This window comes from Magnolia sinica, chromosome 3, assembly GCF_029962835.1.
Source record: "Magnolia sinica isolate HGM2019 chromosome 3, MsV1, whole genome shotgun sequence".
Taxonomy (NCBI): Eukaryota; Viridiplantae; Streptophyta; class Magnoliopsida; order Magnoliales; family Magnoliaceae; genus Magnolia; species Magnolia sinica.
Genome location: NC_080575.1, coordinates 12,855,685 through 12,927,773, shown reverse-complemented (window position 1 = coordinate 12,927,773; position 72,089 = coordinate 12,855,685). Strand labels below are relative to the sequence as shown.

The 72,089-nt window shown below is 39.8% G+C and overlaps 1 protein-coding gene, 1 long non-coding RNA gene and 1 pseudogene across 5 annotated transcripts; all 3 read right to left on the bottom strand.

Moving 5' to 3' along the window:
• Window positions 1-11,971: 11,971 nt before the first annotated feature.
• LOC131238808 (uncharacterized) lies at window positions 11,972-16,073 on the bottom strand. Its single transcript, XM_058236404.1, has 2 exons — window positions 15,927-16,073; window positions 11,972-12,736 (listed from the first exon to the last, which is right to left on the bottom strand). Exons 1-2 carry the CDS (start codon window positions 16,071-16,073, stop codon window positions 12,341-12,343), a joined length of 543 nt encoding a protein of 180 aa, XP_058092387.1. The 3' UTR covers window positions 11,972-12,340.
• A 7,472-nt stretch (window positions 16,074-23,545) lies between these two features.
• LOC131238807 (aminopeptidase M1-like) lies at window positions 23,546-61,959 on the bottom strand (annotated as a pseudogene).
• Window positions 57,375-60,583, bottom strand: LOC131239547 (uncharacterized). 4 transcript variants are annotated; one of them, XR_009168265.1, is made up of 4 exons: window positions 58,723-60,583; window positions 58,565-58,645; window positions 58,032-58,114; window positions 57,375-57,451 (listed from the first exon to the last, which is right to left on the bottom strand). It is a non-coding gene; the product is annotated as an uncharacterized LOC131239547 (long non-coding RNA). The 4 variants fall into 4 exon arrangements; XR_009168264.1 differs by lacking the exon at window positions 57,375-57,451 and adding an exon at window positions 57,460-57,773; XR_009168266.1 differs by lacking the exon at window positions 57,375-57,451 and having other exon boundaries at window positions 57,844-58,114; window positions 58,723-58,817; window positions 59,299-60,583.
• Window positions 61,960-72,089: the final 10,130 nt, after the last annotated feature.

Genomic DNA, 72,089 nt, shown 5'->3' with positions numbered 1-72,089 from the left:
ATATGAAATATATGCCAATAGTTCAGGGTGGATATATAATTTTTAGAATATATTCTAAAAAGTTTAAAATATAATTTTTACAATTATTTTCATCTGTTACTTTAGTTTGATTTGCTGGATCTATAGTAAATGATTCAGATAAAATATATGAAACTTTCAGGGTAGTCAGAGTGAACATCAGTTTTTGTTTCCACCGTTCAAAGCATTGTCCAGCGAACGGTTCAATTTTAGCTAACTCAGCAGAAACATTTAGTGTATGTAATTTAACAATTCGATTCGATTTCAAGATTGTTGGAATATTTGGTTGAATTAAATAGACTATTAAAATCGAGAACCAAAAAAGAAAAATAAAATTTTGAGAAAGAAGAACTTATTGAATTGAGTCGAAGCGTGACTGAGTCACTCGGCTTGAAAATGAATTTGCTCCCCTTGGACAGCGTCCCAAGTGCAACTGGTTTCCAAAGCAATCGACCTCCAGGATATAATGACTATGACCTGATCCCAGCGGTGCACTCACTGTACACGGGCTCAAACCACTTACAGTTTAATCCGAAAGTGCTAAGTTGACTCAGCGATGAACTCAATAAAACTCTTAAAACCATATCAGAGAGAGTTTTATAAGAGAGAGAAATAATATTTTCGTATATTTGAAATTTAAACAAAAGTCCTTATATAGACTCCGAAGTGGTGCATAAGCACCCTTTACAAAGGGTTAGGTCCGTTGGATTTAAACCCAACATGTGCGACCAACCAGAAGAGATGCATCTCTCTAGATTAAAAAGAAAAGGCGCAAGTCCGAGTACACTCTTGGAAATAAAGTCCGCACCCGCACCCAGCCCGTCCCGTCCCGTCGCGCACATGCCCACGCGTGTGGTCAATGGCATAGATTAGAACTATTGGCATAGCTCCCTCCCCCAAGGACCAAATTCACATGCCCCCTGAAAGGGGCTCAAGCCCTAGGCAAAAAGACTATCTTATATACAAGATAGTTTACTTTGTCAAATCCAATGTAGGACAAAACCCACAACACAAAAGTACCAAAACATTTTAAAGGTAAAGGGAAATCACATTTAATATTATTTTAAAACAAAATATAACATATATACGTGTAGTCAATGGCATAGATTAGAACTATTGGCCCCCCCCGGGACCAAATTCACATGCCTCCTGAAAGGGACTCAAGCCCTAGGCAAAAAGATTATCTTATATACAAGATAGTTTACTTTGTCAAATCCGATGTGGGACAAAATCCACAACACAAAAGTACCAAAACTTTTCAAATGTGGATGGAAATCACCGAAAATTTAAAAATTCAAATTTTAATATTATTTTAAAACAAAATATAACAATATATGTATTCTATCGAAGCTGTCCATCTATTTTTTCATATCATCATGGAGAATAAGCTTTAAAATGAGGGAGATCCAAATCTAAAGTGGACCACACTATAAGAAAACAGTGGAGATTGAATGCCCGCAGTTAAAAACTTCCTAAAGCTAATTTTAATGTTTATTTGTCTATTGATTAGGTCACACACACCTATGTAAAGAGAAAATGCAAATATCATCCTAATTCAAAACTTTTACTGTCACTAAGAAGTTTTTTATGGTAAATGTTCAATCACCACTCTTTCCTATAAGATTTGGATCTGCCTCATTTTCCGGCTCACTCCGTAAAATAGTCAGGAAATTTTGATAGAAGGCATGGCTAAAATACATATATCATGTCATGATGGGCCCATGGAACACTTGAATAACCACTAAAAAAAAGTAGAGATAATCTTATCACTCCTGCATACTATAGGAGTTTCAACACCTGGTAAAGGGTTCGAGTACCCATAGGTGGCGAAAGCGAAATCCCACTACGGTCTTATCACTCCTTTAATTCTACTGTTAAGATTTATTAAGGAAATACATCTCTTTATTTAAAAAGAGAATGATCAAGTGATAAAAGCCTTTGAATTAAATAATGCTTATCTCTATCTCCTTTATTTTATTTTTTTCTTGAGCTTACTAGTCTCTGTCTGATTCAATCTTTTTTCCATATTTCATTCGAATTCAAAAAGAAAGAAGCCCACAAGTGGGACCCATGGGCTCATCTCCAACATAGACCACATCCAACGTCAAGCTCACAATTTGGACGGTTTGGATTGCATGACACACGTGGTATGGTTGCATGCATATGTATAATATACATAGGATGCCCTTTTATGTTGAGGTCTTTTTTGCCCATTTCATTCCCCCACCTGCTCTTTTTTGTTCTTACTGTGAAATAAAAGAAATCCCATATCAGCTATGGGGCCCATGGTCTATATCTTTGTATGCTGACGTGGACGTAATCTTAGTTGAGATCTGTCTTGGTAACGTTCTCATTATAGATTTTTTATGGACACGTGTTAACATAGCAAGCCATCCAAATCATAGGCCCCACTGTAGATGGTCGGATGATACTAACCATTTGATTCCTTGTTTCAATTTAAACGGCTATTGTTGCGTTTAACCGTCCATAGTCGATGTATGATCTATCCCATGCAACACATGATTTGGACGGTCTGGATTGGTGTGCATGAATGCCACACCTGCAAATTCTTTAGCACATCTGATCCGTGCATCAGGTGGGACACGCCAAGTAGATAATCCGACCGAAAACTCAGGCTATTTCACTATCATATGTTTTCAGGCTATTTCACTATCATGTAGGCCACACAAGCACAAAGTAAATGGACGGCTAGGAAAGCTCGCAACTTTTTTCCATGTCCGCCAATCTTTTCGTGCACGTGTAGCCCAACTGATAGTCATGTACACTTGACTTTTTGTACAGATGATCTAAGCCGTAGGTTTCACTTGATATACAGAATCACAGATCTCTGCCCTACACGTATTCCTAGTTGGCACGTGGGCCAACATACGATAACCTTCCAACCAATTCCATGTGAACTTCACATGCAAACGTGCCCACATAGATAGGTGTGGATGATGTCAGAGTTGTGAAATATGTGGGCCCACCATGAAGAATATTGACCTAATAATCATACTACTTCACTCATCAGGTAGGGCCCATCTTTCTCACGGCTCAGATGTTATACACATGTGACATTGACATCTGATCGGGTATGAACGGTACGGTTGTATCGGCCAGAAACAGCCTGATATAGGTGCGATGGACGTGGTTTGGCTGCGGACGCCAACATCCGCTAGCTAGCTAGTTTAAAAGCTCCTTGGCCCTCAGAATGATGTATGTGCTTTATCCACGCCGTCCATATATTTTTACAGCTTGTTTTAGCTATAAGCCCAAAAAATAAAGTAGATCCAAAGCTCAAGTAGGTCACACCGTATCAAACAGTGGGGATTGAACTCTAACGGTTGAAGATTTCTTGGGGGCCACAAAAGTTTTTGATCAAGTTGATATTTGTGTTTTACCTTCATTCATGTTTGTTTCACCTTATTAACAACTTAGATGACAAACAAACATCATTTCGGGCCCTAGAAAGGTTTCAACGGTGGACGTCATGTACCCACTGTTTTCTGTGGTGTGGTCTACTTGAGATTTATATGTTCTTTATCTTTAGTATTACGACATAGAATGATCTAAAAAAATGGATGGACGGCGTGGATAAAACACATACATCATGCTGGGGCCCATAGAGCTTTGACACCAGCTAGTTGTCTGGTGTTGAGTTCCGCAGCCAAACCGCGTGAGTACTCTTGAGAACAGTTGTCTATTCCACAAGGCTAGCCCACTAAAAAAAAAAACAAAAAAAAAAAATTATCAGAGAAGCCAAACGATGACCTTTAATATGGGCCGTTCTTTCAGCCGTTAATCTCTTTCTTATATGTGAAGTCAGCTAATGAAAGAACCAGCCTGATTTTGAGAATAAAGATCTATACATTGGGATGCACACGATCATCGGCTTGGATCTTACTTGGGTGTGCCACGTGGACAAATACTAGAAGCAGAGTTCCGAGAAAGTGTACTCGCACATTCACTTTACCTTTACTCGTTACCCACCAGTACCAGGAACAGGAAGCGTCCTGCCCCCGCCTGTACAGACTAGTGTCTAGCATAGGCTCTGTGGGGCCCATAATTATCTATTGACTTTATCCACGCCTTCCATCCATTTTTCCAGATCATTTTATACTATGATCCTGAATATAAGGTAGATACGAAGCTCAAGTCGACCACACCACAGAAAGAAGTAGTGGTAGTGACACTCACCGTTGAAACCTTCCCAATGGCCACGATGATGTTTATTTTCCATCCAACATGTTCACAAGGTCATATAAACTCGTAAGAATGGAAAAGACAAATATCAAATTGATCCAAAATTTCTACGGCTCGAAAGAAATTATTAACGGTGAGAGTTCAATCCCCACTTTATGGTCTACTCGAGCCTTGGATCAACCTCATTTTTTATTTCACATTCTAAAATTATATGAAAAAAATATATTTGCGGCGTGGATAAAACCCATACATAACGTTGGATCCCACGAAGCCTTGCCTGGACAGATTATCGTCCAAGCGGTGGCAGGACGAAATCCGCTTCCGTAGTACCCACGTGGGAAGCGGATTGCCCGGTCACAGAGATATACCTGTGTCGGGTCCCTCTGGGTTTACAGAGATGTCAGTGACAAATCCACACCGTCCATATGTTTTTAAAGGCCAGAATAGGACAGAATCTAAAAAATCAGACACTAAAAAACTCATCTGGCTCACACCAACGAAATAGTGGAAACAGAAACGTCCACCGTTGAAACCTTCTTAGAGTTTACCATGATGTTTATATGCCATCCAAGCCGTTCATAGGGTTATTACCACTCAGACAAACTGCAGGCATAAATATCATCCTGATACGAAACTTCTGTCAACCCCAGGAGTTCAATCCCCTCCGCTTCGTGTGATATGGCCCACATGAGTTTCGGATCTGCCTAATTTTTAGATTGCTTTCCTATTGTGGTCTTGCAAAACAGATGGACGGATTGGATTTGTCACGGACTCCTCTGTGGGTCCCCCACACATCACAGAGCACAGGAATATCTCTCTGACCAGGATCACAGGCAATCCGCGTCCACCCACATGACCATGGAAGATTTGAGCAGAAGATCTGTTGCTCGAAACGTTAATCTCTAGATTGACTGAAGTAATATGTATGGTTCATCTTTCCCTGCAATGGATGCTCTAATATCAAAATAGAATTCCCATCATGATGGTGGGCCACTTCACTAATGCATGCCACGTATGGATTTCATCATGGATTCCATAGCAAACATAGCCAATGTGCTGTTGACGCGGATGCCTCATTACTAGGCTTGGAAATTCTAATCTTTAGGAATGATCACATACCATACTTTTGAACTGTGTGGGGCTTACTGTGATGCATGCGGACCATCCAATCCATCCATTGTACGTTCCAATCTATTTTAGAGTTGGATACCCAAATACAGACCGATCTGTAACTCAGGTGGACCACACCATAGAGAAAAAAATGGAGGAACATTAGGAGGGGACGCCCACCATAGAATCTTCCATATGGAATTTGGGGTCCGCAGTGTTGTGAATATACCATCAAACCCATTCATCATTTTCTCCCTGCTACGATTAAGGGACATACCGAAACTTTGGACATTCAAAGATCTAGGTCAACCACAAGATGTAAGTATATAGGTTGTGGGCTTGATTGTGGATTTCTCCCTGTGTCGTCCCACTTGATTTTTTTTATAGGGATTATTCTTGTTAGTATAGTTCCAATGAGAAGTCTCACCAGATGCACGGTTTGGATTCTCCATACACATCATGGGTGGGCCCCACATACCTGGAACTCATGGTAATTTCCATGCGTTACGATGCATGTGATCATTCCCAGTTTGCTAAGCCCAGCTTTGGGTAGAATCCTGCCGACCCACACGCAAGAACACGTGCCAATGTGGCAAGTGTGTACGGAATTTGAACTTTCTATCAAGCGGGTCGCTCTATTTAGATCTCCTGGCGTGAAATTTAGGCCGTTTCGCACAAGTGGGCTCACCTTTCGGCAATCCAGACCGTTCATTTCGGTGAACCCATTCTACAGGAACGGTGCCGTGAAGATCTCCATGGACCCATCTTAGCCGTTCATTCAGTGGATTACAAATTGACAGCTTGATCTGAGCTCCCCATTTAACCGAAAAAGATCAATCGAGTGGCAAAAATCTTTTGATGGGGCTATTCTTGGATGAGTCCCATTCATGATGGGGCCCATATTATGAACGGTCTCGATCGCGGTGAGGTTAGGCACACCAGAATCCCTACTAGTGAGGCAACGTCCATGTCTGCAGAGGAAGCGGATTGCATCCGAACCCCGGTCGTAACATAAACCGTCCGAGCAGAGCTCCTGTGAGGCTAACCATGATTTATCTATTTATCCACGCCGTCCATTAATTTTATCATATCATTGTAATGTATGATTCCAAAAATGAAGCAGATCAAATGATCAAGTGTGCCACACCAAAAATAGTGAGCTTGGGCTGCATTAAATGCAAGATGTGTTAAATGCAAGAGATACTCTTGTGTGGTCCACTTGAGCGTTGGATCTGCCTCATTATTTGGCTCCTACATCTGAGAAAATGGATGGACGGCGTGGATAAACAGATACATCACGGTGGGCCCCACAGGAGCTCCGGTCGAACCGCTTATTGTCCCACCGGGTTCGGATGCAATCTGCTTACGTGGGTTGGATAATATATAAAACAAGAGTCTGTATAAAATGGGAGTTTGGTTTTTTTATCAATTCCACTCAGCAAAAGCCTCTATGTAAGCTTGTAAAATTGGAGTGAAAGTGACACTTTCTTTTAAACCATTTTAAAACGGCAAAACGTGGAAAGTTACTACTTCAGTTGGACAGTTCACAAATTTTGCTATGATTTTATTTTTATTTTTTTAATCTTACTTTTGTTGGGAGTCATTTTTATGGAATCTTAAAAAGGTTACCAATATAAAATATTTATAAATGATGGTAATGGACCACTGAGATGGTACCAATTAGAGTTGGGCATCAAGTCGAGTCGGACCAAGTTAGAGCAGACTTGACTCGATTCAGTTTGAAATAGGCTTGACCCGAACTCGATCCAACTCGATACCGAGTCTAGCATGCCTGACTTGATACGAGTTCAGTCTGGTCTGGACTGAACCGGACCAAGTCCAATCTGGTCAGAAGTATCAAGTCAGGTCAAGTTGGCACCAAGTTGGATTGAGAGATGATGGAGAGAGAGAGAGAGAGAGGAGGGTAATGGTAGTCGGTGGTTGCCGGGCTTGGAAGAGAAAGAGGAGGAGGATGAGGTAAGGAGGGAGTGGAGAGGAGAGAAAAAAGGAAGAGGAGGAGGAGGTTGAGGGTGGTTGCCGAGCTTGGAAGAGGAGGAGGATGAGGGAGGGAGAGAGAGAGAAGTTGGGATCGGGTCGGGGTAGGGTTAGAGAATCGGGTCGAGTCGGGTTTCGGATCGAGTCGAGTCTAACTGGATCAAGTTTCAGTTCGAGTCGGGTCGAGTTACTGGGTAACTCGAACTCGACTCAGTTTGAGTTTGGATTGGGCGAAGCTTACTCAGTTCGGACCAACTCACCCATTCGGTTTGAGTCGAGTCGGATCGGAATAAATCCGACGAGTCGAGTTAGCCAAATTGAGTCATCCCGTGCCAACCTCTAGTACCAATCCACTATCTCACTACCATCTGGCCTTTGAGAATGGATGGTCCACATTGATTATATAAGAAAATGTTTAATCATTGATATGAATCGTTCATCATCTACAGCAAGCCTTTGATTGTCTATCCTTATCAAAAAGCACTTTGATTGTATGATTTTGACCGTATAATCAGTGGACGGACGTTTTATAATGATGATACTAGAAAAGGGGTTCATTACTATGGACCAGCGGCCCTTTGAAGGCTTATCCCAAGGAAATTGCATGTTGGATAGATTATCTTAAATTTTCATTATGTTATTGGGAGAATGGATGGTCATGTTGGTTATACTAAATGTCTAGTCATTGATTTAGACCATCTATCATGTGTGTCCAACCTTAGATGGCCCATCCATCTCAAAAATCACTGTAATTGGATAACAATGTAGTGAATGGATTGAAGTTTGGACAGTTGATATTCGTCATACTAAAAAAATGCCAGTTCATTGATAAACACTGTAAGTAATGTACCTTTGGTGGCCCTGTCAAAAATCAATTTGATATGGTGATCCTAGCCATATGATCTATTGTTTCGAGAATGGATGGTATATGTTAAATATACTACAAGGTCCAATCATTAATCTACGCCATCCATTATCGACCCACCTTTAATGGGTCAACAAATACTTGGCTAGCAGCATCATGATTAAAATGACCGAGTCATCAAGCTGAGTAGATACAAGTCAATTCGAGTCGGAATCCAAGCTTAGTTGAGTCAAGCTCAGGCAAACTCAAACTCGGATTGAAATTTTTTTTACTCTAAAAACTAAAAACCAGCCCGACACGATTCGAATTTAGTTTCAAGCCAAGGCGAATTGAGCTTTTTCAAGTCAAGTTGAGCAAGGTGACTGATCCAACTCTAATGTTAAAATGAAGAAAATAAATTTAAAAAATAAAATCAGGAAGAATCTTCTAACAGACGCTCTCACACACACACTCATACACATATATGCTGGTGCTTAATAGCTTGTGACTAGCATTCCAGCCCAAGCTCGGCCAGAAGCCGGCCAGTCCAAAAACCTGATGGGCTAGCTCAGCCCATTGACAACCCTAAAATCCAATCCATTAATACATGGGGTTGGGTTAGGGCAGGTCAAAGGGAGTTTTCCTAAGGGTTGAAATGGGCTGAGCTACCCGTCCTTCAAGGGCTTGGGCTTGGGCTTGAGCCACTATGGGTTGGCTGGTCTTAAAGCTTGAAATCTAGGCCTGTTGTTCGAGCCACATTAGGCAAGGCCTAATGACGTAAAGCCCACCCCGCCCACCCTATTTACCGAGTTAACATATATTATAGAGCTCATATACTAGCATATATAGTAATGTAAAGAATTTTAATATTCTTGTAGAGTGTAATAATACACAAGCACTTATAAACCGTTTAAATTGCATATGTTAAATATTGAATAGAATATTAATGCATTTATTTAAATCCATGCATATAGTGAATAATTGGATAAAGCATATGGTTGGTTGATAAATACTTTTACCTGCAGAGGTGTGCCATAAAAAATAACTTTCATTCTCTAAAAGCACATGGTTCGTAAATATAGCCTCACCAATTGTATATGTAGTGTATATGTAACTTATCTACAACTTATATGGCCAGTCTTGACCCCACCCTTTCCTTTAGAATGAGGGCATGGGTTGAACTAGTGACAGCCTTAGGGCACTAGGGCCCAGCTTAGCCTGGCCCATTGCACACCTACTCTACCCACCCAGTAATAGGTTCTAGATAAGTTGATTAGTCTTAAGTTGGGTTGGTCTAATCTCTAATTCTCTATTTAATTGCATATTGACAAATCTGATTCTCAGGAACTTCTAGCTCTAGATTTTTTTTCAGGAGACAATATTTTAGGGTTTTCCAGGGATATTATTGGGAGAACCTCACTTAAAATTAATTAATTAATTAATTATATATATATATATATCAGTAATTTCAAATTTTTAATCTATAATTATATCATAAATTGGTTAAAATTCTAAATAATTTTTAAGTTAGTATCACGATGACTTTTTCCGCAAAAAATTCAAAACTGATGATATTGTGAAAATCTTGAGATACTATCTAAATATTGTGAGATTTTCAAAATCTCTGCTACATTTGTCACAATGTTTAGCGGACTTTCTCACCCAAACGCTTGGTTTTCTTTAGGCAAATTTCTCCACATTTGTCTAGTGACTTGATAATGGGTCTAGTTAGAGCTGGGCATGGGATGACTCGATTCAACATACTTGACTCGTCCAACGCATTTAGAGCCAACTCGACCCGAACAGAAATGGTGAGTCAATCTGAACCGAGTAGACTTCATCCAATCCAAACTCAAACCGAGTCAAGTTCGGGTCACCCAATAACTCGACTCGATCCGAAACCCAACTCATACATATAAAAACAAAAACCTAGTTTTGACATTTCAGATCTAAGATGCCGTGTAGCTGATGGAGAGACTGCAATTACGGCAGGTGCACTTAGGTTCTAAGCTGTGATTTCAGCCCACGGATACCCACCACACCCGACCCAACTTGGTACCTGTGACCAATTCAGACTCATTCCAAGTTAGTCCACGCCAGACTCGGAGTCGGATCGGGTGAGGCATGTTGGACTCGGTACCGAGTCGGGTTGAGTTCGGATCAAGTCTAGTTCAAAACCGGGTCAAGTTGGGTCAGCCCTTACTTGGTCTGACTTGACTCGATGCCCACCTCTAGGTCTAGTTATGGTTTATTTTAAGTGGTCCAAATCCAATCCATTTAAAAGCTGGGTTTGGGTTGGCTGTGGCGGGTCAACATCACTTGGACCTGACCTAGTAGCTTGGGTTCTTGGATAATTTTTTTTCCCAGCCTATTTGTTATGGGGTCAGATCCAATTGGATGTGTTTAATTTCAATTTTGAGAATCATGGGATCTAGACCCGACCTAGTGGTTCCAATTTCAGATCCAGCTAGGCCTAATAGTTAGTTGGGCAACCCCAGCCCATTTGCATCCCCAAGGGCACATGCATGGGCGTGTGAGCTGAGCCTTCCCTTCACATCTATTCATCAGAAACTCAATACAAAATGGGCCCATTTTTTGTGCTATATAGCACATCACAAGGATCAAGGACTACATCCTCTCATTGGTTGGGACCAACTCCCTGCTAGAGCCTAGAAATTAAAATGGGCCCTGCCCAGCTGGAAATCTAGCCGAAGGTCAGCATATTGGCGCAAGCCTATGTAACCTGAGCTCTAATGGCTTCCTGTTTCAAGCTTCATCAGCCACCTCTTCCAGTCACAAAGGAGGTCCTCCTACCCTCATAGATTGGGGTGGGAGGGCCTCCCTCTAAAGATGAATCTTCATTGAAGTTGAAGACAGTCAAGTGAATTATAATGATGGATGCAGAAAGGAGAGGGTGGGTTGCTCTTTGATAAAAATCTTTCTTCAGTCCAATCTTCTCCAGCTAGTAGAGTGCATAAACCGTTTATACACAACAGAAGAGCCGCCCCCACCAGGCAGGCAGCCACGGGTCATAACACACTCTTCACAGAACAGATCCACTTTCATACTTTTCTACTTGTAAGCCAAGGAAGTGCTTCAACTCACCGAGCTCCATCTCGAACCGAATTGAGAAATGTTCACGAATTCTCTGCATCTCCTCTAAAACAAACACTCTAGCTGCTGTCGCAACATCAAGCAAAAAGGAAAAGGAAGGGCAACGTGGAATCTTTACTGGACGTAGCGAGCCAAGGAGCTACCAGAGCTTTCTACAGGTATCGCTACCAGGAAGAAGGCAAGGAAGGAGATTAATGACGGGAATCCCATCAAGCCAGAACCAGCCCATCAATTCAATCCACAGCTTAATCAGTGTCAGATAAAGCGGCAGCTGAAACTCAAGAGTGGAGAGAATGCATTTCACCTGAATCTAGACTGGAACATGCAATACTAATGGTTCAACTGGTCGGCTCCACCACGTATGGAAATGGACCAAAACTCTCCATCAAATAGTCATGGTCATCTGTTTCGTGGACTTCTTTTCGATTGCATGTGCATCACTGGCTTTAACCCTCCTCAATGTTATTGTTAGGCCAACTATCAGATGGTTAAAATCGTCTCATGGACGATCTTCGTCAAGCTGCACCCAACACACCCAGGCCCACCAGATCAATAGTCTGTATCACTGACAGCAGAGATTCACTGGAAAAACTGCAGCAATTTGGGCTAAGCATTGCATGTGCATCCCTGAGAAGCAAACCTACACAAAATGGCATTGGGAAATACAACAAAAAATACATATTCGAGGAAGCTTTCAAGGACCCATATGTTAATGGCTGCCTTGTTTAATCAGCCTGTGAAAACAGTAATCATCCTTTCGTTTCTTTTCCTTTCGCGGACACCCCGTTCTATTTCAAAATTCAATATCATCTCAATTAGGCAAAAAACCAAAACAGAGCAAATACAAGACGAGGAAAACATGAGAGACGAACACCTTCCTACAACTGCGGCGAATTACAAAATTTTCAATGGCGTTCGACGAAACAGAACCTCCCTATTTTAACTACTGAAAAAACTAATCTCAACATGGCAAGTTTCCAGCCCAGGGGAAGTCTGATCGAGCCAAGCAATGGTATAGTATTCTCAGCTTCCAAAACCCATTTCCATCAAAGGCCCTCAACCTCTGTATGCCAGGGCCTGGCTCTGAAGGTTTTGGTTGTCCTCCAACAGACGGTCATACTCGAGAAGTAGGTCCTCGGCTTGTTTTTGAAGTGCAGAGACATGAGCTTCCGCAGACGCAGCCTGTTTCTCCTTTTCTTCCAATTCCAATTTCATTTTTTGAAGCTTCTCCGTTAGATTAGAGACCTCCTCCTGGAGCAGCCTTATTTCCTGGGAAGCTCTCTCTTCCTTTTCTTTGAAATGTTTGTGCTCTTTCTGAAGTTTCTCGACTTCCTGTTTGGAAGCTCCAACTGTCGTCCTCAAACCAAATAGCTTTTGAAGATAGTGGTGCAAGCGATCAATGACGAATCCAAGAAAAAGGGTGTAACCTACAAAATCCAAATCAGTCTTAGGCTATCGTTTTTCTCATCATGAAAGAAATGGTACATTTCCACTTGAAAGAAGGCAGATATGTGAACCCCAGTTTCGTCAAGGCCCGAATGGAAGGGCCATATCCTGAGCTTTGGGCCAGCTTCCAGTTTCCTGTCCTGACTAGTACCTGCGGCATGGAAAAATCTGGACCAATGGTCTGTCATCCCACCATGGAAGGATGACGCCTCAAAAATCTCCCCAACAGGACATCATAACCATTTGATTCATGGCTAAGAAATAATCAGTTAAAAGAAATACAGCAACAGTACATCAACTGAAGAAAGTACCAAGATGTTGGTGGCTAGGATCTTGCAGTTAGGGAGATTTTGGGGGCATGGTCAATCCACGGTCTAATCCAATACAGTATAATGGGCCCCACTTGTCAGGACAGAACCTGACTACACATGCAAAGCATCAAGTTGAGGCTCATACCATTCCTGTAACATGCTAGCTGAAATAAACATATGAGCTCCTATAAAAAATTCCTACTAATGATCAAGAATTTTGTTGGTAAATGCTATCTAAATGCCTCGGCCAAGCATTGAACTTAAGCAGCATGGTAAAGGGGTTTGCAGTGAGCGATACCATAGTCCTTCCCTAAATATTCATGTTTGGAATTTCAATAAATGGGAGCTGCCGTGCATTTGGATGCACAACTGAATTGAACTGAACTGCAAACATTCAGCACAATAAAGAGGAAACAACCATTTAAAGGTGTAGCCTTCAGCAGTTGCATTTTCTTTCAAAATCAAACCTGAAAGTTACGTAATTGTGATTTGCAGCCTCCTGTCAGACAGTGTCCCAAATATTAACGATATTATCAAAAATATCACTGATATATTATCAATATTGCCAGGTCAGCAATACCGAAACTGGTCAAATGTAAAAGAAATTCAAATATCACCAATATTTTTGATAATATCGATAATACTCGGTGATATTATCAACATCAGCGATGCTTTGAGAAGAATCCCTTATGAAAGATCCTTGGTATCTGTAATACCACCGATAATATCCCTGATAGCAGCATTAGTATCCCCAATACCAGGAAAACATCCGTAAATATGCGGAAATTGAAAAAAATAAAAATCCAAAAACCCATAAAATCGTCATTTTTTTTAAGATGCTTAAGGAGAAAATCTCTTGGAGGTGAGAAGTGTACAATTGCAGGGAGGGGGAGATGGAAACGTTGCTGAACAAGATCCACCATTAGATCTGAAGGAGCAAACAGATTATCTTTCTGATTCCGAGTTGGAGCTGAGAGCCAAGTTATCTTCCGCCTACGCTTCAAGGGTAAAAAAGTTGGAAATCAAATGGCGGCAATGCTCGAGGGCTGTGTGGTTGGCTGAAGGCGATAAAAATACAAAATTCTTTCACGTCATTGCAAGTGCTCGAGCGACGGCCAATTGCATTTCCTCTCTGACGATTAACGGTGTTAAGGTAGTAGATTCTGTAATGCTGTAGCTTATTTTTATTCATTTCTATCTGATCAAGGTTGGGTAAGGGCCGTAAGGCCACCCCTTGATGATTTGGATTTTGATTCCCTGTCTCCTGAGGCAGATCGATTGGACATCGCCTATCAAAATGGAGGAATTAAAAGAGGCAGTGTGGGATCTGGGGAGAGATAAAGCATGGGGGCCAAATGGCTTCCCAGTTGCTTTTTATCAGTCTTTTTGGGATACAATCAATATGGACTTTTTGTCTTTTGTTGTGGAATTTGCTGCCTCGGATAAGTTAAATCAAGAGTTAGGGTACACCTTTCTAGCCCTCATCCCTAAACTGCATGGTGCTAATGATTTGAAGAATTTTAGACTGATGAGTCTTGTAGATAAGTCCATATGAGATTCTGTCAAAAAATTTAATCAAAGGTTGAGAGGAGTGCTGTCCAAGGTGATCTCTTCTTCTCGAAGTGCATTTGTTTCAGGTTGGCAGATCTTGGATAGCACTCTGATTGCCCATGAATGTGTTGACTCTTGTTTGAAAGATGACGGTACAAAGGGATGGTCTGTAAACTTGATATGGAAAAGACCTATGACCATATTAGCTGGACATTCTTGAATTACTTTCTTGGAAAGACAGGTTTTGGGAAGGTGTGGAGAAACTGGATTAATTGCTTTGTCAGCAAAATTTTCCATCCTTCTATATGGATCTTTGTTTGGGTTTTCCAAATCCTCACGGGGTCTTAGGCAAGGGGATCCTCTCTACTCTTTTCTTTTCGATATTATATCTGAAGCCTTGAGTAGATTGCTGTGCAGAGGCCAATCAGCTGGTCTTTTTTCGGGTTTCTCATTCAGGAATTTTCCGCAGCCGATTACTCGTCTTCAATTTGTTGATGATACAATTTTGTTTTGTAAAGCTGTAGCTCCAATGGTGGCAAATCTGAGGCTAACAGTAGGTTGGTTTGAGGTAACTTCTGGTCTTAAAGTCAACCACTCTAAGAGGGCCCATACTTTTGCAATTAGGACAATGAATATTCATGCTTTTTGCTTGTGGTGTGATCGTAGACGTTGATCTGAGGACTTCTGTCCGTTTTATTTATGTTCATGCAATGTGATATGATCCTAGCTCTTGTTGATCAATTGTTAACTGTAATTTCTTTTCAGAATTTTATTTATGTCTGCCATATTTATATTCAGGCGGAATATAAATGGTCCATCTTGGGTTTGGATGTGCTTCATTTTTTACCTCATGTCCCAAAATGTTCTCGTTCGGCAGACGATGGATGGTGTGAATGTTATTAAGTGTGCCCTACACGAAAGTCTTGAAGGAGCCCGGTCACTACATGACCTGACTGAATCCACACCCGTAAGCAGCGACTTCGCTTCCGGACTGCGCCTTGTGGTTCCCAGTTCCCACCCTGATGTATATGCTTCATCCATGCCATCCATCCATTTGACCATCATGGACCAAGCCTGGAAACAAAAGAAAAAAAAGCAAATACAAATATCCGGTGCACCACAATACACAAAAACAGTCACAATTGAACGCACACTCTAATGCTTGGTTGCCATCCAATCAATCAATTGCGGCTAACAGATATGGATTAAGTGAAAACAAACACAGACTTCAGGTCCATCTAAATCTTATGTGGCCACCAATAAGAATGTGACGGTGGGATGATTACACTTAGGCGTCTAAAACCATGAGAAGATTACACTTAGGCGTCTAATACCATAAGAAGATAGTATCGAGTTTTACAACCATGATTAACTGTCACAAAATCTGTTGAATTCCCATCACGCTCGTTCGACATTTCCAATTCCAATGCATGCAGCGGATCGGTCATCCCTTCATCAACCCACATCCTCCTACACGCCATTTCATCCTACTGATCTCCATTCTCAGCTCCCTCAACGCCATGTCCATTTCTCGTAGCGTATCATGTCTCATATTCAAGGAGTCTCATTTGGGTATTGGAATATTGTACTTTATATAGATGGATATCCATTCTTCTGCCTCGTGCAGATGGAGATCCCACTCAACCTTCCTTTTTGGCATAAAGGAGTCATCGGTATTGCGGAGGCCCTAGCATGTACCATCTGGAAATCTTGGTGGCATGTGTGAATTGTCGGGCGAATGGTGTATGTTGGCTGGGCTGCCGACATTCAGGACAGTTCAATGGCATTTTTAGATAACTTCGGGTACTAAGGATGAGTTGTAAGTTTGTGGTAAACACATATTTTAAAAGCACAAGATATGTACGAAGACCACTGGTAGTGCGCTTAATATGGAGTACAGACTGACGAAAATGAGAGATCATATCAGACAATCTATGCAGTGAATGGTCATTTGCTGCGGAGTTTGATATGACTATTCATTTTGGACAACCCCTTTTATGTGCAGGTTATATTGGACAGATCAGCTCAGCTTTGAGTAGTCATTCGTTGCACAGATTCAGTCAGGTTGTGTAGTGACAGGGCTCCATGAGGACCTTCATGTCAGGCACACCTTAATATGTATATTTAACATCCACACCATCCTTCCTCTGCTGAACCAGAACATTTTGGGGCATGAGGTTAAAAACGAAGCACATCCAAACCCCAAGTGGACCATTTATATTTTGTCCGGGTATATATGTAGTGGACATAAATAAATTTCTGAGTGGTTGGTGGAAAACTAATGTCGATGGAAGCTCTATAGGCAATCCTGATGACTTGGGGATTTGTGGAATTATAACAGATGAATCTAGCTCAACCAAAATGACTTTGTCATGCCTAGCTAGTGGGGATTCTAGCAAAGTGGAACTTTTGGCAATTTAAGTGGGGGTGGAAATCTACTGTGACCAGTTTATGGGACTGGTGATTGTAGAACGGGACACACAAAACCATTGCATGGACAGCTAGTGTTTGCCTAATTGCTTGGAAATTAGCCTTTTCCACTAAGGTCAGTGTTCAGAATATCGATATTATTGGTATCGCAGTCCAGCAATACGAAACCCTCAGGAAGATACTAAAAAATTGAAAAAATTTATAGAATATTTTGTATCAATCGATATATTGATAAATATAGCATAATATCACCAAATATCGTTCGATATCGTGCGATATCAACGATACTATACTACAACTTGGGGACATTGGGACAGCATCATTATACGAAAAAAAAAACCTTCAACAGGTAGATTTCGGTAACTCTAGAGGAGATCACCCTGATCGGAAGCTGTATTTGAAGGGCCATTCGAATTGAAGCAACAAAATCTCTTATTTGGGAGAGATTCGAAATCCATCGAAATTCAGAGAAATCGCGAAATCCGGAGAAATCCTTGGCGAAATCCGAAGAAATCCTCGGGAAAATGATAGATTTGGGAGAGATTTCAGGGTTCTGGAACGTCGGAACCCTCTCTCCTTTTAAAAAAAAAGGGCCCCGAGCCCTTATTACGGGAAGTGGATGGGTTGGTGTACCGCACACCACCGACATAGATGGTGTGTTGACGTCACCAAGTTCTTTGGGTCCCATCATGAGGTATATATTATATCCAAACCGTTCGTCCATTTGGCGAGCCAAAACATAAGACAAATCCAAAGATCAAGTGGACCACACTGAAATAGGCAGTGGGAGATTGAACGTCTACCATTGAAACCCTTTTAAGGGTCACAGAAGTTTTGGATCAATATGATATTTGTTTTTCCTCTTCATCCAGGTCCGCATGACCTCATGAACAGATTGGATGGAAAATAAACATTATGGTGGGCCCTACGAATGGTTTTATGATGAGAATCATTATCCCACTGCTATTTGTGGTGTGGTCCACTTGAGCTTTGGATATAACTCATTTTTGGGCTCATGATCTAAAATGATCTCTCCAAATGGATGAACGATGTGGATATAATAAATACATTATTTTGGAGCCTATGTAACTTTGATATCCTTTGAACTGTTTGTACAACTCGAGCTCGACTAGTGTCACTCATCTTCGCACGACACGTACCCACACCAGCCAAGTCTCTGGTGTGTGGTACATACCGTCCATTCATTTTCATAGGTCATTTTAGGGCATGAGCCTAAAAAGGAGACATGTAAAGCTCAAGTGTACCACACCATAGAAACCGTGGTGGCAATGATGTCCATCATTGAAGCTTCTTAGGGCGCACCTTGATGTTTATTTGTCATCCAATCCATTCATAAGGTTTGACAAACCTGGATGGGAAAGCATAAATATTAGCTTGATCCAAAAATTTTGTAGCTCCAAAAAAGTTTAATGGTGGTCATTCATTGACTACTATTTTGTGTGGTGTGGTCCACCTCAGATTTGGATCTGCCTTATTTTTTGGCCCATGCCCTAAAATGATATGTTAAAATGAATTGACAGTGTTGATACACCATCTTATGTCGAGGTAACCCCATGGTCACGATCCCATTCAAGTTGTTGGTTGCTTGGATTTGACCAAACAAATTGCGTACGTGAGTAAACTTTTAGGGCCCACCTCGAGATATGTATTGCATATCAATGTCGTCCATCTGTTTGGACTGCTTATTTTATAACAGATACAAGTTTCAAGTGAATCACACTATAAGAAACAGTGTTCATTGATCCCCCACCATTAAAAACTTTCTAAGGTCCACTGTTACCATCCAACCTGTTGATAAGTTCACCCGGATTTGGATGAAAGGAAAAAACAAATATCAGCTTGATCCAAAAAAAAAAAAAAATTGTGGCCCATAAAATTTTTAGTGGTCAATAACCACTATTTTGTGTGGAGTAGTCCACATCTACCTAAAATTTGTATGTCTCATTTTTTAGGCCAATCCCTAAAATCAGGTTGCAAAACAAATGGACAATACGAATATGCCGTGCATGCATCGAGGTGGGCCCTATTGTTTTCGACGGTAGCATTAATTGATCAGAGCCTTTTGCGGCTCCAAGAAGTTTTCAACAGTAACATCAATTCCAACTGTTTTCACTTGTGTAGTCCACATAAGTTTGAATTAAGGGAAAAAACAATTATCAGCTTGATCCAAAACTTTTGTGCCCCACTAATGGTCAATCACCCTTGTTTCTTATGGTATGGTCCCCCTAATTATTGGATCTGCTTCATTTTTTGGATAATGTCCTAAACTGATATGGAAAAACAGATGGACGGGGTAGATGTTGAATACACACATCATTGATAGGTATGTTTTCTAATTTCTACTATATCTTTTGCTTTTGAATGCATTGGTTATGTTTTTATACATATCTTTATATATTTATAAATGTTATGCATCGTATTTGAATATAGTTTACCTTAGTTCAATCAGATAACGCATAACTTAGGACCCTATACAAAGGAAATTTATTATGTGCACTTCTTTTTTGAGATTTTATGATTTAAAAGTGTGTATTAAGGTCTTTTTAAATAATCCCTGAAGTTTCATAAAAATAAAAATTAAAAAAAATAAATAAATAAAAATCAACCATTTTGCCGATGTTTCCCCATGTTTCCCAAAAAGTGCGATAAATTACGCGATATGAACGATATATCCCGTGCGATAACCGATACGTATCTGTATCCCAAGGTTGCGATACATTGCGCGATACCGATATTTCGAACACTGAGTAAGGTTAAAAGACAAACCTCTTCCTTGGTGGTTGCTTTTGATTACATTACTAGGAGAGCCAGCACTATTGCCAATGCACCAATAAAAGAAGGGATGTCCAAACCCAAGATGTGTATCAACGATGCCTATCCATTTTCCTAATGGATGGTGGTATCCTTTTCCTTCTATGAATAAGTATACATTGTTGCCAACAAAATATTAAAATAAGAAGGGGAAAAAGAGAGAGCGAGAGAGAGAGAGAGAGAGAGAGAGAGAGAGAGAGAGAGAGAGAGAGAGAATAATTTCCGCCAATCCAACAACTCTGGAAGACCCCCAATTTCCATGCCTTTCAAGTTCCTACTTAGCTTGAGACCCAACTTTTTTTCAATGATAACTTGATCTTATTAACAACGAAAGCCAATAAAGACAAACTCCAACTACAAGGGTGGGCAACTGAAGGTATCAAAGAGGACTAGAAGATCATCACTACCTAAACACTCGAATGACCCCTTCTCATAATGAAAATGTACATAACCCTATTCTGGTTTGGTCCAGTATGTTATCGAACTAACTGCAATCTTCTTCTGTCAGTGAGGATCCCACCAAAGCGCCTTCAACTTCTAAATGTCATGAACTACAACACAAAGTTTGCTCCCTAACTGCCTTAAAAATAGTATTTGCAACACCCTTCAAAAGCACTTAATTCAATATCAGACTCCAAATCTGTCCTATGCCATAAGAAAGGCCTCATTAGCATGGATAGCATTTTGCACATTGCTTTTTTGTTGTGCTCCATCCATAATGTCCAAAACCCCACTAGTACTAGAATGGCAAGTGCCATAATGTTTTCCTTTCAAATCCTAGTGATGAAGGACCCATGTATGAAGCTAGATAATGAGTGAAGATCATTCAGCAAATTAAATTAAGTAATCAAAACTCCAAAACATGCTAACATCATCACACATCTCAAGATTCCAAGAAGAAACTATGAATAGTTCAAGCCTAAATTAACAAACAACGTCCTGCAGGGTCATTAAATACTTAAAACTAAGATCTAATGGATGTAGGGACATCCAAATAGCATAGAAATAAGTCTATTTTTAAAAGGGAAAACCTAATACTACCCAGGGCTTGCTTGATTAAGGTGTAGGTCGATCTAGGGTTTAGGGAAGTTGAAATTAGGGCTTAATCAATTCAATTGGCTAAAGGGATTTAGGGATTTACATTTTAACTAAAAGGGATTAGGGTTTTGGATGATCGAATGTTAGGGATTTGAGGTGAATTATGGTAATCGGGATTTTAGGGTTTGGAAGATTTGGGGAAATTAGGAAGTTAAGGAATCTAGGGTTAGGGTTTAGGGTGAGGGATGATAGGGCTTTGATGGGGAATCAAAGAGATGCAAAGGGGAAACGGGGTGGCCGTACGGACCAGCCCATGGGCTTCACACGTGTGGTCGTACGGTCACACGTGTGGGCTTGGATGGCTACGGTTCGTGTTCTCTAAGGTGGGGTAGAGATAAGGAAGGTTAGAGAGAAGAATGGATTAGGTTTCTAAAAGGGTGTAAAGGTTTTGGAATGGGAAAGATGAAGATCTCAAAAGAGTACATTGGATGGAGAAGAAATTCAATGGCCAATACTTGGAAGCCTCGCACTCCCATGATTGAATAAGGGCATCACACCGATCTTCATTCCAAATCACATGAAATTGGACTTCACATCACATGAAGAAGGAAACAAAAAGTTTTTGTTTTTTTTTTTTTTAAGAAATTCCACCATGGAGAGGTCACCCCCTCCCCCTTTTATTTACTCTCAGAATTCAGAAACTTTTCAAAATTACAACCCCTTCCCCTTTTTTTACTCTCAGAAACTTTTCAAAATTACAAAAATGTCCTTTTTTCATGTACTTTTATCAAATTAACCATACTCTAAGAAAAAAAAACACGATACCTCTCACAAATAATTTAAAAACATAAATCAAACTGAAAAATAAATCATAAGATAGTCCTAAGATTTCAATTCTGGTTGGATAGGAGGGATGGGGAGAGGCCCATATTCATAGCTTTTCCTTCTCTATTTAGATTAGTCGTGGAGGGATCTTTCTTAACCCAATGCATCTCGACTCTCAAGGGTAGGAGACAATGAGGTGTGGTCTCCCAGATTTCAAAGAAACCCATCAGACGAAAAAAAAATTGATTATTTTAGTCTCATGGGCATGCTTCAGGGTCAAAATTTACCATCAACACATAGGATAAGTGGATGTGGGGTTTGGACAATTCATACCGGTTCACAGTTAAATTGTTTTCCCGTGAGATTTTTGCTTGTTCTGATCCAGATCCTATTCATCTCGTATGGAAGTACAAGAGGCATTGCATGTTCTGGCCTTTGCATGGCTTGTTTAGAAAAATAAGGTTCTAAAGATTATGATTTTTCCAAATGGTTTTGTTAAGCGTTGTAAAGACGCACACTTGTTCTTACATTGTGCCTTTGTGCAAAAGATTTGGAACAAACCCTCCAAGTTATTTGGTGTGGATTGGGTTATGTCATTATCCTTGGGAGTTTTTCATGGCGTGGAACAGTAGCAGAGGGGGTAAAATTGGATGACTTGTCTTTGGCGGCTCACTCTTTTGGCAACCGGTGAGCAATATGGTTTGAAATGAACAACAAAATATTTCACGACAACTTGTGCAGGCCAAAAGAAGGATTTGTGAATGCCAAACGGATGTTCCATTGAGTGGAATAGATTGTATAAAGAGTTTGTAACCAGACCATTGGACATCTTGAGAGGCTATTGGGGATATTAATTTCTTTAGTATTATTTAGCTAAGCCTTTTCAAACCCTTTGTATCCTTCATATTTTTTTCCTATTAAATTTTAGTTGCCCCTCAAAAGAAAAGATTTTAGAACTAAGACATGACAAGAGGGCCATAAGATCATTAATTATGATAAATTTCTAAGTAGGGAGTTTTTTTTTTTTAAAGGTGAAGAAAATTTTATTAGAAAAGCCCACCCTCGCAACGGCTAGGCAGGAAAAGAAAACAGCTCAAGCGCCATACAACCTATGATATAGACATCGACAGCTTCCATATGAAAAAGCAGCCAGTTGTTGCCCGATCCTCGGCTGAAGCAGAATATCGTGCTATAGCTTATGCGACGTGTGAACTCGTGTGGCTTCGCAACCTTCTTGAAGAACTTGGCTATCCTCCTTCGGATCTTGTTCCTCTTCACCGTGACAACCAAGCGGCTATCCATATTGCTCGTAACCCAATTTTCCATGAGCGAACCAAGCATATTGAGGTCGACTGTCACTTTCTTCGGCAGAAAGTCGCTTCTAAGGAAATCGTCACTCCTTTTGTTCGATCTAGAGATCAACTTGCTGATGTTCTTACAAAGTCCTTGAGTCGAGATGCTCTTCATCGTGTTCATGACAAGTTGGGCATAATCAACATCCATGCTCCAACTTGAGGGGGAGTATAGAGAATGCTAGTGTATTGTGTATGTGGTTAATGGTGGTTAGTGGCCCCTTTTAGTGTAAGTGCATGTGCACACTTCCCTCTTCTCCTGCAGTGTACTATATGCTTTATTATAATAAAATATTATGTGTTCGGGCAAGTAAGCCTAACACAACATCTCTCCCATACTCTCCTCCTTCTTCTCTCTCAATATTTTCCTCTCTTCTTCACATTATCATTATCAAATCATTCTCTACTTACAAAAGATACATTGTACGGATGATATCATTATCTTAAAGGAATTAAAAAAAATAAAAATAAAAAAATCATTGTATAGATGATATCATCATCAATGCACGCAAATATATCGCGTTGTTCAATTTATCGTGAATGTCATGAATGCAAGGTGGGAAGCTCCAATAGCTATGAGATGGTTTCTGCAGTTAATAAACATAAATTCACTTTGAAATATAGTCGTCCATGATATACGCAGATGCACTTCGAAATAGGCAATAGTCCATATAGGGAACAAAGACAACAGAATAACATGTTTCCATAAATGCCTTTTGACAGTAATGGCATCCACATTAAAGTAAGTTCAAAACTAGGGAAATGAGTACCTTCAGCCATCTCCATGCAATTTCACGCCCCTCCCTACTTATTCCTGCAAGCCCATAAATGACATCCTGACTTCGGACCTGAAATTATTTACAAGTACCTTCACTAAGGAAATTCATGGGAGATTACTAGGATAACACTTATGGCTCAACAAGAAGAACAAACTGACATACCTCAGAGGACAACAAAAAGTTCAGAGCTTCGAGGACAATATCTGGATCGGGACAAGATGCCAGTGAACCTACAAAGAATGATATGAGAGATTATCCCCCAGAAGTAAAATGGACCCAAGCAATTTCCTTCAAATTCATATAGGTCTTGACATACTTAGAATGCGCATTTTCTCTTGGCTTAGATCAGTCTCTCTATAAACTTTTCGAAGACATTCATATCCAGATCTGTTTGATGTTGTGACGGTCTGCATTACAGCAACATATGCCGCCTACAAATACATTGGACAATGACATCAACAGGCACATGCAAATGGTGATATAAAGATTGAATCTATGTGTTTCAATTCGACCAACCTTTCTTGTGTCAGCAGGGAGTAGTGATGTATTTCTGTCATCTACAAATGTGTAAAACCGTCTCACTGCTTCAGTTTGTGTTATGTCATGCCCAAATAGGGCAAGTGCAGTCAATAGCTCCCCTCTCAACATTGCATCCAAGTGGCTCTCACCAGAATTGGGTTGCCAACCTAACTTCCTGCATACAAAGTCCATCAGGAACCATTTCAAGGATGGAAAATATAAAGAATAAACAAAGGGATTTAATGCTACAACAGTCACAGCAACTACTAATAGGAACCAAGTTAAAACAACACAACCTTGTTCCAAAATACATTAGGAGGTATTATCAGTAAAAGAAAAAATATATATACTTTAGAATGTACTGACTAGATAAAAAGGAAACAGACAAGCACACAAATATGCAATCATACATTTATAAGATACCTCATTTTGGCTTCTTCCAGGTTTTGTATCATTTGGATGAAGAAACCATTCTAAAGACAATAATAACACCTTTTTATTATTTGTCTATGACAGAACTACAGCGGACCTATCGTTAGAGTGTAACAGAAATAGCTAAGGGAATCTCTGACAAGGTTTTGTTGCTGCAGTTCACTTTCCTTTTTTCTCCATCAGTTAGAGAAGCTGGTAGAAGCATTGCCCTTTCCTTTTCCTTTTTTCTCCCATTTTTGCTTGTTCTCTTTTTCAGTGCTCAGAAGAACCTGAGGAAGAAGCTTTTTGAGGTGGACGAAGTTTTTCTAGGTTTTGATCTTAACTTGTCACTCATCAAGTATCTTGATTCAAGTTCAACCATGGTGGTAACTGGTACCAGCGGAAAAACATGCCTATAGGATCCCCATATTTAAGCACCATGCAAAAGGGTGACCAATATTTCTCAACAGGTAAGTTAATATTCCTCTGGGATTAGAAAAAGAGCAGAAAATGTGTTCATTTTGTTCATATCCCTGAAGTTGGCATCAATTGTTTTTTGACTGAGATAGTTGTTGTCAATGTGCTTTCTACAACAACAAGTAAGATCGTTGTTAATATCTTTCTGAGGGTGTTCCTCATTTCCTGGAAGTTCACATGATTCAGGCTTTAGTTGCGCAAAGCATGCAGAGAAGCAGCAACAGATTCAGGAGTGGGAGCGAGAAGGTGTCTGTTTCAAAGTGTTAGCAAGTAAATCCAACTAGGAAGCAGAAGCAGGAGCACGAACAAGAGTCCAAGGCAGGAGCAGCGTTAGTTAGAAGGATTCTGCATTTGGAGTTCGGTTTGGTGCTTACCATTTTGGAATGGGGATTTCAGGTCACGTAACAGGAATTGGGAGATTTTTCCGGGCTTTGATGTGAATTTTGTTAGAAAAAGAAGTCTGATTACAACTGAGGGAGAGAATCTCCAAATAGAAAGGCTTGGGGGTTAGCACCTATTGACTGTACATGTGGCATGGCACCCTCTTTGAGTCATATTGTGGGTCACAGCTCACTTCCCTTCTATTCTTCTCTCTCCCCTCTGCTCCTTTCTTCTTCCACATTTGACCTCTAAAGTTTACATGGTATCAGAGTGATCTCATCCAGGATCTCACCTTTCTTCTCTTTTCAATGTATACAATTTTCACCTTTTCTTTTATGTTTTTGTTGTTGAAACCAGATCTGCTGAGGCTGGTTTCCTTTTAGGAGATCTCATTTTTTTCCTCCCGGTATGCAGAAATCATGTCGGTTGTCTTCATTAGAAGAAGTATTAGTGTGGCATGCATGGTCCGGTTGATTCAAAGTGCTCCTCTATAATTACCGGTGCAGGAGCAGGTGTGTCATGTAGCTATAGTGTGATGGCCACATGACTGAATTTGGTTCTGACAGCCAATTGACAGCTTGTTTCAATAGTCAAGTAATTAGAGCTGTCCCCAGCAGCACATTCTTTATTGAAGTGTTTCTGGCAGCTTGTTAACATCAGCCCTTCTTCTTCTTTTTTATTTTATTTTATTTTATTTTAATATTGAGGTATCTCTGGCAGCTCATTGACAGCATGTTTTCGATTGGAAGTATCTCTGGCAGCTTAGCCTGCTTTTCATTGGAAGTGTTTCTTGCAGCCCATTGATAGCCTGTTTTCCATTGGTGGTATTTCTCTAGCAGCTCTGTGGCAGCACTTTTTGATTTGAGGTGTTACCGGAAACTCGTTTTCAACATAAGTTGCATGTTTCAGTATTGGAATGATTTAAATGTTATTATAGAGGGAAAAGTTGACAATAAGGTTATGGTGTTCAACGCATCAGATATTCCTCAGAATCAGATGACTTCGGTCAAATGAAATGGATAAAACCATCAACGATGGTAAATCTGTGCCACTTTTCCTAACTGCGAATGGGAAACTACAGTATTTAACTTCTGATAAACAGTAGGAAGGAGGTAGTATTTAGGCTTAAAGGGCTGTTTGCTGTGAGGGATTTTGGGCATGGGTTCAGGAAATCCACGAATTTCAAATCTCCTGTATGTTCTTTTGTTGGGGATTTGTTAAATCCTTGGATTTCTAATCTCCCCTGATTTTTATTTTATTTTATTTTATTTTATTTTTGAGAGATGAATCAAATTTATTAGGGCCAAAAGCCAGAAAAAAGAAAATAATATATATATATATATATATATATAAACAGAAAAACAACAGAGAACAAGGGAAAGAAAGAAAAGAACTAACCACAGAGATCCAACCTCTCTAGAAAGAACTACCCAAACAGAACAAACTCAGGGAACCCATTTCCTGCTATACAAGAAAGTCCCATTACAAGATCTCTCCTCACCCCCATAAATCCATGGATCTCTCCTCAAATTCACTGTCTCATTTACCTGATCCCATACACGGCCAAAGTGAATTCTAGAAAGTGCACAGATTATGACCCGATTGTTGAATAGTATGGAACTTTAGCGACTAACTTTGTGTTTTTGGACACCACAACATTGAGGATTCTTTGGAGTGAAATCTATTCTTCATATACAAATATCTCATGTATTTGCTAGTTGTTTCAGGAGATAACTGCATTACATGAGGGTGATAAGAATCTTGGGTGGAGTTAAATATGTATCAACCCCTAACTACTGAATTGGAGAAACAGGGCAGCAATATGAAGAGCTTCAGGTTCCTAAATTTTTAACTGGTCTTAGTTTTGAGTGTGAACCCTTTGGAGCTCAGATCTTGGGGGTGGAGATACCCATCCTTGGATTAAGTGACACGCACACACAACACCTGTGGCTCTCTACTATTGGAAGAGGTGACAGGTCTTCTCTTGCTACCACTGTTGGCAAAGGTGATAACAATCATGGAGGATGCGGTGTCATGCTGGTGGCCATGAGTCAGGGGGAGCCGCAGACTCTGGAAGTGCATCTGTTGTGGTTTCAATAATCATACCATTTAATTGGCAAACCATCATGGGCTAACCAGGCACGTCTCTGTAAGAAGTAATGATGTTCAATCTGTTGGATCTGTCTCCTCTCAACTGCCACGAAGTACTAATTGTGACTTGGTTGCTCTCATCTGTAATGACTAATGAATACTTTTAAGTTATTGAAGGGAAAACAGACTTCCTACAATGGTCCTTCCCCTCCCTTCGCTGCCTCGTTTGTGAACACGGACAATTTTTCTTGCTTCCAAACATTTAGCTCCATGGATCATTGACTCAGGAGCATCTAATCATATAACTAGAGATTCTAGTCCATTTTATATTCTTAACAAATCAATTTAGAATGCTTCAGCTGCCCTAGTTCATGGTATCATATCTAAAATACATGGACTAGGTAGTACTCATCTGAGCTCCTCTATATCATTGTCATCAATTCTGTATATTCTTCAGTTTCTAATTAGCCTAATGTTTATCTATTAGGAAACTCTCACAGCCACTGAGTTGCTCCATTACATTTTAATTTTATCCCTCCTATTGTGCATTTTAGGGTCTAAATCCACGGAAGAAAATTGGTGGAGGCTGGTGGACTTCATTATCTAGATCGAGGGTCAGTTAGAGTTGCCTTGCATGCAAGTATCTCCCCCATCAGTGGCACTGCTGGCCAGGTCGTTCATCATTAAATAACGGAAGAGATCTTCCATCATTGTCCCATCCTTGAAGGCCAACGCATGAATTTAAAGGTCAGGCTGGCTCTACTAATGGTGGAGGTAACAGGTCTGCTCTTGTTACCTCAATTGGCAGTGGTGACAAGAATCATAGAGGATGCAGTGGCTGTGCTTGTGGTGATGAGTTAAGGTGAGGCACTGGACTGTGGAAGTGCTCCCATTGTGGTTTCAAACTTTCAATAATCATATCGTTTAAACTTGTTATGATAAACCATTATGTGCCAACTATTCATATATCTCTAAAGATGCAAAATGAATGGTGTTTGAACTGTTGGTCCTATCACCTCTCAGCAGCCACAAAGTACTAATGGTGACTTAGTTACTCTCACTTGAATAATATTTTACTTACTAAAAGGCTAGTAGACTTTCAAAGAATGCTCCTTCCTTTCCCGCTGCTGGCACACGTCCATGAACATAGGTATATAGTTTGTCTTGCTTTCCAACAGTTAGCACTGTGGATAATTGACCAGGGAGCATCCACTCATGTGGCTTGAGGTTCTAGTGTTTCCGGTTCTTAACAAATCAATTTTCAAAGCTTCTGTTGCCCCAGTTGATGGACAATTCTTGTGAATCAGGATGGATGGAGATCTTGAAGAGTTAGAATTTTCACCTTCAAATCTTACGGATGTATATTACCACAATCATGGTGCTATTGGAACAATTTTACATGTGAAGGTCCAAGAGAAGAACCAAAGACATAAAAAGTGATTAGCACTTCTCTTGTAAGGTTGATATGAAGCATTTTTAAGTTTTTACTCAAAGTGAATAAAAATGCACGTCTATTAACTCAATATCTATTGAGAGGTACAACAGTACAAGTTCCTCTAGTGCTCAATTGAGCTTCCAACCCAAGAAAAGAGGGTGTCCAAATGAAAAACAAGGAATAGTCCATTTTCTTAGAGTGCATGTTTAACCTAGAAGAATTGATGGCATTTTTATGCACTGGCATTTCTATATCATTGTTCAGTTATGTTTCAGAGTTTAAAGTGTAAATATCTATGTTTATGTCACAGCCAGGTAACATTTTTTTTCACAGGTCACCTATCCATTTACTAACATCGTACAGCTGGTTTTCAGCTTTCTAAAAGGTTCCTATTTTCTTAAGGTTCCACAAGGTGATGGATTTGGTCTCAAACTTCTTAGCTTCAGACCACCAAAACATATAATTATTTATATTGGATCCACAAAGCTAATCTCCAGCCACTTCCAATCACCCATTTGATTCTTCATGCTTGCATAGATGCAATCCGACAGATACTACTTTCGAACCTAGAAAAGGCTATGGTAGCAGGCATGGATGGCTTCCCAATAATGAGGAGATACCATAGAATCCAATACAATAAGGTCTGCGCTCAAATACCAGAACAACATGAAAAAGGAGCAACTCTACGTTTCATGGTTGAGACTGAAAAGAGTATCATATGGTCATCAATTGAATCGAAATTGCATTGCATCATTGAGAATAATCTCGAACACTTACCCTGCAGAAAACTGGAGAAGATGGATGAAAAACTGTTTGATGTCATCTGATGATTCAGGAGTGGCATCGGCTGCAATCTTCACAATTTCGCTACATATCTGTGGAGCAGGGAAATCAGAAACACAATACTCGAAGGAAAGACTGGGAGAACATTTAAAAAATGGATTGAAACATTACAGTAATCAAGCATGACAGAACGGTATAATCCAGCTCCTCTCTATAAGCATCCATCAAAGAAAGCAAAGAAGACAATGTCTGCTTACAAGCCATACACAGGGCATACGAATCATCCAAAATGCCTGAATTGACAACATTAAGAATGCAAGTTAGCCTCACTACTAAAGGAAAACAGTGGGGAAAATGATGGTGAAGATAGCATATTACCAAATCTATCTGTTGCAGACAGACAGCTGGCCCGTATTGCATATCTAAGTCTGGCTGCAAGTTGATCATCATATTTCACCCGATAGAAACCTGTCTAGTCAATGTTAATTTTATACCAAAAAGGATTTTTCTCACCCCCTTCCCCTGGGTTCCATTCTTCTGTCAAGCTTTCATTGGAAGAACCCACAAGCTCCAGTATCTCTAACCTGTCAGATTTAGTTTGCAAAAGGAAATTCTTGCGGGTATCATATGAACCACAACATAATGTAATGGGAACAATCCACTGTCCATCCCCAAGGAGGCCACTTGATAGGAATTGTGACTGCAATCAATAAAACTAATTTAGAAGGAAAATTGAAATGCAAAGATAAAGGAAATACACTAAAATTGCCTGAAATCACACAAAGAATCATGATGTATATTGAACAAAACACTTCCATGTTTATGCAGCCTAAACAACTTCTGAAATATTGTGCTAGAATTATCACATAAACAAGCTGTCAGCATCATCATCTTTCAAAAAAAAAAGGAAATACAGAAAAAGAAAATGAAAAATGCTTTCAGCATCATAGGATTATTTATGGGCGTTATCAGCACAATTAATGAGGTGTCACCCCATTGAAACAATAAGGTGATGGTTGGTGGATAAATGCTTTCCTTATCTACGCATCTATTGTTATGTTTATTGATCTTTTATTAATTTTTCATTACCCTATAGACATGAGACTGGGCATTTCTCCAAAGAAAATGAACACCACTCTGATGTAATTTTACAGAAAGGGCCCATTTAGATGCATTCATGTAGAAAGGGGTCTCACACCTACTTTTTAGGTGACTCGACGAAAACCAATCTGCTTCTTCAAGTCAGCATTTTAGCACCTAATTTTTCGAGAAGGATAGTGAGACGGAATTTGCAAAGTGCACCCAAACAAACATCAAAAACCCTGATCTGGCTCAAAAGGGGGTTTATGCCTCAAATGTCCCTTTGGAGGGTGCGTCCTAAGGGGACCCAAGTATGTTATCAGTGTCTCTATGATACCCCGATACTAGTATATGCTAACATATCATGTCAAGACACCATTATATGATACCAGTACTGGATACTACAGGATACTTGTCAGAAATGTTTTACCAAAATCCTATCATATTAGGTGAAAGCCACCTCCTTTATCAGTAAATCAAAGCCACCTTTTACATCTCCAGTTTGTTTGTTGAATTTAAAATGTTGCTTGGCAAGATAGACCCGGACCAATGGTCCTCACCATTAAAGGGAAGAAACAAACTCCTCCAACTGAACCATCATATCATTTGAAGTTAGCCCCATCATGGACTTCTTAAATTATCACCACTAGCAATGTCGTTTGTTCATGTTTATCAATATTTGATGATACCAGTACTGGATACTACAGGATACTTGGCAGAAATGTTTTGCCAAAATCCTATCATATTAGGTGAAAGCCACCTCCTTTATTGGTAAATCAAAGCCACCTTTTAAATCTCCAGTTTGTTTGCTGAATTTGAATGTTGTTTGGCAAGATAGACCCGGACCATTGTTCCTCACCATTAAAGGGATGAAACAAGCCACACAGCTGGAGTCTGAACTCCAATTGAACCATCATATCATTCAAAGTTAGTCCCATCATGGACTTCTTAAATTATCACCACTAGCAATGTTGTTTGTTCATATTTATCAATATTTGTCATCCTTCCTAGATCTCCTCAGCACTCAAGTGTGTCATTCCATGATCTCCCGTGAAGTTTCATCTCTCCATCATCTTTGTCAACTCTTACTGCTGTGTTCCCTCCACAATGACCAAGATAGACTGCTTTTGCGCCTTTGTTTTCTTCTTCTGAAGAACGAAGAAAATGAGGGAAGAGCTCTCCTTAAGTTCCGATTTCTGATGTGTGTGGTGTGTCGAATATATCAAAATCTAATGAAGGAGAGACTAAATAATAATATACATGAGACAAAATTAGACTTATGAAAGAGCTCCGCTATCAAACTATTAGATCTTTCTACTTTGCAATTAATTCAAAAGATCATAATTGAGAAATATGTCAGCAAGATACATATTTATAAAACTAGATAATAAGCTTACACAAGGCCTTATCCTGTGGGACCTCTCAAGGTGATGCAGTCTAATGCAAAAGCTGAACATAGGAAGTGCTTGATAGAGAACAGCCACGGGATAGAGACGATGACAAGATGATCCATAAGAAAGGTCCAGAGATGCCCAATTGCTCATGTAACCTTTCGCAATTGAAGAGACTACCGCATCTAAGTTAGCTATTACATCTGCAGACTTTGTTACCAAGTTCTACAAATGTCTTTGCTGGTCGTGTAGAGTTGCCTCCACATAAATCCCATGATCAACAAATCTTACCCAAACACAAGTTACACAACCCAACCAGTAGTCACTATTAGAGAGAAACTGATGGAGAGCTAATTGAGATAGTTTGGGCATGTGCTAAGAAAAAAGGAATGGCTCCAATAAGGAAACTTGACTAGAGTGGAAGCAGCTGAAAGAAGAATGAGAGGAAGGCCTAAGAGGATTCAGATGGAAGTTATGAGAAGGGTTATGACACAGTTTTCTCACTTACTCAAGACAAAAGCCTCAGGAACGAATTTTTGGAAAAAATGAAATTGTAAAGCTAACCCAAAATAGCTCAAACACTGCTATGCTAGTAATGATTACATAATAGAGCCCGAAGATTATAATAATAATAATAACACTAGTTGGAAGTCAAGATCGCTCAAGTTCTGTTTCAACAAACCACCTACTCCATTTTATGCTCTGTTCTCACTAGTGACAGTCTCTGTCCAGCTCCAAGGAGGAAACCCTCACAACACAAATGAACATATCGAAGCACCTGAACCTACAGGGATTATCAACCAACCCAGATGTCAGCAACTGCAGCACAATTAAAAGGGCCCCTCAACCCACAAATTCACTCTACTAGCGCCTGTTTAGCAAGGGCATCTGCCTCAATATTAGTATCTCTAGGAATTGAGGAGAAGGAGAAGGCATGATCAGAATGAAGATCACTAAACCCTTCTATCATGTTTGCTGATCTCTAGGGTACGAAATATGATCCTCCTCTCTCCAACGAAATTGCGTTCAAGGAAACTACTTCGATGCATTATTTTTTTATTTTTTGAAAATCAATGAAAATTTTATTGAAAGTGCTGAGATGGTGCACTGACAACAACCCACTAAGCAAGCTCAATTCAACTCCGAAATCCCAACCAACCCTGAAAACTGAATCACTGTTCATCCGATACTGTCATCAATCAACTCGTCCATCCAGGCCTGTCCATGGTTCCCAAATGAGCGACCGTCAAAATTAGCTTTATTACAGCTGGCCTATGGGGGCATCCAAGATGTGACTGCCTTTCTATTGTGCGGGCCATAGCTGAAAATTTCCTCTCAATTTCCAAACGGAATAGAGGAGAACCCACTGAACTTAGGGTCAACATTGGCCCAGCTAAGCACCTGCATAGTAATCTTGTTCAGCACTTGATTCCCATTGCAAGCCTTGTCTTCACATATACTTGAATTTCTTTCCAAATTCCAACCATATGAGCCACATCACAGCAGGGGCAGACATGCTCCACAACAACTGACCGAGGAGAACCCTTGATGATGCAACCCCCAACTCATGCTAAATTTGGCGAGGATAGAGCTCCAAATTCCTGCCACAAAGGAACAGTGCACAAGCAGATGAACACAAATTCTTCACAGCCAACAACATTGTGGGAAGCTGTTTGGCAAGGCCCACCCCGTACTCTTAAAATGGTCCACGGTCGGTAACTCGTCCTAGCACACTGACTAGGTCCACCTCTTAGTATATCTAAATTCTTTCATTTGATTTCTGACAAATGTATCTTGTATGCTGTTCAAAAAAAGAAAAAGAAAAAAAAGGAAAGAAAAGAAAAAGGAAACAAGACATGTATCTTTGACTTGGGCATTTCACATACACGCATGTAAGGAGTGGCTCAGCCACTTCATAAAGGGGATCATTCTATGTCTATTTACAGAACCAGTTTATTAATGAAATGCAGACTACCGTGACTTCATTCTATTGGAGCTTCTAGGTTTCTAGAATGCATCTAAAATCATGTATAAATCATCAAAACTTACAAGATAGCCAACACGCATATGACTGAATATTTAAGCAGTGTTTTGAAACTTAACTAGACATGGTACAACACTAGATATTGTAGGGAGACAACAACATATTAGTAAAGCGACTGTCATTTTATGAATTGACCAAATATAAGAAACAGGAAATTGAATAACAAACCTGCTCAAATTCCAAGTTATTATCATTTAGTTTTACATCGACAACTGGATATTCTTTTTGCTTTGTCCAAGAATTCATTAGCATGGTCACTGGTTCACCAGATTCCTCCTCAAGAACAGCCCATAGGTCTTCTGTCTTTGCATTCGAGCAAGCATATCTTTTTATATACGACGCTAATGATCTCTAGTTAAATGTAAACACAATATATGTCAATCATCATGACAGAAGGTCCCTAAATATCAGATACCATTTCAAAATAATAGTGCCAAAGGTTTTAAAAAACATTTAAATGATGTAATTAGCAAAACAAAAGAAGCTAAATACATCATGTGTATGAACATTTGTTCGCATTGTTGACATCGTTACAAAATTAGTCAACTAACAAATTCAGCCATTCAACTCCCTGAGATCATCATTATAGTGATATAGGATTCCCCCTCAAGTAGGTGCATGGATATCTATCAAGCCCCACTTTTAGATTCAAATGAACATCTGTTCGCATTGTTGACATTGTTACAAAATTAGTCAACTAACAAATTCAGTCATTCAAGTTTCTGAGATCATCATTATACTGATCTAGGATTCCCCATCAAGTAGGTGCATGGATATCTGTCAAGCCCAACTTGTGGATTCAACCTCAATTTCCCAATCATGTTGGTAAAGAAACTATCTAAATAATCATCTATCTCTACATATAGAATCTGCTAACCGATACAGGCTGTTACGCACCCCACCACCAAAATAAAAATAAAAATCACCGCTGTATAATGAGGGTGGCTGATAAGGTTACAATTTGGGCAATACGGCGTATCATAACCTATATCTGAAACAAAGCTTTTTGTTTAGCAAGATGTACAAACCATGGTTGATTTTCTTTGAGTGAATGTTCATACCCAGTCTAAATTAAAATTAGAGCATAAATCGAACTCCTTGTAAGGTCAGGATGCTCATAGCAAATAGTGACTTTCCCTGCTTAAAATAAGCAATTGTAATTTTTTCAAGGGACTATCAGTTCAGTTCCTTTCTCAGGAAAATGGTTTTGAATAGAGGACCAGTTTATCCAAGGAATACGATATTTATACCAGATAAGTATTGGCCTCCAACCCACGCGAAATACAAATACATATTCAAAATGATACATATTAAGCGGCATGATATGAATTTTTTGTCAAGAATACACAAACACACATGCATTCACTTATAATTATTATCATAGCCTTATCCGAGCTATCTGGGGTCAGCTTTAAGAATCATGTTTTCTTCTTTTTTTTTTCTTTTTTTTTTTTTAAAGATTTTAAGTAATCATATGTCAACAAGCAAAATTGAAAATAATTCTCATGATTTACTGGCAAAGTTGATGACTGGCTGCCGCCTGACTTCAGCCCCCCTCCTTTAGCTCGCTTGGGACCAGCTGGTGCATTGCCACCAATCAGAGCTTCCCTATAGCTGGGACAAGGCTATGATAATGATGATGATGATGAAGAAGAGTGTGTGTGTGTGTGTGTGTGTATTCATGGGCAATATGGGTGGCCAACGTGCAATGTTCTTCCATAAGGAAGACACGATATTTTTGTATCCAACAAAAATTCTCATGTTTTCCAAGAAATTCATTATGAATTATTCACAATTTTCAGAATAGAACATCCAAATAGTTGGTCAAGTATTAATATTTATGAACGAAAAAGGAAGGGAAAAAAAAAGAACAAAACCAAAATGATTCTTCCAAAAATCTTTTTTTATTCACATTTTAAAAGCTTATGATGGTTTAGAGCTTTTTCCACATACCACACACAATATTGCACAACTTCACTTCTTTTTTTCCTTCTTTATGAAAATTTTCCTTATTTGCAATTTCTACATCAAATAATTTTCCCAAAATACATACTTTTCAACCCCCGAATCTCCACAAAAAATAAAATAAAATCCAGCATGTTCTTTTATTTTGTAATTGACAGTATAGTAACCAATGAGTTTAATTTGAGAACTAAATGCTCCAAACTATATTTAACAGATGGCCTCCAAACAGTAAGAACTCGAAAGTAAATGGTGATTTGGCAGGGTATTGATCCATGAATACCACCAAGTTGTAAATCGCTAAACGTTTAATGTTCTTAACCAAAAAAAAAGTATCAGACAATGTGGAAATTGTTTTCCATAGAAAATCTTGCAACAGTCCAAAACAGCAATTCAAGCAGACAATTTCTATGTTATATCTAATATGAACAAAGGAGTAAAGTACAGGAAGCTTTTATCCCTACTTCCCTAGCAAGCAATTTAGACCATAAAATAAACAAAAACAACCAACCAACTTACGAAGACAGTAGACAACACATTACTGCCTCACCATGAAATTACTCATTATTGATTCATCAAGCTGTCTTTCTTTCCAAACCTGAAGAAAGGTAGAATTGATAGTGATCTAGACAAACATGAAAGGCTTCGAGGTGACATAAAATCTCCCTTTCTGGTTTTGTCAAAGAAGATATTGTTGATGCATTTCAAAGGTTTGAGGGTGGAGCTTCTGCCCCTCTACTGATGTAGCAAATCGAATCAAGCACCCTATGGTCCTATAAAGCCCAACGGAACTAAAAACGTACCCAATAGAGCATAAATTGTATAAGCCACAAAGTTTTCTGTCAATAATCATTCGTATCTTCACATAACGAAATGACCAAACTCAACATCCTTTGAATGAGTGATTGGTCGTAAAATTGCCAAATAGATTCTTTCAGCCAATTGTTGAATACATTAATGTTTTGGGAATACTTTTGTTGAGATCAGTCCTTCAGTGTCTAGTTTGAGATAATTTGGTGGCTATTGACTGGTTAAGTGACAGAATTGATGAACAACATTATTCCCTCCCATTATGCTCTAAGACAATTGTTATTGGTTCAGGTAATGGGAGGAAGGACCATGACACTATATGACTGAATAGGGCTCCTCTCGTACTTGGTCCAGATTCCTATGAAATAGGTTATGGATTATGTGCATAAGAGAATGAGATATTTGATAGCCTAGGCATTTGTTTTACATAACAAGTCATGCATTTCAAGGGTTTAGATGATAAAACTAAAAAGATTGTTGTTCAGTGTCAGAGGTAGTGTTCGAAATATTGTTATCACGTTATGTATCGCACTGTTGGGATACGGATACGTATTGGTTATCGCATGGGATATATCGGTTGTATTGCGTAATGTATCGTTGTTGTTGGAAACATAGGAGAACATTGGGAACCTGGTCGAATTTTTCAATGAAACTTCAATGATTGTTAAAAAAGACATATATACACACTTATAAATCAAAACATTATAAAGAAAAAAAACAAGTGCACATAATAGGTTTTCTTTGTATGGGGTCCTAATCTATACGTTGTCTAACTGAATTGATACAAGTATATTCAAAGTCTATTCATATAATATATAAATGTAAGAAAATGTGTGGAAACACAATCACTACATTCAAAAGAAAAAGAAGAATCACTAAATCAGGTTACATACATGTTTGATTTTATGTTTGGACACAAAGATTGCCACCGATTTGCGAGAATTTGGGAATTTTTTATTTTTATTTTTTCAATTTTCCGTAACTTGGCCCATCTCCTCCAAATCTTGAAATTGAAGCTCCCAATCGAAAATCGAAAATAAAAAATGCTCACTGGATCGAACATGTGGGATATATCCCACTACTTGTGCATTTCGTATCCAGGTGGGATAGAAAATATAGAGTGGGATATATCGGCCGATATCGTCGATACTTAAAACATTGATTGGAGGTAATTCATGTTGCTTGAAAGAGGGAGGAGGGATTGGTCTGGATATGATTCTTTGAATTCTAACCATGGAATCCATGATCCATCACCAAATCCTGTTTTGCATGTATACGTAGAGAGAAGTCTGGTAGAACGGAAGTTTCGTAATTCGATGTGACCCGTGCCTTATTGGTTGAAAAGAATATGAATTTAAAAAGGAAAAATGTTAATTTGCTCTACATGCTACCACTTTGATAAGCAAAAGGTTTTCCTCAAAATTTTAAGAGAATTAACTATTGTGTTAGAAAGGCTTCATCATATGACGCCCTTAGAGACCTAAAGTGAATGTTAACGAGAGAAATTCATACCAATTATCCATGCTTATGTGCTTATGGGTTCATCCATCCCAAAAGGCTTAATGAACTAGGGCTTGTCAGCCGAAATTACATAGTTTAAGTTGAATTAGCCAAACATTACATAGTTTAAGTTGAAAAAGATAAGTATCTACCTATGAACTCTATGATAGATCAAAATTTAAAGCAGATCTTTCCTTCAAGCATCCGCTCGGGAACTCTATTGACACATCAAATTTTAAAACAGATCTTGCCTCCAAGCATCTGTCAAGGGAGAACTCTATCATACATCAAAATTTAAAGCATTTATCTCAACCTGAAAGCATTCAGCACCAAGATAATTCTGCAACATCCTAATCAGTGAGGCTCCTTTCTTGTAGCTTATTGATCGAAAATTTCATCTATCTCATGAGCATGGTTGATCTCCACCTGAAAAATAAACTCTATAGTTAGAGACAAGATCAAACAATAGCAACCCCAAAATGACTCCCTAGAGTCAACGAAATAGGTAGCACCCAATAGAAGAAAGGAAAAGCCAAAACAAACAGTACTTACATAAGATTGCCACAATGTGAAACATATCAAGAATGAAGTGAAATGAGAAAAGATAAGAAGCAGGAGCCTCATTTGACACCATGACCCTCCAAAGTCCATCTATTCTATAGATAAGAGGAGTCTGAGTTGTGTGACCAAGTGTGCCTTAGCCATCTGTGTTTGGATCCTGATCTTGGAAGCCCTCGATTCTGAACTCCACAAATGGTATAATATGGCATCACACTTTAAGTATTATGATTAAAAAAGATCCTACTGCTTATTACCCCTTCGCCTGCTTGGGTTACAATGGTATCCCATCTGATGCATGCTTTACAACCATCACATTGACCCAACCATAAGTTCAAAAAAATACATGCTAAGTTGATCTCTCTTTTTAGCCAACCCCAATTAGTTGTGATAAGGTTTAGATGTTGTTGTTGTTGCGGATCTCTCTTCCCAATACATACATACATACATACATACATACATATATATATATATATGAGGAATGCTAGCTGCGCACCACTTCTCACGAGTTCTTGAAAGAACTTTTTAAGAATTCATTTCTGGTTATATGAGCCTAAAATCTGAACCATCCACCTGATACAGCGCCCCATAAAACCTTCAAGGCCCAAATTTTACCCTAATCCAAAACTATGGTGGGCCATGGAAAAAGGAAATAGTTTCCTCTCTTGATTTGCTTCTCTATTTTGTCATGGCCCACCAAAGTTTTGGATCAAGGTAAAAGTTGAGCCCTAGGGGTTTCATGGGGTGTTGCATCGATGGACGGTTCAGATTTTGGGCTCATATCACCGAAAATGAGTTCTCAGTGCTCAGCTAAGCATTCCTCATATATATATATATATATATATATATATATATATATATATATTTCACTGAAACTAGCAATAATATCAGCAAATATTATCGGTATCACCGATGCTATACACCTTTTTTTCATAGGAATTCCAAATATTGAAGAGATATCCCCGATAATATCAATGATATTGATATTTCGAGATGTTACTAATATCTCGCATCACCCCCTCATATATAAAAAACAAGAAATCACATATCCAATGAAACTGGAAGTCTACAGCAAGTGCAAGATAAATAGGAAAAAATGGGAAAAAAGGAAAAAATAATAAAAGATAAAAGAGGTTTCTTCCAAATTTTTTTAGATCTATGTTCTCCTCCTTTTGATTTTTTTGTGGATCAAAGCTTAGATTTGGGGTTGAAATCATGGATCGATGCATTTGTGGCATGGATTCGGGAACATATGATTTTTTTTTAAAATCAGGATTGGTTTCTTAGATTTAAACATGGATTTCACTTGAAATCCATGTTTATGCATGATTCTCATGCATCAACGCGAATTTCAAGTGGAAAATCAAGAGATTTTGTGATCAATTTTCTCCAATTTGGGGAAAATGGGGAAAATCCAATTTTTCTGATTTTCTTGCCAAATATAGGTGATTGGGGCCCAATTTTTTATAGGACCATTAGGATGGCTGATCTCCTGATACAGGTTCTCTTGATTTTTCAGGAAAAGAAATACTTTTTCATTGTTTATATTTTCTATAATAATAAAAAAAATCAAATTATATTTTTTAGACTGTTGCTTTCTCATGATATTTTAATTTTTATGGTGTGATGTTTAATCATGGATTCATGGTAATCTCTTTTATATATATATATATATATATATATATATATATATATATATATATTCAAAAAATAAAAAATTGCATAATTGAAAAAAAAAATATTCAACTTTTTTTTTCCTAGATTATTCTTTTCTTTTAATTTATGTTAAATTTTCTTTGTGTGTGTATATCCATGCTTGGATGGATGTATCATGTATGTGTATATGTATGCATGGATGGATGAGATGGACGGATGAATGAGATGGATGGGTGGATGGATCGGATGGATGGATAGATGGGATGATTGGATGGATGATGGAATAGATGGATGGTTGGATGGTTGGATGATGGGATGGTTGGATGGATGGGGTGGTTGGATGTTTGGATGGAGGGATGGTTGAATGGTGAAATGGTCGGATGGATGGATGGATGGGATGGATGGGTGGCTGAATGGATGGATGCTTGGATGACTAGATGATTGGATGGATAGATGGGATGGATTGATCGGATGGATGGATGGATGTTTGGATGATTGGATGGATGGATGGGATGGGATCGTTGAATGGATGGATGATTGGATGGATTGATAGGGTAGGATGGATGGATGTTTGGTTGGTTGGTTAGTTGGATGGATGTTTGGCTGATTGGATGGATGGGATGGGATGGTTGGGTGATTGGTTGAACAGATAGATAAGTGTGAGTGATGGTCAAATAGGTATGTTTTTTTAGTTCATTTACTTTTACATGTCTTAGTTATTGTTTGGTACTTGCATTTGTATTATATAAACTCATTCTAGTTACCATCGAATTGATTTATTACGTCAACACATTCTGTTCGGCCCTCATTATGTGTGCATTATTTTTGCAACTTTTTTATTCCTAAATATGCAAATATGTGTATTTTAGCATCTCTTGAAGTTTCATTGAAAAATTCCACCATTTACCCGATATTTCCCCAATGTTTCCCCACATTTCCGAGAATCAACAATGTTATCGATGATATCGATACTTGTTTCCATACATCCAAGTATCGAAACTTGTAACGATACCGATACTTCGAACACTATCTTTGTGTGTGTGTGTGTTGGGGGGGAGGGTTGGTTTCGGACACTATCTCTGTGTGTGTAGTAACGGATACTATTTGCGTGCATGCATGCACGGGAAAAGGTTTACGAGGTCGACCTTATGGGAACTTCTCATGAAGTCGAGCTCTATGGGCCCCACCATAATGTGTGTAAGACATCCACACCATCAATTAGATGCAACCTTCCACATTAGGCCATGGACCTAAAAATCAGGCTAATCCATGACTTATGTGGGCCAAACCATAGACAACAGTTGAGAGTAGATGCCCACCCATTGAAACCTTCTAGATCGTTTATAGGGCCCATTGAGATGTGGTTCAACTATGTAACCCATCTATTGTGTGTCTCGCTTGGATAAGGGATCACACCAAATTTCAAGTCATTCCAAAACTCAGGTGGACCCCACCAAGTGCTTTTAAATGTTTTAGCCATGGTTTTACATGATTTTGATTGTGTGGGCCCACAATATAAAATCATGATTTTACATGATTTAATACGTATTTTTCAAGTGCCTATGTGTCGTACTGCCAAAGTGTGAATGAGAGCTTTTCTATTAGATTGGTATTAATAAAAGAGAGTTGGTCTCATGGACTAAGTGCATGGGACCGTTTCCATGAACCTAGTTACACTTGGACTTGTTGGCATATCTGTGGCTCGAAAAATGAATGGACAAGATCTTTCACAAGAGAATGGTCAACTCAAACCCAAATGATGTAATTTTTACTTAGTAGTCAAACAAGAGTTGACTGGACGTAATGGACTGTCCAGATAGGTCATAGGTTATGTTCATGCCCACAAGTCCATATGCAACTAGGTGCATGGCAATGCATCCATGCACCCCGCGAGATAATTTCTCTTAATCCGTTATTAGTAAATACTAATCATATCCAATCACAAGATGTTAAACCAGGAAATTAGCTAATCCCATTAATCAAGGGATTTTGGCTTCACATTTCAATATTCAAAATCTCAAATACCCAAAATAATAATAATATAGACATTAATATATTATTAGTAACCATTAATTGTGCATTATTAATATAGTATAAAGATTGGGTTTAGGTTGGGTTGGGTTGCCTAAGACCTCAACCCATGGTCAAGTTGAAGATTTCCAGACCAAGCCCAACCCACCCCCACACACACACACACAAAGGAAGGCTCCACTTTCTTTCCACCATATCCACCAACACAAGACATTGAGTTTGACCAAAAGGGAGTTTGTAAGTTGACTGAAATCATGTAAACTAACCAAAGAGCATGATATGGTAGTTTGTGCCAATTTTTGGTGGAAATGAAGCAAATAAAACAAAGAAAAGGAAAAGTGCCATTAGAAATAGGCAATCTATGATTCCATTGGTGTTTCTGATGCACAAATTTTGTATGAGGAAGGCTCAAAATGTTCTTTTTCCCACCTTCCTCAAAGAGAAGGCTCAAAATATGGTAAAAAATCGAAGTCACAGTCCATGATACAGCTGATCCACATAGATCATCAGTCATACGAGCTGATATACTAGTCGCATGGGCTAACATTTGTTGAATCTTAAGGGGGAAAGTTCACATCTAGATATCATATCATTTTTCTAAAGAACCAATGCATGTCGACATATATCTTGCACCATAACCTATTCTTCATTAGTAAGCTCAGTGATTTCTATTTACTAGTTAGTATGTGTAGAATAGTTGCATATTTTTAAGGGCATTTAGTCATGCATATCCAAAGAGGTCTCTGCCCAATTATGTACAAAAACACAAGCAAAATTAAGTTTATAGAACAAGCATGATCATGCAAAATCCAGAAGCTACGCCACAGTATCTTAATAAGGCAAATGAGAGTTTACGGTTCCTTAGGAGAGACAACATCAAATAAATGAAATAATGGCCGTGATTAATACTTCCTACCTCAATAGGGTGTGATTCTGCAAGCCCGTCCAGCCTAAGGCCCTCAGTAGTTTGGTCAATAAATTGTGTCCAAATTTTCCATTCAGGAAACAAGCAATCAGTTGCTAAATAGCTCACCTGAAATGCAGCAGTTGACTAAATCATTCACAAGATTATGCTATGCCAACCCAGCACTAATGCCAGAGATGAAGGAGCCCATAAGCAATACCCATGTTGCAAACCCCTCATTCAGCCACAAATGTGTCCACCATTCCATTGTTACTAGATTTCCAAACCATTGATGTGCAAGTTCATGTGCTACAACAATTGCAACCTGTAGAGAAAGATAGCCATGATGAAACAGTTTGTGTAAACTTCAAGTCAAACTACCAGTGCAAATCAATTTGTGGTAATGTTTTAAATAATGAGTAGCAAGTAGTGTAGCATTCATCCCTCTAAAGGATGAGGCGTAAGTAAATGCCACTTCCAGATTTTCTATTAAGCTTGCCCTTGGTTGAACCAAATATCATGAAAGTACATTGCACTGAATTAGAATGATTATTAATGAAATTTGATGATATTTGATGCAACCAAACAACAGCCATAAATAATAGAAAAAAACAAAATAGGCCAAAGATGTAGTATAAAGCTGAAGAAATAGCTAAGGAACTGATTTAATGACATTTATTTATACTATAAAAATCGTTGCAAATTTAAATAATTTATATTGAAAATAGAAAAATGTAACAAATCATTGAAAACATTAATTGATTTTGATGTTTTACTGAAAAAAAACTTGTAGTGTAAAACTTGCAAAAAAAAAAAAAAAAAAAGCAAAAAAAAACAAACTTGTAGTGTAAGCTACGTAGCGTGCAGCGTAGGCTGTATAGTGTGTAGCATGTGCTAATAAACATGTACCATAAGCTACACGTGACTTACTATTTTCATGAGCTACATTGCATGAAAGCTAAGCTACACACTGCATAGCCAACTTTTTAAAACTGATTTGTGGTTATCAAATGCTCAAGTAAACATCATATGTCCCAAACAAGTCATGCAAAAAAGATCAATCAACATAGTGAAGCGACTTGGAGTCTGAAGAACTACTAAAAGAAAGTTCTATAGAAAATAGTAAATACTCCAAGGAAACAAATCTTCGGTTTCATAAATTAATAGCTGAAGGATCTCCATAACATAGTCAGGAACGGAATCTTGAACTATCAAGTATCATTAAACATATGCAAATTACCATTTGCTTGTTTGCTGCCGCAGAATGTTGATCATCATAGAGCAGAGCTGTTTCACGATATGTGACTAAACCATAGTTCTCCATAGCCCCATAAGCAAAATCAGGTATCGCAATCATATCCAGCTTGGGTAGTGAATACGGCATGGAAAAATAACTGACAAATTCCAGTAGCAGGTTAGATGATGGAAATCAAGCACATCCACCCCAGAACTAGAAAACACTTAAGATAATTATAATAGAACCCCAAAAAGAGAACAACACCATTATTAGCTTCTGTTTGAGTCCAGTTGGCTCCAAAATTCCACGAAAGTTTCCAAGGAAATGATTGTAACAATCAATTAACAGTAACTTAATGATCTCAACCTATGAAGAAGAATTTAGTTCAATAAAGACAAACCTACCTTTCGTAGAGATCAAGCGTCCTGACAGCAACATCAAAAGCAAATTTCCCTTGATTTGTCTTACCAATCTGACAGTATACACGAACCTTAGTACCTGAACATGCAAGATAACATTAATCAGGAAAACGGGTTGCCACATCATAAGAAATAAAAGTGTTCATTGCGAGTGCATACCATTGAGTGTCAAGCCTTCTATGTAATCAAACAAACCAACAATAATAGCCACCAAATAAGTTGACATAATTGGTGACTCCTGGAAAGAAACCGTCTTCAGTTTCCCATGAAGCTTTTCTTGAATGACTGGCATATTGGACAATGCCATCAGCTCTGAGGGCACTTCCAATGTTATCTTGAACGTAGCCTGAACACGATATGTTAGCACAATAAAGGGCCAGGGAAAAAAAAAAAACTATATTCATATACAGAATGATTACATTACATATACACCATAAGACCTCCCTATGAACGGATGGGAGTTTTTCAGAAAAGAGTAAACTGCCAACAAGATAAAAAGCGGCAGCAAGAGATTCTAGATTCAAATAGAACTGACCCTTTAGTTTTTTTTTCCTTTCATTTATGCTTTGTGTTTTTCATTTTGTTAAATTGGCGATGACGAGATGAAAGAGGAGACGAGAGTGGAGGAAGATGGGGGATCAAAGGAATGAATATCGAGGGGAGGGATGTTTGAAGAGTGTCATTTTGACGGGAAGGGAGGATGGACTGATAGCAGATACAGGGGAAATCAGGCAAAGAGGAATGGTAGGAAGGACAGGGAGAGGGAGGAGCTATAGTCTGTTTCCCCGAGGGGTTGCTTCCGATCAATTTCTCCACGGTGTACAGAAGGGGGGAAGGTAATGGAGGTGATTGTACCTCATGACGGGAGATCTTCGGTTTACTGCTGGTCTGCATTTGTTCGGATGGGCTCGGAGGAGGAGGTGATAATGGCAGTAAAGTTGAGGCAGTTGAAGACCTTGGGGAGGAGCTCAACCTAGAACATAGCTTTTCAAGAGATAGGAGTTGCATTTCCAGCGAGTCCTGGTGAGAGACCAGTGGAGCTTGGGAGAGAGCAGACCAACCAGGGGTCTCTTGTCTCATAGGAGTAGCGGGATGCAAAAGCAGATGTTGGAAGAGGGATGGCCATGGATCGTCAAGAGGAACTAGGGTCTGTGGAGGGGGTGGCATTGACATTGGGAAACTTGTTACCTGAGAACGATAATCCGAAGGAGGATTTTATCATTACTCCTTTACATGTTACAAAGATAAGTGAGGAAGTAGGCGCCATCCGTCGTCCTACTTCAATCACGACAATAGGAGTACAAGCTGCTCAAAAGGGTGATAGTGATCTAATAGAAGAACAACTTCACTGGTCCAAAGACATTCTGGAAAGGGTTGGAGGCCTGTTGGGGTTTTCTTTCGGGGCTTAAGATGAGGATGTGTATGCATTATTCCAGTTCATCCACAGCAGAGGAGCTCAAAGACAGTAAGAATTCCAAGTGGCAAAGGCCAGAAAACCTCCCAATGGCTGGAGAGAATTACTCAACTTAAAATTCTAAATCAATTACGACTCCGCAAGTAAGACCAATGGGGTAAAGAGGGCAAAAGGGTTAAAGTTTTTGATCAATGATAATTATGCCTTGGACTGTCAAAGGATTGGGCTGCAAGTTCAAAAGAACCCAGGTTAGGAAGATGTGTAAAAGGGCAAAAGCGGATGTCATTACGTTATAGGAAAATAAGTTGCAATCCATGGATGGAGGCATGCTGCACTCGACCTAGGGGGTAAAGAATACGGAGTGGTCAGCTTTGAGCATTATCAGCTCTACCGGGGTATAGTTATGGCATGGAACTTAGAGCTTTGGAGGAACAAAGAAAGCTACTCTGGTATGTATTCAATGTCACTAGTTCTGCAGGACATTTCTTTTAGCTTTCAATATGTCTTTTCAGTAGTGTATGGCCCCCTACATCCCAGAGCAAAGAGAGCAATTGTAGGTGTGTAAACCGAGAGGAGCTGAAAGCTTTTGTGTATATGAGACAACCCAAAAGGTTGAATATATAGAGATTACAGTATCTATACAAGGAAAGAAATAAAATCAGAATCATCTACCTATGGAAAGCCAACTATATAAGGTATACTAAATATACAAGGTATATTTCAGTCTGTCTAACATCCCCCCTCAAACTAATGCGGGTCATCGACAAGTAATAGTTTGCCAACGAGAAATGAGTGACGTGCAGAAGTTAGGGACTTGGTGAAAATGTTTGCAATCTGATCATGGGATGCAACATGTGGTAGAGAAATGAGCCCAGACTGAAATTTCTTACGGATAAAGTGACAGTCCACTTCAATATGCTTCGTCCGTTCATGAAAAACCGGGTTAGAGGCAATCTGAATGGCACTGAGATTATCAACATGGAGTGGAGTAGGATTCTGCACAGGAATGCCCAAATCGGAAAGAAGTCCACGTAACCAAACAAGCTCACTGCACGCAGCAGACATCGCTCGATACTCGGCTTCTGTGCTTGATTTGGAAACAGTGGCCTGCTTCTTACACTTCCAAGAGATGAGAGAAGTGCCGAGAAAAACACAGTAGCCAGTGGTAGATCTTCGTGTGAGAGCGCAACCAGCCCAATCAGCATCCGAATAAGCACGAAGGTCCAGAGTCGCCGTGGAGGAGAAGAACAGTGATCGATCTAAAGTTCCACGTAGGTACCATATGATGCGTAACACCGCAGTCATGTGAAGAGTCCGAGGAGCAGATACAAACTGACTGACGACTTGGACAGCATAGGCAATATCAGGGCGAGTCATAGTTAAGTAAACCAGATTCCCAACCAAACGACGGTATAAGTCAGGCTGTGCAAGTAGATCACCATCGTCGCGGCCATAATGAATGTTAAGTTCTAAGGGAGTCTGAACTGTTTTCTGATCTATTAATAATGCCAAAGCGAGAAGATCCTTGGCATATTTACGTTGGCTGACCAGGATCCCACGTTTAGAACGTGAAATTTCAAGCCCAAGAAAGTATGTGAGATGGCCGAGATCTTTCATCTTGAAGGAGGATTGCAGAACTTCCTTTAAAGCCGAGATGCCAGCAGTATCGCTATCAGTCAGTAGGAGGTCGTCAACATAGACCAGAACAATGACAATTCCGTGAGCAGTGATGCGCAAAAATAAGGATGGGTCATGACCACTTTGAGTAAAGCCAGCACCCGTAACAACATCGTGAAAGCGTTGAAACCATGCCCGAGGTGCCTGTTTGAGGCCGTACAGGGCTTTCTTTAGGCGACGTACCTTATTGTTAGGGATTAAGGAGCCAGCAGGCGGTTTCAAATACATGGTTTCTTGAAGATCTCCATGAAGAAGGGCATTTTTCACATCCATCTGAGCGAGTGGCCATGAGCGAATAGAAGATATAGCCAGAAGGGTACGAACAGTTTTCATCTTGGCCACGGGAGCGAAAGTTTCATCGTAATCAATTCCGTATTCTTGTTTGTATCCCTGAGCGACAAGTCGATCCTTGTATCGATCCAATGATCCATCAGACTTGAGTTTGACCGAATAAATCCATTTGCTACCAATTAGCTGTTGCTCAGCAGGTTGAGTGACAATGTCCCACGTATGATTATCTTCCAATGCTGCAAGTTCTTCTACCATAGCATTCTTCCAACAATCATAAGTGGCTGCTTGAGAGTATGCAGTAGGAATAGAAACGGTATCCAGAGTAGCATTCATGGCAGACATAGAGCATATCAACCGATCAGGCGCTCGATGTTCACGAGCGGAACGTCGGATCGAGGTAAATTCGGGATCAGCAATGGGTACAGTAGGTTCGGGTTGAGTAATAGGTGGTGGATCTGTATGTAGTCGACGTGAGTAAACCTGCAACGGACGAGGGAGAGTACTTGAGGCAAACAGAATTTCTGGAAAGGCAGTTAGACCAGGAGAGTTTGGAGTGTGCGGAGGAGGAAGAGATGAATGAAAAGCAATGTGCTTAAGAAAAACAACATGTCGTGAAACCCGAACACGACGAGAAACCGGATCATAACATCGAAAATCCTTCTGAGTTTCCCCAAATTCCAAGTACATACATTTGACTGATTTTGGAGATAGTTTGTTACGTTCACGTGAAGCCAAGTAAACATAACAGATACAACCAAAAACACGAAATGTGGAATATGCAGGAGGTAAGCCAGTGAGAACAGAGTAAGGAGATTTACTGTTCAGAACTTTGGTTGGCATCCAGTTAATCAAGTAGACGGAATGTAACATTGCTTCAGCCCAGAAAGAACGAGGAACACTCATAGCTGTCATCAGGGTGTTGGCAGTTTCAACAATATGACGATTTTTTCTTTCAGCCACCCCGTTCTGTTGTGGAGTATCAGAACAGGTGGTTTGATGAATAATTCCATGCCCTTGAAGAAATGTACGAAAATCAGTTGAGAGATATTCCCCCCTGAGTCAGAGCGGAGAGTTTGAACTGAAACCCGAAATTGAGTCTCCACCATAGAGTGAAATAACTTGAATTTTTCAAAAACCTGTGACTTCGATTGCAGAAAGTAAATCCAAGTGTCACGAGTGAAATCATCAATGAATATAACATAGTATCGTAACCCAGAGAGAGACATAATTGGTGAAGGACCCCAGACATCCGTATGCACACGTTCAAACATAGAAGATAATTTTGTAGTACTTAGGGAAAATGGAACACACTTACTTTTTGAAAGACAACAGGAAGAACAAGAATAATCCAAATCATTTTTATTAAGAGAAATATTCCCTAACATGCCAGACGAAATTAACTGAAGTAACCGATCGGAATGTGGATGACCCAGGCGAAAGTGCCATAGTTTCCACAATTTATTTGCCGAAGAAATATCTGATGAAGAAGGAGAAAAGAAACAACGAGCCGGAGTGACAGATGGATCAAAATCCAGCACGTACAGACGACCATGCCGCCTACCCCTCCCAAGTACCTTCCCCGTCGCCAGATCCTGCACAAAACAACAGTTGGGAAGAAATATGACTAAGCAGTTATTTGATGTGAGTTGACCAACTAAAATTAAATTGGAGGAGAGGTTAGGGACATGAAACACATCACGAAGGGTGAACTGGCGATGAGCAGAAGGAGAGAAAGTCAATGATCCAACAGACTGAATAGGTAGTCTAGTGCCATCCGCAGTAGAAATAGCCTGATTGCCGGTGTAGGGACGAATGTCACGAAGATGGGATACAGCACCGGTCATATGATTGGAAGCACCCGAATCAAAGAACCATGTAGAAGATGGGGATATACCTGACATACCGGCCGCAGAAAGGGCCTGAACGATTTGCTGGAGCATCGTAGGAGTCAACGGAGATGAAAGACTTTCAGCAGAAATAGTAGATGTAGAATCAGTAACAGTCGGCTCGGAAGAAATAGTGGCAGCAGTAGCAGAAAGAGCACGACCATGACCACCACGTCCACGGACGGAAGAAGATGCATATGCATGTGTACGGCAGTCTTGAATACCATGACCAGTTCATCGATAATAAGCGCACCATTCTTTACATTGAGCGACAACATGACCCACCTTATTGCAGCCGCGACAGGTTAAAGGAGAGGAGCCACATGTTGGTGTAGTGGTGGACACAGCAAGCACCATATTAGATGATCCCGGAGTCGAGGAAGGAAGTGATAGAACTTTCAGTCGTTGTTCCTCAACCAATAGATCATTAATAACCGAATTTAATGAAGGAGTAGGGCTACGGTTCAAGAGAGCAGCTCGACAATGCTCGAATTCCGGACGCAGTTTCATAAGAAATTGGCGAACTTGCGCACTCTCGCGCATAGTTTGGAAAATTCTAAAGTCATTAGGAAATATTGGATCCATCAAGGCCATCTCAGTCCAAATTGTGACAATTTTAGAATAAAATGATTGAATACTGTCGTCCCCCTGAGTAAGATTAACGAGATCCTGTTCCAGACGATATGACCGACCACATTACTTTGTTGATAAATTGTCTGAAGATGGTCCCACATTGCCTTAGCCGTGCGATGAGGTGTGAGGCCAACAGCAATGGACCGATCGACCGAATCGAGAATCCAGGTAATAATCCGTCCATTGTTCATTTCCCAATCAGCCAATTTATCGGCATCCATGGAAGTGGGAATAGTAACAGATCCATCAATTAGTCCCCACAAACCACGACCCTTCAGGAAGTTCTGAAAATGGATGGCCCATAGTGAATAGTTGGTACCATCAAAACTACACCTTGGGGCCTCTGTACGTGATGAGTTCTTGTTCATTGATCGGAATTAATATAAAGCACGCAAAGAGTTGTAGCAGAAGAATGTTTTAGGTGTACCGTACAGCAGGAGATATCCAACGGGTAGCAGTATCTGGATCTTGGCGGAATAGGAACAACAACAAGTAGCAGTATCTGGATGGCAACAACAACAGCAATAGGACCTCTGGATCTTGGCGGAATAGGATCTTGGCGGAATAGGAACAGCAACAGCAATAGGACCTCTGGACGGCAACGGGTAGTAGTATCTGGATTTGAAAAATGTAGATCTGGAGACGCAGCAGCAACAACAACAGATCTGGATGGGAGCAACAGCAACAGATTGTCAACAGATCTGGATGGGAGCAACAGATCTGGATGAGGTTGCTGGAACTCGAAGAGAACGAGTGACCGGGCGACGCTGGATGAGCAGAGGGGCGATGCTGGACGAGCAGAAGTGGTTGGACGGGTGGTCGGATGGGTAGGGGGTGGTCGGATCTTCAACAGGGGACGGTCGGACGACGCAGGGGTGGTCGGATCTTCAACAGGGGATGGTCGGACGCGCAGGGGTGGTCGGATCTTCAACAGGGGACGGTCGGAAGACGCAGAGGTGGTCGGATCTTCACCAGAGGGCGGTCGGACGACGCAGAGGTGGTCAAATCTTCAACAGGGGACGTGGGACGAGCAGCAGATGGCGCTGGACGAGCAGAGGGATGATCGGACGCAACAAGGTGGCCGGATCTGACAGGTGGTGCCGGATTTAGATCAGTGAGGCTCTGATACCATGTAAACCGAGAGGAGCTGAAAGCTTTTGTGTACATGAGACAACCCAAAAGGTTGAATATATAGAGATTACAGTATCTATACAAGGAAAGAAATAAAATCATAATCATCTACCTATGGAAAACCAACTATATAAGGTATACTAAATATACAAGGTATATTTCAGTCTGTCTAATAAGGTGGAGCTAAATAGAGTCAGACAGAAGTGGAGTTTGTAGTGGTGCCTTGGCGGAGATTTTAATATAGTTCGGTTTTGATATGAAAAATCAAATGGGGGGCATATAACTTGCAGCATAAAGGGCTTTGCAAATTGGGTGGTGTCACATGATATGGGCTTACCAATGGCGGGAGCAAAATTTACGCGAACAAATGAGCAGGAATAAGCGATTCTATTGCGCTTGGATAGATTTTTTTTTGTTTTAGTTGACTAGCTTGAGAAATTTCCACTTACTCTTCAGCAAGGCCTGTCAAGACCTATATACCATCGTCCAATTGTGTTAGAGGTGGTTGAGGAGGACTAGGGCCTAAAGCCTTTTAGGTTCGAATTAGCCTGGCTGGAGATTGATGGTTTTGTGTAGCTGATAAATGATGGGTGGGCTTCTTTTGAAGTTAATGACTTTACTAAGTTTAGTCTAAGCCGAAAACTCAAATTGTTGAAAGAGAAGATAAAAATTTAGAAGAAAGTTCTCAGTGTTCGGGAGGCAAAATTCAACATCATAATGAAGGCGATTCATGAGTTGGATGTAAAAGAGGAGGCAAGTTAACTGGCAGTTGAAGAGCATGAAAAGAGAGCAATCTTCGCCTTAACATATGCTAATTGTCTCAAAGAAGAGGAAATCGGGTGGTGGCAAAGATCAAGAGCATTATGGCTAAAAGAAGGAGATAGGAATTACATGATTTTTTCATGGTATAGCTAGCACAAAGTGGGACAACAGAATAAGAAGCTTAGTAGTGGATGGTAAAAGGACTTCGAAAAGGGGGCATATTTGTGATTCAATCATTCAATATTATAAGAACTACTTATCCCGTGATCAGTGGAAGAGACCACGGCTTGATAACTTGGAATTTCCTCAAATATCAAGTGAGGAGACAGCTTCTCTTAAAAAAACGATTTCCGAAGAAAAAGTTAAATGGGATCTTGATTCGATGTGAGGGGATAAGGCCCTAGGTCCAGATGGCTTCCCAACGATGTTCTTCCGTAAATTTTCGGAAGCAATCAAAGGCGGTGTGAAGGTGTTTGTTTCTGAATTCTATGAGCAAAGTCGTCTTTCAAATTATCTTAAAGACATCATTCATAGTTCTCATTCCTAAAATTGAAGGGGTGAAAATGTTAAAACACTTACAGGCCCATTAGCCGGCGCCGTATAAAATTTTAACTGAAGTCGTGCCTTAAGGTTTCGAAGAGTGCTTTTGCATATAATTTCTAAGAATCAAGGGGCCTTTGTTGTGGGTAAACAGATTCTAGATAGTGCTCTCATTGCCCATGAATGCATCAACTCCAACTCAACATCAAAAAGGCGTACAACCAATGTTCGAAGATCGGTATCACTACAAATTTCGCTGGCCAGGGATAAGGAAACGATATCAATATCACCGATAACCGAAAATGCGGAGAAACATGGGAAAACGGTGGAATTTTTCAGTGAAACTTCAGGAGATGCTAAAATACACATATTTGCATATTTAGGAATCAAAATTTGCAAAAAGAATGCATGCATAATAAGTTTTTGTTAATGGGGACCTAAAAGCATGTGTTGTCATAAGAAACCAGTCCAACCATCCCATCTATCCCATTTACCATCCAACCATCCCATCTCTCCATCCAACCTTCCATCCATCGATATTTCAGAATATCGACAACACACGATATTTTGTCCTCATTGACAATTGGAAAGGAAATGACAGACTGTAGTCTCGATATTTCCCATGTTGCGATAATAATAATATTGTGATATGATCGATATTATCATTTACAATTTGAACACTACATACAACCATGTGCCTATAAAACTTTTTGAAATGGTGATATTGATACATTGGCGATATTATCGAAATATCATCAACACATTGGTTGTACAAGTGACACTTGGAATTTACACAGTCGAAAATATTAGTGATATCTATACATTGGTGATACAAGAGACGCCTAGAATTTACATACTCAAAAATAATATGATAAATTGGCGATGTCAACACATTGGCGATACTTGGCAATATATCACCAATATCTGGAATTTCTAAGACTACCAGTGTTATCGATATTACTACTAGTGTTATCAGCATCGTCAAGCTGAAGATAAGGATAATATCGTGGAAATTTCAATAATATCAAGGATACTCCCAACAATGCATACAACCATGTAGATTGGGAGTTTCTTGATTACATGCTCAGGAGATTGAGTTGTGGGTAGAAATGGAGGGATCATATCCGAGCTTGCATGCAATCAACTGCTTTTTCCATTCTAGTAAATGGGTCATCAAAAGCCCTTCTTCAAGGCTTCCAAGGGCATCAAACAGAGTGACCCTCTATCCCCTCACCTTTTTTTTGTAGTGGTTGGGGAGGCACTTAGCAAGATGCATCACAAGGGGGACGAGATTGGTTTAATCAGCGGCTTGAAAGTGGGAAATGTGGGGATTCAAATTTGTTACCTCTAATATGCAGATAATACTCTTTTATTTTGTGTTGCAGAAGCAGTTTCAGTTGATAAGTTGTGGAAAATCATTGTTTGTTTTGAAACGGTTTCGAGCTAAACATCAATGTTCTTAAAAGTGAAATGCTGGGAGTGAGTGTGTAATGAGTTGTTGCAGCTGGCTACTGTTTTCGGTTGTAAAAAAGGAGTTTTTCCTTCATCATATCTAGGGTTGCCCCTATGTATAGGGAAGCCAAAAAAAACAGTTACAGGATAAGGTTATTGAGAGAATTGAGATGAAGTTTGGGAGGGAGCTTAACTCCTATTAAAGTTGCCTTCTCTAATATGCTTGTGTGCTTTATGTTGCTCTTCAAATGCCCTAAATCGACGTTGGATAAGGTAGGAAAAGCTGAGAAGAGACTTCTTGTGTAAAGGGGCCGAGGAAAAAAGGAAGTTTCATCTCCTAAGGTGAGAAGATGTGTGTAAGCCAATAGATGAAGGTGAAGTTGGCATAAAGGATTTGGGAACCATGAACATGGCACTCCTGGAGAAGTGGCTTTGGAGATTTGGTACTGAAGAGGGAAGATTATGGATAGAGTTTATTATGAATAAATATGGTACGTAAGTGGGAGGGCGTGGAGTGAAGAATCTTGTCTATACTAAACCTCCAAACTTTGGAAAGTGGTAGTTTCAACAAAGTTTATGTTTCATAAACAAATCTCCTTCTTACTTGGTGCTGGAAATCACGCGTCCGTTTATGGGTGGATGTGTGGTGCAAAGATCAGGCGCTTCCAGAAGTATTCCCTGGAGTGGCCCGCCTCACTTCGGATAGGAACAACTTTGTGGACTGTTGTTACTCCATTTGTAGCGGTTACGTGGTGTGGTCCCTCCTTGCTATAGAGATTTGACAGATGAGGAGATTGTGGATTTCACTAGCTTGTCAGACAGTTTGAAGTGTGTTGTCCTCTCGGCTTTAGAGGATGATTCAATGGTGTGGCATGTTCATAGCTCGGGTCGTTTTTCTATTTGCTCTTTCTACAAAATGATATATAAGAGGCCCCGTAGTTTTGATCATTCCTACCCATTTCGCTAGTGGTTTTGTGGAGCCCCTCCAATAGTCACGGCTTTCATCTAGTTAGTGGGAAGAAAGAGAATGCTAACAATCGACAATTTGCAAAAGAGATCCCTTGCCCTCCCAATATTTGTATGATGTGTGTGGGAGATGTGGAATCGATTGAATCTTCTCATTCACTACCCATTTTCTTGAAAGGTGTGGGAGCACTTGCTTGATATTTTTCATATCACGTGGGTGATGCCAAAATTTGTTGAGGACCGTCTGTGGGCCTGCCACGAAGGTGGGGTGGGGAAAGTTGGGAAAGTAATGTGGAGACTTCTTATTATGGTGGATTTTTGGTCTATTTGAGGGGATTGAAATAGCCACTGCTTTCAAAATAGGAGCTCTTCAGTGGAAGAGATTATTAGAAAATTTAAGTGTAGTGTTTTGGGATGGGCCCTTGATGTAACAACAATCAATTTTACCAATCTCTCCTTCTTCTTTTTTTCTTTTTTAGCTGTCACTACAAGAAATCTCACTTTTAGTGACGAAACTTTTGGTTGCTAAAAGTCAAATTTTCGTAGCTAAATTCGTCGCTAAAAGCCCGAGGCAGATGCGTTTTATCGGCGAAAATTTTGAAACGTAGCCAAAAATAAGCTTTTTAGCTACGAAACTTTTTGTCGCCAAAAAAACTTTTAGCGACGAAAAGTTTCGTCGCCAAAAATATTTGCAAAACTTTTGGCTACGAAAATTTTCGAAAACTTTTAGCTACGAATATTTTTGTCGCCAAAAAATATTTGCATAACTTTTAACTACGAAACTTTTCGTTGCTAAAAATATTTTGCAAAACTTTTAGCTACGAAAATGTTCGATATTTAGCTACGAAAAGTTTCGTCCTTAAAAATATTTTGTAAAACGTTTAGCTACGAAAAGTTTCGTCGCTAAAAGTTTTTATCTTTTACAGAAAATTCCTCATATACAACTATTATATAATATATTTCATCATATTCACATTCACATCCATCTAAACCCAAACTAGTAAATCCATCCAAACATAAACTACATTCATCCAAACACAAACAATCTTATTCATATCACATTCATTCACGCATAAATACATATAAAGCTTAAAAACTAGTTAAAATCTAGTTCCTCACTATTAGCCTTCCTAAGCTTAAAGACTGTATGAGGCTGGGCAATCTGTTCATTCATCAAGAGCCCTCAATAAATTAGAGAAATGATGGAGCTGACCTGAATGACTATTAATTACTGTGTAAATTTAAATTTAAAGAGAACTAGCATAGAATGTGGCACTTCTTAAAGGTACAGAAAGAGCTATTATTTGCATTCTAGACTAGACCAGAGCAGGCTGCAACGAGCTGATATATCTTTCACTTGAAAATTGGTGCAAATAAATCCACCCCACTTTCAGTTCTTAGTTTGAACTAAAGCCATGCTTGATTTTCTCTTTGTTGGTTCTAAGATTGTGATCAGCTATGTAGAATTTAATTACTAAATTGATCTGTAGAGAAATTACAACTAAATAAAAAATATATAAATTTCTATAAAAAGTAAAAACTATACAGTATCAATATTGAAATTTTCCATTTCAAAATTAATTGAAAATTTCCAAAACTCTCACAACCATTTACAGATTCAAAGCAGTAAGTTTCGTGTTTTCCCTTTTTTCAAATGTCTATGCAACATATGACTCAAAATGCTGGAATAACATGTAGATTTAGAAAATTCAAATAGAAAACAGAATTGTGCTCCATGATACCTGGGGATCAGGATATACTGCAAGCTCAAATTTCTGAGGATTAGTAGGATTACGCGAATCATGGGGAATAACCATTGCAGAACCTGAAAATTGCCAAATTTCTCAAACACTCCATAGATGCAAATAAACATTAGGGCTAGTGTAGCTGCAATATGTGATTGCCACAATTCAATAAATTTTTACAACCTATCAACCATAGCATTGCATTGATATGTGCCAATTTGATCAATCCAAATCACAGGCCCAACAATGGATGAAATGGCCTGAAAGGTTGAAAATCACACTGATCAGACAATCTTAACCATTTGATTACACATCAGTTTTGGATGAAATGGCCTGAAAGGTTGAAAATCACCTAGTCTAGGCTGGCTGCACTGTATAAGTGCCCTGACTGAAGCCAATCCACTCATCCAATGAGCCGCATGCATATGTAAAGTGAGATGTGCTCATATATAAAAGAAAAAAAAAAAAAACATTAAAAAAATTATACGGTCCAAGGTCAGCACATTTATAAAATAAATAAATAAAGTGACCCAAAACAGGGGATCCACATCTAGCCACATCTCCCCAAGGGTTACTCCTTTGTCACCTCTTCTTTCTAAACGTACCCAAACCTGTACAAAGGTCAGCACCCCTCTAATCAGCATAGGGAGTAATTAAAAGTTTAAGCATGGAAGTGAGATGAATACACCTTAGCCTATTCCATTGCTCGTTCATTTGTAACAGTCCTTTCATGCTCAGAACTGACTTCATCAATATCATCATCCTCTGAACACATGCTTCTTACTGAACCGTAGAAAGCCAATAATGCATTTAATCAACTCAAAGAGAAAAACATACATGGGGAAGTAAACTTAAATTACATAAACCAGAAACACTGGTGTGCATGGAAACTTGATATACATACATGGGGAAGTAAACTTAAATTACATAAACCAGAAACACTGGTGTGCATGGAAACTTGATATACATACATGGGGCAAAAGGATGTGAAAAAAAAAAAAAACCATGACCCCTCCATATATAGAAACCCATCTACATGATAGAACATGCATTTGGGTTCTCATCGCTGAACATGGTGGTGTACTGATCTTCTTGTTTAGTCCCAAGATTAGAAAGAGAAAGGGCCTCAACATTCCTGACACAACTAAAAATAGAGGAGTTGCCTAGAGAGGCAAGAGACCGCCTATTTTTAGTTAATTGGGGATGGGGTATATTAGATGTAAATAAATGTGGGTTACACATGGTGTCTTAGGGTGGCTCTCACTTCATCCTCTTCTTCCTCTTCCATTAAGTTTGGCTCTAACTTTAGGGAGAGGATTCTGCTTAGAGCCCAAAAATTGCTCCTAGTTGTATTTCAAAAGAAAAAAAAAAGTAGTAAATTTTTTTAAGAGAAACAGTATAAAAAGTACTAGAAACATTGAAGCAAATGAAAATTGAAACACATGAAAAAATTGCCTGGGGCATGGCTTTAAAAATAGGTCAGCTTGGCAATGACCAATGATAATGCAGTAATCTGATGCTAGTTGAACTCAACCATAGCAATGTAGCATCAAAGAGACGGTGCAATAAATCCAATGAAACGTCCACGAGTTATCATGCAAGTCTCGAACAACAAGCTCTTGAGTTGGAGGTTGCATTGAGTAATCCTGAAATAGATAAATAAGAAGTTTATAGTGCATACAAAGCCATGAAGATTCATACATTCCCAAACCAAGTCTTTTGGGATTCCTTTCAATTTAAAAGTCTCTCACCAATGGTGGGAATAGCTTTTTTGCTGCCCTACGAGGCACGGAGAAAGGAATCCATATATTTGTAGTGAGAATAATTAGGTTGCAGTAATCAACAAATGCTTTTAATGGAATTGCAACAGCATTGCTAAAAGACACGAGTGAGCTATGGAAAAGAACTAAACAATGGGTTTGAATGCAGTATTGGGTATTCTAAATGACTTGATCAAGAAAAGTTATAGCACATGCTATATAAATCTGCTAGTTCTTAAACACAAATTGAATAAAATTGTTAATTTCCTAGTATTGACATAAAATTCATTACATGGAGGCATGATAAGAACATTACATTGAGATCAAATAACAATAAAATTGAATCTTAACATCAACATGGACTGTTGGTACACATGCCAAAATGACATACATTTGTGGGATCCAAGCCATTCACTAGGCAAGGCCCACCTTGAGGAGTAACAAATCCACCAATGACATACACCAATCTTACCAAATCCAATGGAGTAACAAATTACTGGTTTGAAAAGGCATGGCTTGAAAAGATGCGCACACTGTTTATCAGGAAGGGATCAAGGTTCTCTTCTCGTGGTGTGATTACTGGGGATGCATATAAAGGGATTCATGAAATCAGTTCACAACATTTATGAAAATAAGATTTAAGAAGAAAAAAAAAACCCATGTTTGCATGTACAATTAAGCTAATGGTGTTCCCTAATGATTGTAATGAAGAAGTAAGCCTCAAACTGGAACCATATTCCTTTCCAATCTGACTTGAAAGTGGCATAGTTGCAACTAGAAGCTAAGTCCTTGAATATGATTGCCATGTAGAGTAGTGTTATATTCTTTTCTCGCTTTTTGGCGTGTTATTAATAAAATTTAGTTATTATCTCTCAAAAAAAAAAAAAAAACCTTAGGACTGCATTGTGGAAAAATGTTGTATATTTCTTGTTCATTGAATAAGAACCATATTTATAAATAGAGGATAAGAACCTTTATTCCAGAAGATAAGAAAATTTCCACAACGATGAAATCTCAACAGAAGCTAGTGACATGAGGCGAGGTGATTCTAGAAGTTGTGAGGGAGGCTGACTACATGTTTGATGACTTTTAAGATGTAAACCATTGGCACTTCCAATGGCTACTGAAGGATCTAGCAGCATTTCCAATAGCTAGCATTTGAATCTTTAGCACTTTCGGTGGCTGACTGGCTGCAACAATTTCAATGGGTGGTGGGCAAATGGGGTTGTAGTTGATAATGGGTTTATGTGGCTTACAGGGACGATGAAGGTGACAATAAAGTGAATTGGTTGCAGGAGACACCCACAACAGTTCGGATAGGAAAGGTGATGCAGGACAATTAACCACTTGCACTAAAAGCTCGAACTGATAGAGCATAGCAAATCAATCCCTTTATCTCATAGCCCAGGCCCCACATCCCATGGGATAGGACCTCGGCCGAACACACCCCCCCGTGAGCCCCACTTCACATGGGTTCCGCTTTACATGAGCCACCCGCCTCACACGGGCCGCCCACCCCGAGTGTGCCCCTGCATCCCACAAGCCACCCCACTCGAGCCCTGTATGAAAATGCCCCTGCATTAAAAGGCATTGTCAAACAGAGATGGGTTTGGGCACTGGACGTGGTGGGGTTCCAAATCAAGGATCTCCTCTATGGTTGCCAATGGTGATAGATGGGAAGGGAGACTCAAAAGCTCAGATTAGCACCAAAGCCTATCACGGCTTTGATACCATATTAAATTAGAGACTATAAATTTCGTATTCATTGAATGAGAACTGTATTTATACGGAGGGGATACAACTATACACAAAGCTGTATTCGTATCTTAAAGATAATATCCTATCAATAAGATAATAACATATATACCAAATACCAATCATACATAACAGATAACACTAATCTACTAACAACTTTGAAAGTATGTGAGTCATTGTTAAAATTATGAAACCAGAGAAGGTAAAGCATTAATTCATTCAAAGAAATAACAAGTAAACAATTACCTTAACAGCAGGTTCATCCCAACATGGAAAACATCGACGTGCATCTACGGCCTCAGAATTGCTAATAACTGCCATGTTCTTCTTCTCCCGTCATGCTCGTAAGTACTGGAGAAAAAAAATTTAAAATCAAAATAATAACAACAAGAATGATAATATATAACCATTTCAGCTTAAAGTGTTCTACACAGCCGCAGAACTGTAGTTTTAGAGTATCTCTACAATCCACAAGGCAGCAACCTCAGTAGAGACCATTCATTATTCGGTAGACCATACCAAATGAAATAGTGGAAGTATTGATTTTCACCGTTGAAATGTTTCTAAGCCCCCAATGATGTTTATTTTTCATCCAAACTGTTCATAAGATCACAAAGACATGGATGAATGGAAAAAAAAATATCATCTTGATATAAAACTTCTGTGGGCCCCCAACAACTTTTCAACTGTAGAATTCAATTCACACTGTTTCAGGTGGTGTGGTCCACTTGATCTTTGAATATGATTAATTTTTGTTGTAAAACCCTAAAATTAGATGATAAAAGAGATGGATGGAGTTGATATAATGCACGAGTGATGACGGTGGGCTCCACAGACTTTACTCAGTACGCTTACCCTGCTGAGTTACTTGACACGCAAACCGCTTCCGTTAACGTCTCCGTTATACTTCTTATTAAATGAACTTTTTTTAATATATTTAAAAAATCTAATGATGTGGCACTTATAGTGACGTTGACCAATGAAAACACTGGAGGTAGGAAGTTCCTGCCTCCGGGAGGCAGAGGATCCGCACTCTTTCCCATAAAGTCGTTAATAGGAAGTTCCTGGGAACTTGGGTGGGGCCCATTGTGATGCTTGTGAGAAATCCACCCATTCATCCCTTTTGTGAGCTCATTTTAAGACATGAGAACAAAAACGAGCCTAATCCAACACTCAAGTGGACCGCACAAGTGGGGAAAACTAGGGGAAAAATGCCTACCATTGAAACCTTCCTGGATTCCAACTTGACGTTTACAAGACATCCAAACCATTTGTAAGGTCATTTCCATTGGGATTAACTAAAAACACAAAAAACTTAGCATGATACAAATTTTTTGTGGACATGCAAATGTTTCAATTGTGGTTGTTCAATCCCCATGTTTCCTCTTGTATGGCCCACTTGAGTCTTGGATCTAGCTCATTTTTTGTCAAATAAACTAAAATAAGGTTGCGAAAAGGATGGATATGATGGATTTATCACAAACATCAAGGTTGTCCCACCTAGTTCCCAATACTAAAGGCTTTTCAAGAAATCCTCATCCGTCTAACCTATGCAACCGACCTCGTTGTTGTTATATTGCTGTTGTGGGCCCCACCATGATGTAAATGTTATATTCACACCATCCATCCATTTGGCAAGATTATTTTATGGCATTAGCCCAAACATAAGGCAGATCCAAAGCTCAAGTGGACCACAACATAGAAAGCATTGGGGATTGAGTGTCTACCATTGAAAACTTCTTAGGGGCCACACAGGTTTTGGATCAAGATGATATTTGTTTTGTCCTTTCATCCAGGTCTGTGTGATAGTATGAACACGTTGGATGACAAATAAACATGATGGTGGGCTGTAGGAAGTTTTCAAAGGTGGGCATCATTGTCCCCATTGCCCTATGTGGTGTGATTCATGCTTTGGATCTACCTCATTTTTGGGCTCATAACCTAAAATGATATCTCTAAAAGGAGAGACGGTGACATGGAATTGAGAATATATATATATATATATATATATATATATATATATATATATATATATATATATATATTAGATGTCTTAAATCAATTTAACAACAGGGTGTGTTGATGCCATCGATAGACCAGTCAATGCTATCGAGCACTGTTTGATGCCATCGAACAACTACTCGATCCCATCAAAGAAATTTGAAATTTCTCCAATTGGTTGCCGGACTATTTGGGTAGATGTTCAATGCCATCAAAACTTAAGTTCGATGCCATCGAGACCTATCGAAGTGCAATCGAGAAAATCCGAATTTCTATGTTTTATCTCTAGATTGTTTTGGTGCTTGTTCAATGCCATCGAAGTGGGGTTCGATGCGATTGACGGTTTGTTGATTCCATCGAGACCCATCGAAGGTCCCATTAAGCATATCGCACAGAGTTACGCAGAGTTGCATATCTATGGGATTTGTTCTCAATTTTGTTTGTGATTCTCCTAGAGGCTATATATAGGGGGTCTAATTGGGATCAAAGGGTATCTCAGAGTTTTTCCAATTCATTCCTAGGGTTTTAAGGGTGTAGCTTGGGGTGATTCAAGGCTTGTTCGAATCGGGTATTCTCTAAACTCTTGTAATTTCTACTTTCATAGTGATTATCTGTCGCTTTGTGCTGTGGTTTTTTCTCGAAAGAGTTTTTCACGTTAAAATCGGTGTGTTTGCATTGTGCTTGATTGGTGTGATTAGATTACTTCACTTGATTCATCTTTGTGTGCTTCTGTCCCCCAACAAGTGGTATCAGAGCTAGACGTCGGGGCACAAACTTGAATTTGAAAGTGAGTATCAATGGTTGTCAATCCTAAGTATGATGTTGAGAAGTACTTCGGGAGAATAATTTTGAATTATGGAAGGTTAAGATGATTGGCCTATTAGTTCAGTAAGGATTGGACAACGTCCTTAAGAAGCGACCGAAATCTATGGATGACAATGAATAGAACAAACTGTATAAGAAAATGAGAACCTCCATTTAATTGTGCCTAACCGATGAGGTTCTTTATAGGGTCATGAGAGAGAAAACCGTGACGAGTGTATGGTGATGTTAGAGGATATCTATGCAAAGAAATCCCTTGAAAATTGCCTATACTTGAAACTGTAGTTGTTCAATCTTAAGATGACAAAGGGAGGAGATGTTGAAGCCCACATCAACAACTTTAGTAAGATGATTTACAAATTGCTGGATGTGGAGGAAACAATTGGGGATGAAGATCAATCATACATTTTGTTGAATTCTCTCCCACCTTCGTATGAGTCTTTCAAAGACACCTTCTGCACCAGTAAAACGTCTTTTAGCATTGATACCGTGATCTCAGCCTTTCAAGGAAATGCGATGAGAAAGAAAAACAGTAATATGGGGGCCTCTACCAATGCATTGTTTACGAGGGGGAGGAATTCTGAGCGAGACACTGGATCTTCTCGATCAGGATCCAAATCCAAGGGCAATGACAAAGGTAAATTGAAGTGCTGAAAAGGTGGGATGTCAAGGCATATGAAGAAGGTTTGCACAAATCCTAAAGCAAAGAAAGTGAGCTTAAAGGCTTCTTCTAGGGAGGCCAACACTACACATCTGATGAAGGTACAAACCGAAGTGATGTGTTGTTAGTGTCTATGATCGGACACTTATATGATGATCGTAGGGATGAGTAGATTTTGGACACTAGGGCTTTATATCACATAACTCCTCATCGGAGTTGCTTCACCAGTTACAGAGAGTGCGATAGTAGTCAGGTATTTATGGAGAATGATAATGCATGTAATGTTGTGGGTGTTGGTACGGTGCGCATCAAGATGTTTGATGGGATGGAGCGTACCTTGATTGAAGTGAGGCTGTTGAGTGTCAAATATTGTATATTTTCCCCTTGTTATTCATTGGTTTTGGGAACATAAATATGCTTAATGGATCTATTTTCACATGTTTTCTCTTATGAGGTAATTTTAAGAGCTAAGGAGAAAAAAACACTTAAAGAGAGGATTTATAGTCAAAAGATTACTAAATAAATATTTGGAGATTTGGAGGTATTTAATAAAGAATTTAAATGCCAAAGATCTAAGAAAACCAAGTACAAAAGATGAAGAAAAGACTGATGAAATCATAAGTCCTACAAGAGAAAATGCAGACTGTTCGGTCGGACTTAAGCCAACTTCGGTCCAACCTAAATTTGACAGATTTTCTGCATAGAATTTTTATATTCGACTTTGGACCAATAGAAGGTAACTTCGGTGCGATCGAAGCGTAACTTTTTGCGAAAATTTAAGGCGTTTCAAAGTTGGTGCGAGCAAAGCTTATAAATATGGATCTCTTATTTGTTTGTAAGCATGAATCAGGGTTGAAAAAGTGGAGCAAGGTGTTGGAGAAGTTCAAGGAGTCCTTTCTTCTTTCCCAATCTTCTTTTTTTAGTTAGTTTTTCATGTTTTGTTTAAGATTTTTAGTTTCAACCATATCTTTGGTTGGCTAATCTCTTAGCTAGGGCTAAGAGGTGAAGCTTGTAGCTTATTTTAGTGCTTTTGTTACTCTTATTCACATTCATGATCTTTATGTTGAATATTTTATAATTTATGGTTTAAATTTTAAAAGTATTTTGATTATTACTTTGTTCTATCGTTGACTCCAGGCACGATGGATGCTTAGGAACTTCATGAATGCTTTCTTCTCTATTTAGTGATTGTTTGATTTATAGAATTTTTTAATCTACCATTGACTAAGGCATGGTAGATGCTTAGAACTCTTTACAATCAATTCAATAAGAATTTTATACATGGATCATTATTATGGTTGTTTAAAATCTGTTTTTAAACAGTTTATGATGTTTTAGCCGCTCTATCACTCAACTGGATAGATTAGGATTTCGATTCTAATTGAAGCATTGATTGAATCAAGTGAGGATGTATTAGAATAACTACAAGTGGATCCTTGGCACTCTAGTCCCTATATTCTGATTGTCACGCCCCAAACTTGGAAACCGGGCTCACAGAATTTCAGATCGCCGAATCCGGTGCAACAGCCTCCGGAGTACCCCATTCTCGGCTCCCAGCACCCATATGCTAGATTCCGATCTTAGGATCCTACAAGGAGGATTTTTCAACGTACATTTATCTCGTAAAAAGCATAACCACAAGTTTACCCAAATCACAAAGGCAACATCATCATCACATATCTACTAAAATAAATAGTTGAATACAGTGATGAAAGAAAAAAAAAAAAATATATATATATATATAAAATTAAAGCTTTAGAAAACAGTTACAGCTCTAAACTCAATGTTGCTGCAACCTAACGCCACCTGCACGCATCTATCGTGCATAAGCTTATAGAAAGCTTAGAGGGTAGTGTAAGTGTGTGCGCAAGATAAGTGTCAAGTATGCAATATCAGAGCAATGCAGAAACATGCTGGTAAGTCCACAAATATCATCAGTCTCATCCATGTTATGTAACGCAAAAACATAATAAGCCAATATCATATACTAAGGAAGTAATGTAGATCAGCTATGCAATGCGGAGACATAGTAAGCCAAATATCATATACTGAAGATGCAATGCAATATACAAATCCTGATGAGTCCATGAATACCGTTAACTACATCTAGGTCATATAAATGTAGAAACATAGCAACTCAAAATGTTATATGCCGCGAATGTAATGTGTCACACCCCAAACTCGAAAAACGGGCTTACAAAATTTTCGATCGCTGAATCCGGCGCCGACAGCCTCCGTAGTGCCCCATTCTCGGATCTTGGCACTCACATGCCAGATTCCGATCCTAGGATCCTACAAGGAGGATTTTCAGTATATTTTTTTAATCGATTTTTCCATGGTTTTTTGTATATAGGACCCACAGCGGAAGAATCCGTTCCAGCTATTGCACTCGACGGCTTAAGACAGATCAAACGAGCCCCATATTCAACGTGTTTCGGCATGTAGAAAAATTAAAGTGGATTTAAATGGTGAAAATCACCCTTTTTCAAAGGTATGGCCCGCTAGAAAATTGGATCAACTTCATTTTTCAGCTTAACGCCTAAAATGATTTAGGAAATGGGATGGACGGCGTGGATTGGATCCATATGTTAGAGTGGGGCCTACACAAGTGGCCCACCCCAAATGCTTTACACCAAGCTAATATTTGTGTTTTCCATTCAACGTCCAGTGTCCAGGGACGCTGGACGGTTGTGCATTTCAAGTGGACTGCCTACATGGGCCACCAAATGATGGGTGGTGTGGATACAACACTCATAAAGTGGGCCCCACCAATAGATAACTTGGGTAAAATACATGCCTCATGGTGGGGTCCATCCAAGTGGGCCACACGGCCACATCATAACACATAAAAAAATATGAAAAAGAGAGGGAAAGAGAGATAGAAAGAGAGAGGGACACGTGTGATGGAGGGCTCCGCCACTATGAGCCCTCCCTTGCATTCAATCATACATCAAGTGGGTCCCAATACATGTGGGCCCATCAAATCAAAGATCAACGGTGGAGATTCCTCCTCCACCAAAATGGAAGGTCTAGATGACCTCTTTCAAACTTAGAAAGTAAACATCATGATGGGGTCCATGGAGAATGGCCCCATCATGGAATGATCATGATAATCAAGGTGGGCCATCGGCCATATCTTAGGGTCCAAAGTGAGATCCATACCATTGATCGGTAGGCCTCACTTGGCCCATCATAAAAAATGTAAACTAGCTTATAGAAGCACCCAGCGTTCGATCTTCTTGGTCCATTGGAACTCCGGTCTCCTTGTGCTTCACTTTGATGGAGGTTGATGAAAGGTGAATGGCTAGGATGAAGGATTTTGGGGTAGAAAGTAGGCCACACAACACTCTTTCTCTTTTTCTCTCCTTAGAAAAACTTGGACGTGTGCACCTCTTGGTTGCTTGGAATTCGTGTTGAGAAAGAGAGAGAGAGGGTTGTAAGGAGAGGTGATGTGTGATAGAGTGATTGAGTGATGGGAAGTGAGTGATGGGGTGATGGGTATGTACTTGACATGTATGGGTGTGTAAGAGAGAGAAAGAGGGAAAGAGTTGACTTTGGGGTTGCTTTTGGGGATGGGACATGTACTTGACATATGAGGTGATTGATTGGATTGATTTGACATGTCGTAGAGATTCTCTTGGGGTGCAAACGTGCGGCATTTCCTTAAACTGAACGCGAGTCCACATCTCTCTGCCAGGGTATCGGATCGGTATGCAAGATGTGGCGTTGGAACCGTGGCAACGGTGCGGTCGCAATGGTACAAGTTTCGAGTCAAGCCGACTCAGATCTACGAGATATGACTTAGGGTCGCGTGCAAGCGTCGATTATATGTCGTAGGTTGCCAAAATTCGACGGGAAGGATGACAGGGGTCGACGGAACAGTATGGATTAGGATACAGGTCTTACATAATGCAATATGTGGTGCGAATGAAATAACCATGCTGGAGTATTAAGTCGGGATGATAGTACGTAGTATCGCAGGTTATGAGGTCCATCACAAGAGACTCTATCCAAATCAGTCCGATACCTAAATTTGGATAGCTAGACTTAATGTGATAGACTCCTTATCTCGAGTTGGTCACGCGCTCCAACCGAAATCCTAGCTATTTTGAAGGTAAATATAACAATTAGTTGCGCACCACCAGCCCGAGTGGATAGTGAATGAATAAATGAATGAGTAAAATACTGAGTATGTAACTCCTGCTCAATAAGTCTACATATCAGTATCGTACATCTCCGAGATCATCATCGGGGTCTAGTACACTCGACGCCACCTGCCGCCCCATCAAGTGCGCAACTGGGTAAGTGGAAGAGACCTCACTATCCGCTTGCTAGCAGGATACCAATGCCTACCTGGCTCGTCAATAGTGGACCCATTTATGAGCTGGTCAGACTCAGCCTAGCATTGTCTACTCCCTCGGGTGGGTATGGCCACACTCCCTCCCAACCGACCACGACACAGTGGGAGACGCGACCTACTGGTATTCGGCACTCGGGCGCTCATGTATCCACTTGGCCTAAACGTTGGGGGCGTCCTCTGGTACCTAGAGGGTTCAGATACTTTCACCAAGGGATATCTATGACACCCCATGTAGAAAAAGATTTTCAGTGTCCCATCTGGCCATCCACGATATGCCTATGGAGGCTACGACCCTGATGTCGATAAGGCATACGGTGGTTATATTATAAAATGCAAGATGTATGAGTCAAATAATCCAGTCATGCATCAACCCTGCGCGTACCGCGCACTCATGTGGGATAACTCCACCTATCAGGGAGCCCCATAACAACCTACCGAATGGCATATGCAATGGTCAACTACATCTCATATCAAGCATGCAGATGATACATATGAGCATCTGTTATGATGCTATACTATCACGTACTCACAAGCGGTATCAATAATCGGCCTAACAAAGGGCCTAAGGGAAGGTCAAAATGTGGATATTTCACCATCATTACCCATTAATGTGGACATTTAACCAACATTGCTCCCAAGGAGTGGCCCACATAGAGCCAAACATATAGTGGGCCCATGGCCTCACATAAGGGCCTAATATACATCACCATGAGCCTCACTCAAGGGCTTAATACACATCACGATGGGCCTCACTCATGGGCCACATATGCATCACATTGGTCCTCACTCATGGGCCTCATATACATTACATCGGGCCTTATCATATGGGCCTAACATACATCAAATGGGCCGTAACACACGGGCCTCATATACATCAAATGGGCCACAATATATGGGCCTCATATACATCAAATGGGCTGCAATACATGGGCCACATATACATCACTTTGGGCTTCATCACATAGACCTCTCATATGGGTCTCTTACACATCATATTGGGCCTCTCATATGGGTCTCGTACACATCAAGTTGGGCCTCACATATGGGCGGTTTGGATCAAACATGAACATTACGGTTAGCCCCACAACAAACAAATGGACGGCGAGCTTGAAACGCATACATCATACGGTGGGACCCATCGTCCCAACATTGGACGGTGTGGATAGAGGATTCATACATCAAGGTGGGCCGCATAAGTGGACGACATAGATGAAATACTTACAACATGGTGGGCCCTGCGATTTTACAGCAGGTGGGTCCTACGGGGTATGGTTTTTAACAGTGGACGTTTAACCACCACTATTCTTATGGTGTGGTCCACTTGGGATTTGGATCTAACTCTCAATGGGGTCCACGGTCCTTACACTATCTGGAAAAAAGGATGGGCAGTGCGTATAACACATACCTCATGGTGGGTCTGTATAAGGCAGCCCACGGTCCGTAAAATGGATGGACAGTTTACATAAAACACATACATCATGGTGGGCCTGCATAAGGCAGCCCACGGTCTGTAAAATGGGTCTATTTCATTCATACTGGGCCCATACCATAGAGTGGTCCCGGAAGAGGCCGCTGGAGAATATAGGGGCCCCACACATCGCTAGTGGGCCCCATAATAATGGACAGCGTGGAGATAAAACACATACAACAACGGCCTCTTGCTGGACGTCCAGTGAATGGATGGCCTAGACATAACACATATACCATGTGTGTAGGGGCCCCACACACCATAATGGGCCCCACAATGGGTGGACAACATGATTATACAATGCATACAGCCAGGCAGGCTAGAGGCTGGACATCCAGCCCATCTACACACTGGGCCTGCTAGACATACAACAACTGGATGGTCTGTATAGAACACATAAATAGTGGGCCTCATCGGTGGCCTCATAGCCCCTAGCTGAGCTTTAAACAACATCACAATGGGCCTTGGAAAATTCGGTGCTGGACGTCACCTCCACTGCTTCCTGCAATGTGGATCAAAGGAGCTTTGGATCAAACTCATTTCTAGGCCCATAGCCTAAAACGATATAGAAAATTGGATGAGCAATTTGGATAAAATACATACATAGGGTGGGCCTCACATATCACCAATGGGCCATATACAATCTCAATGGGCTGCATACAATTACAATGGGTCACATACAATCTTAATGGGCCTCTTACAATCATAATGGGCCTCACATGGTCACAATGGGCCTTACACAAGGGTCTCAAACATCACAATGGGCCTCATCACATGATTAAAGGGGGCCATGGCCCTGAAACAAATAGCTGAACAGTGTGCGTATAATACACACACCATGGTGGGGCCTGGGACTTAAAATCAAGTCAATCTGTGGCTTGTGTGGGCCACACCATGCATAATAGTTGAGAGATTTACCCTTTATTAAAACATTCACAATCATTTGTGAGGCCCACCAAGCCATGGTTCACAAATCCAGCCCACCCATTATGTGTGGCCCACTTGGTCAAGGGATCATGCCAAGTTTCATATGCATTCAAATTTTAGGTGGTCCCAGCAAGTACTTTATATGTTTTAGCATGACTTCACATGATTTTAGATGGTGTGGGCCACCTGAGTTCTGTGTACGGCTGATTTTTAGGGCGACCCATTCTTTAAAGGGGATCCATCAAATGCACGGTGTAGATGTTCAAAATACATTAAGGTGGGACCTGTGGTGGGCCCCACT

Excerpts from the sequence above, each read along its gene's own strand:
- LOC131238808 (XM_058236404.1), bottom strand. The coding sequence starts at position 16,073 with ATGGCGTGTAGGAGGATGTGGGTTGATGAAGGGATGACCGATCCGCTG. Across the intron at positions 12,737-15,926 it reads CTCGATACTATCTTCTTATG|CCTAAGACTGATTTGGATTT; the intron begins GTATTAGACGCC and ends GAAAAACGATAG.